This window comes from Erigeron canadensis, chromosome 4 (assembly GCF_010389155.1).
Source record: "Erigeron canadensis isolate Cc75 chromosome 4, C_canadensis_v1, whole genome shotgun sequence".
Taxonomy (NCBI): domain Eukaryota; kingdom Viridiplantae; phylum Streptophyta; class Magnoliopsida; order Asterales; family Asteraceae; genus Erigeron; species Erigeron canadensis.
Window position 1 is genome coordinate 21,008,098 of NC_057764.1, and position 72,089 is coordinate 21,080,186.

At 31.4% G+C, this 72,089-nt stretch overlaps 6 protein-coding genes and 2 long non-coding RNA genes across 8 annotated transcripts in view; 4 read left to right on the forward strand and 4 right to left on the reverse strand.

Moving 5' to 3' along the window:
- Positions 1–1,009: 1,009 nt before the first annotated feature.
- Positions 1,010–3,020, forward strand: LOC122597131 (palmitoyl-acyl carrier protein thioesterase, chloroplastic-like). The gene is made up of 6 exons (XM_043769763.1): positions 1,010–1,303; positions 1,591–1,724; positions 1,875–1,988; positions 2,102–2,267; positions 2,368–2,436; positions 2,733–3,020. Exons 1-6 carry the CDS (start codon positions 1,010–1,012, stop codon positions 3,018–3,020), a joined length of 1,065 nt encoding a protein of 354 aa, XP_043625698.1.
- Positions 3,021–15,309: 12,289 nt separating this feature from the next.
- Positions 15,310–16,151, forward strand: LOC122595006. Its single transcript, XR_006323177.1, has 4 exons — positions 15,310–15,439; positions 15,510–15,554; positions 15,930–15,966; positions 16,067–16,151. It is a non-coding gene; the product is annotated as an uncharacterized LOC122595006 (long non-coding RNA).
- Positions 16,152–21,537: 5,386 nt separating this feature from the next.
- LOC122597132 (secoisolariciresinol dehydrogenase-like) lies at positions 21,538–23,870 on the reverse strand. The gene is made up of 2 exons (XM_043769764.1): positions 23,817–23,870; positions 21,538–22,326 (listed from the first exon to the last, which is right to left on the reverse strand). The coding sequence occupies exons 1-2, from the start codon at positions 23,868–23,870 to the stop codon at positions 21,538–21,540; spliced, it is 843 nt and encodes a 280-aa protein (XP_043625699.1).
- Positions 23,871–27,775: 3,905 nt separating this feature from the next.
- Positions 27,776–29,945, forward strand: LOC122597133 (palmitoyl-acyl carrier protein thioesterase, chloroplastic-like). Its single transcript, XM_043769766.1, has 6 exons — positions 27,776–28,168; positions 28,286–28,419; positions 28,822–28,935; positions 29,228–29,393; positions 29,506–29,574; positions 29,661–29,945. Exons 1-6 carry the CDS (start codon positions 27,776–27,778, stop codon positions 29,943–29,945), a joined length of 1,161 nt encoding a protein of 386 aa, XP_043625701.1.
- A 5,473-nt stretch (positions 29,946–35,418) lies between these two features.
- LOC122596552 (secoisolariciresinol dehydrogenase-like) lies at positions 35,419–37,815 on the reverse strand. Its single transcript, XM_043769156.1, has 2 exons — positions 37,708–37,815; positions 35,419–36,359 (listed from the first exon to the last, which is right to left on the reverse strand). Exons 1-2 carry the CDS (start codon positions 37,734–37,736, stop codon positions 35,573–35,575), a joined length of 816 nt encoding a protein of 271 aa, XP_043625091.1. The 5' UTR covers positions 37,737–37,815; the 3' UTR covers positions 35,419–35,572.
- Positions 37,816–43,884: 6,069 nt separating this feature from the next.
- LOC122596672 lies at positions 43,885–49,690 on the reverse strand. Its single transcript, XR_006323355.1, has 5 exons — positions 49,403–49,690; positions 49,015–49,188; positions 46,510–46,584; positions 44,842–46,410; positions 43,885–44,121 (listed from the first exon to the last, which is right to left on the reverse strand). It is a non-coding gene; the product is annotated as an uncharacterized LOC122596672 (long non-coding RNA).
- Positions 49,691–59,457: 9,767 nt separating this feature from the next.
- On the forward strand, positions 59,458–67,036 carry LOC122597134 (NAC domain-containing protein 2-like). Its single transcript, XM_043769767.1, has 5 exons — positions 59,458–59,662; positions 59,849–60,141; positions 60,237–60,523; positions 66,352–66,416; positions 66,795–67,036. Exons 1-5 carry the CDS (start codon positions 59,458–59,460, stop codon positions 67,034–67,036), a joined length of 1,092 nt encoding a protein of 363 aa, XP_043625702.1.
- A 4,298-nt stretch (positions 67,037–71,334) lies between these two features.
- LOC122597135 overlaps positions 71,335–72,089 on the reverse strand; it is a 1,176-nt gene continuing 421 nt past the window's right edge. The window contains exon 1 of the mRNA XM_043769768.1: positions 71,335–72,089. This exon is cut by the window's right edge and continues 421 nt beyond it. Coding sequence (XP_043625703.1) covers positions 71,335–72,089 — 755 coding nt within the window.

Genomic DNA, 72,089 nt, shown 5'->3' on the forward strand with positions numbered 1-72,089 from the left:
TGGGGGTCCAGAATTATCTGGTTAGAATTGTCTCCAACACGTCTAAATCGAAGCTCAGTTGCAAAAAAAAAATAAAAAAAAAAAAATTTATATACCTTCACCCGCGTATTACGCGGGATATTATCTAGTCTAGGTTTAATCACTCATCTTTTTTTTAAATTGTCAGTCTTTTTAATACCTTAATTATCCATCAAGTTTTAAATATTTCTCAACGGACACCGTACGTAAATCTACCCAATATACCTCGAAAATATTTTTCAACCCCTATATACTTAAACTAACTCTTTTTCTTTATTCACTAATTTAAGTATCTCCACATAATATACGTATAATACCTTTAATGGAATTATATACAACATATATCTCTCAACCCTTAAATTTACTACACTACTCTCTATTACCTCAATTACTTTTATATTAATAACCAAATGGTAGTAACAGCGATTACAACAATATGTAAAGGGGTAGTGATACTTCTACAACAAGAATTGGCCATCTACAACAAAGATACAACTTTTTATACGCAGAATACAACTGCATGATGCAGGTTTTGTTGTAAATGGATAAAATTTGTTGTAGAAATATCATTTACCATATGTAAAGTAGTCTTATGCTCTAGCGCGATCCAAACAATCCAAAAGAGATTTAGCAGCTAAAATGCCTTAGAAAATCCTTAGAATTCGATTGAAACCTTTTTATTTCGAAGCTATATGCAGCTCTGTTTTTGTGAGGGTGTTAGACGTGTATTAATAGAGTTTCAGCAAAATCCCTACCTGTTTTAGGCATATAGTGGTGTACGTAAATATACAACGAGAAAAAGTCAACTTTTGGCACCATACCAATTATCTAAATATCAAAGTTGAGACATGCATGTGATAGTGATTGAAAAAAGTGCTAATGTGATTTGATTTCTATAAATTGTTTCAATGGATTCATTGAAGTTCAGGTTTTAATTAAGAATCATATTAGCAACTCTAAAAACCATATGACTTCTACTACACTTTTCATAATGAATTCAGGTCTTAAACCCCCTCCAAGCGTGATACATGTGCATCCCTCGTTTATTGGTTTGCAAGTAATTAAGAGCCGTAGCGCGCTTCTTCCAGTTTCTAGAACTGTTCCCTTGAAACCAATGATGATGCTAAAAAACCAGACGACAGAGCTTCAAACTAAGGTTTCAGATCTTGATTTAGGAAGAATGGTTAACGATGGTTTTGTTTTCCGGCAGAATATTCATATTAAATCATATGAAGTTGCACAAGATGCCACACCTACTATAGAAACAATTATGAATCATTTACAGGTATACTTATTGATGTAAAATGTATGTTTTCCAATTAACGACGTGTAAATTTTGTCATATATATACAAATTCAGTCACAAGTTCACAAAAGAATATTTCGAAGGTTTTTAGTAAATTTTCTTTCTACCACATACATTTTTATAACGTTTAACACGTGACTTGAGAAAAACATCCGATCTAGTAATAGATTATGTAGGATTGTTGTTTGAAAAAAAGAGCATTCAAAGTAAAGAAAGTCTATATATATATTCCTGAACCCAACTCACAATTTCAAGCTAAATTTCTAGGAAACAGCATGTAATCATTTAAAGGAAGTTGGGATTTCACTTGATGGCTTTGCTACAACCCCGGAAATGGCTAAAAGGGATCTGTTCTGGGTGACAGCAAAAATGCAAGTGGTAGTTGAGCGTTATCCATTATGGTATAGCTTTAATTTTATGTTACATGTATCTTCATTTTTCAAGCTCATTAATAGAAGCAAATTAACAAATCATCAAGCTAGGTTTGTTATAACTTTATGGATTGATGAACTTAATTACGCAAGGTGAAAACTATTATATATATGTTATAGGGGTGATGTTGTTACAATCCATACATGGAAAGCGGCTCTTGGAAAAATTGGTTTGTGTTGTAATTGGACATTTTCTGATTCCAAAACAGGCGAAATATTAATCCGAGCATCAAGGTAACAATAATCTTCGTCACCTACCAAATGGAAAATAATAACTTGATTATTGAAACCTATTTTGTTTGTATATATGGAGGCATATTTATAATACTTCTTGAGCTATTTTGTAGTACTTGGGTGATGGTAAATAAAGAGACTAGAAAGTTATCCAAATTTCCAGATGAAGTTCGAGCAGAGTTAGAACAATACCTTTTGGATACACCCGCTGTAGTCACACATGATACCATAAATTGGTCAAAGAAAAATGAGACCATTGTTGGCCATGTTCCCATAAGGGTTAGTACAATATTATTATTTAATCTTCAATTATATATATCCACGTGACCACGTAGACCTTAATTTCTAATTCCTTGCATCTACAATTATATATATTTAGACAACATATTGGGATCTGGATGTTAACCAACATGTTAACAATGTAAAACATAGCCGGTGGATCCTTGAGGTAATTTGCCTAACATTTATTCCAACGTTGAATATATATTACATATATATATACGTATGGAAAATGATTAATTTGACTAATTTATATGCCTAAAGATAAGGCTAAAAGAGAGATCAAGCCATGTAACAATATCAAAGTAGAGATAACGAAAGAAAATGAATGGAAAACATGTGTCATCTGATGCATGGAGTAGACCTATTTTTAGGCATATGAATTAGGAGTATATATTATTATCTCGCTATACGTATATATATATCCATTCTGCAATTATGACCCTTAATTGATGTTTTATGTAGAGTGTTCCAAAGACTATTATAGAAAACTACGAGCTTACTAGCATGGCATTACAATACTGTCATGAATGTAAGGAGGATAGCATAATACAGTCACACACTTGTGTAACTGTGGAGGACGATATCAACGATTGTAACAGTTTTGTGTGCGACCACCTACTTCTACTTGAGACTGCAACAAGATGTGACAAGATCACCAAAGGAAGGACTAGATGGCGCAAGAAACATGGAAAAGTAGTCGAATACCATAACGTTGGTTCGTCGCCAAATAATGGAAATGGAGGAGTATAATTAATTTAGAAAGAAAAAAGAAAACAAACTGCTTAAAAATAAGCTAGTAATTAATAATGTGTTTTACTTACATAGGAGTGACGCTAATTTTGGCGCCACAAATTAATCCGACAAAATTAAAGGGCCAGTAATTTGTACTTGTTTTGAATGTTTTTTATGTAATAATATTACGGATGTAAAGAAATTATGTTTTATTTACATCTTTAAGTTTTTAATATATTAAAATAACTAGTTTTCAGCCCGTCTCATGGACGGATAGTCTCAAAATTAAATATATATATCAAAGGTAAATATTAAAATAATAAATAACAAAACAGGTGAAAAATAACAAAACATGAACAAAACAAATTGTAATTAAAGAAATCTTCAAACTATAATTGACAACAAACTAAATCAAAAGACATGAAAAATAACAATAACATAACAATTCAATATCAAATAATAAACAAACATGAACAAAATACCAAAAATAGAATTAAAGTGATATAAAAAAAAATGCATGTTTTTTTTGTGAAGAAAATTTACTAAACTTGATTTGTTTATTAAGAATAGAAAGGAATGGAATAATATATGAATGAAAATGATTAATAAAAATTTATGTTGTATATATAATAATAATTTTTAAAAAAAGGCGTAATTGGACTGTATTTGTATATATATTAGGTGGATGCCCGCGCATTGCGGCGCAGTAACAAACGACACTTTGATTATTATGTTAATTTTTTGGAAGAATAATCCAGTCATTATTTTTGCGAAGATTATAAGATCATATTCCAACTGATAATATTAAAACATGTTGGAGAAAGAAAAAGAAGAAATACAATGACTGAAAGTTGATAAAGGTAACTATAATCAATTTAAAAAAAGGCGAAATAATGACCATAACAACAACTAACCCATGATAAACTTGATAAACTAAAATAGGTGAGTGAACTAAATGAGCCAACATGAATTAACAACACACAAATGCGCCAAAGAAAGTATTTAGGATGGCACACAAATGCACCAAAACATATCTATATTAACAACAAAGATAAAATTCGATCAACAACACACAAACTTTCAAGAAACATCATTATCCCTTAAGAGATAAATTTTCATGTAAGTTCCTATCTCTATAAATAGATACAGTTACCTAAGTTGCAACGGAGTCAAGTTCATCAAAGAAGAGACATGGTGCAAACCTCCCTGCTTCTAGCTCCGCTAACAATGCCATCTGGTTGCTCCTTGTCAACTTGTCGGAGAATGAACAAAAATCACAAACAAATGAAGCGATTATGACCATTGACCAGGAAGTCTTCTGATTAAGTACAGGTTGAACCCCTTATCCACCTTCTAATCGCAGAAGTTATCCGTTTCCGAATTCTGATGTTCCTTGTCTGTACTTTGTTATATAAAGATCTATACAAAATACTATAAATAAGAAAATAATAATCACAAAAGTTGTTGCCTAAAATGGTTATATAAAATCATTATAGATTTGCCTAATTAATTTATTATTTCATATTATTATCTATAACAAAACTTCCGTATTAATAGAAACTATTATACACGTATTTGGTAGATATACACAATAACGAAGAAATAATTACCATATTTGGTATGACCACGAAACTTGTCATTGCAAAAAAGGACCTTTTAGCATGACCACAAAATCATGAGATCTTTTCATAAAATTCAGAATTTGATTGTATTTCACCTAAACCTGACGCTACAACAAGTTTATGAGAAATCATAATCTTAATTTTTGATTTTTTGAACCCATTCCTAATAAATAACATCAAGATTCAAAGCTTATCCTTTAATCTTGCTAAGAGTATTGATGAGCGAAATAATTAACTATATTTTTCTAACAAGTTTTAAATTTATAAAGTACAAGGTTAACTTCTCTACTACACTCACTCACGGGCAGTGGACCCGTTCGTTTATAGTATAGTAAATAGGTAAGACTAGAATCGTTCGCAGGGACTATGTCTAAGAAAGTAACTAGGTGTAACTCTAGGATTTGGGGGTTTGTTACTAATAAAAGTAAAAGACAAGAATCTGGTATTACCGGCGCAGGGTGTTTTAGAAGAAACAACGAAAGGATTATAAAAGTAAGCTAATGCAAGACAATAATAAAAGTAAAATACTTGTTTCACATCTCCTATCTCATGGTATGACAAAAAACTATCCTACCCATTTGCTAATATATTGGAAACTTAATCACGGCTCAAATTCTCGTTAGATTCACTTCGTCTAATTACTAATGTTGTCGCTAGACTCATACTAACATATAAACAAATTATCACTAGATTCATTGTCTAAGCATTATTGACCTAAAGTTTGTATTACTAGTTCATCTTTTAGTTACTCGGCTCTTAAGCCATGACCAGATAATAAATCTCTCTGGTGAACACAGTGTTTGTTTCCAAGTCACTGGATCGCGTCTGACATTGTTAAGCATCATGTTCAACTTATTTTAATTATTATGGTTCCGGATCCCTCGGTTACAAGTGAATCACCTTTTACAACTAGTTATAGACTGACTAGTGTTTTTCATCCTAGCATATTAGTCCTAGTGTATGATCATAGACAACCATCTAAATTAAACTAATATATTCAGATATAGAACCAATAATAATGTGAAAAACTCATTAACCATATATAGATCTACGATAAACAATAAAACACACTCCAATAGATCTAACAAATAAAGTAAAACAATAAACGTCTACATAATCACATTGATTCAAACAACTAAAAGCGTTTAGCTACTCATCGAGTAGTTCAGATCCACACAAAAGACATAAGAACAATTCATGTTTGAATGTATGTAAATGAACTAGAAAGATAAAGAAAGAATCAACTGGATGATGTAGAATCACACGGATGATTAGCTGATGTTATGAACCTTTAGATCTGCTTGGAAAACCCTAGAGATGCTCCAAAGTTGACCTCGAAGTGATCTGGTGCGGCTCCTGTTCGTTCGTTATGTTTTTTAGGGTTTTAGGTCGGTATTTATAGGTTTCAGATGAAAACCCTAGTTGGTGTCAGCGCCGTTGGTTGACTTCCAATGGCGTTGGGGTGACAGGATAGGCGCTGGCTTGCAATGAGCGGCGCTGGGGGCTTTAGCTCCAACAGGAAAGTTGTAGATCTTTCTCTCACCTTTCCGTCGCTTTGGCTCTATGGTCGTTTGCTTCATGTTGGCCTCAAATTCTTTATGTTCTGCTTGCTAGTCTTCATCCAAGAGTCTTGTGGCTTCATGTTAAGCTAAGCTGGGTAGAGACGTTTGTCTTCACTTGCACGCTTTATGAACCTATCATAACATGTCATCCATTTAAGTACCGAAAGTTCACATTTCTTAACTCATTTAGACATAAAAACTCGACCTAATGATATAGGAAATAATCACAAAATGGACGCTCATCAAGTATCAGTCAAAATGAAAACTAATTTATAAAAATTCATCTAACGCAACTAATACACATTAAATCGACACCAATTTAACCTTAAACTAACAAATCATGGATGAAGAGGCGAAGTGGTTGTGGTTGGCAGCGTTGATCCTGGGACTGCTTGGTTGACGGCTCAACTTCATCTCCGCATAGCATGTGTTACAATAAAGAATTGATATTATTAATGAAACATATCCATGTAAAAAAAATCATGTAGTGCAAGGTTTATATGTATCAACCTATGGAGCCTCGTACGTAATGAAAATTGCATCAAATGAAGAAGAAGGAGATTGGGGGAGAAAAAGGAATTGATTTGAGACCCTTAATAGCGATTCAAGACAAACAAAAAAAATTCTTTACTAACAATATAAAACAACTTACATGAACAACGGATGATGTTACATTTCCTGTATGTACCAAGAGGGGTAAATCAGGAAAATTAAATAGTAAATAGAGAAAACAATAGATTGAATGTTAAACCAAGATTAATAATCAAAAGTTCACCTAACCGATTGGATATTTCGTAAAGGGTAAGATTCTGCAGATGTTGAGGAGAGATGAGAAGTGGGGGAGGTTGGTGGCGATTTGAAGTGGTAGTGGTGTAGTCACACACACACACACAAATATATATATATATATATATATAGAGAGAGAGAGAGAGAGAGAGAGAGAACGACGGAGAGCCGCATGAATTGTATCATCGATTTGAGATCAGACTTGTGAGATCCATCATCGATTTGTGAGATTCTCATCATCGATTTGTTTTTGCCATCATCAATTTGTGATATTCCAGCAGCGGTGGTTGGTCATTCAGGCAGTGGTGGCTAGGGGATATGGCACAGGTGGTTGGGGGGATTTGTGAGATTCCGGCGATACAAACTACGACGGAGATTGAGATGGTGGTAACGGTGGATTTGGTGGTGGTGAAATGGGAGGAGATTGGGGTTCCTGCGAATCATCAGTGAGAATGTGAGATTTGAGATCGGGTAATTTGTGGTTTAATTTTTTTGTAAAGGTAATTTTGACAGCTGGGAATAGGATGGGTAAAATATTATGTAAATGTGGAGGGTATCATTGAAATGAAAAAGATGCTTAAAATTAATTTCAAGATCCTTTATAAGGGTATATATATATATATGAGAAAAGTGAATATGGGGTTGTCCCCCATCTAAGCTTAGATGGGGAACCCTCGTACACATATATTTTATTAGTATTTGTATTTTAAACAAATGATGGGACCCCCATGATATTTATAGATTAAAAAAACAAATTGTGAGGGGCTCCCCATCTAGTTTAGATGGGAGACAACCCCATATTCACTTCCCCCTAAACTAGATGGGGAGCCCCTCACAATTTGTTTTTTTAATCTATAAATATCATGGGGGTCCCATCATTTGTTTAAAATACAAATACTAATAAAATATACGTGTATGAGGGTTCCCCGTGTAAGCTTAGATGGGGGACAACCCCATATTCATTTTATATATATATATATAAAGTTTTAAGGATGTTATATATCTTTAATATTTAAAAAAGTTTGTTTGATAGAAAAAATTTATTATAGAGTTTTAAATATAATTATTTATTTAATAAGCAAAACAAATCCAGAAAAAAAAAGAGAGGTAGAGTAATTAGGAGAGAGTTTTAGGCTTAAAAGGGGCTTTAAGGGGTGCCAAGTGTACCCCAAACTTCATCTTTTAATTATATTATATTTAGTATGTGATATTATTATGAAGGTTAATTAAGAACTAAATATAAATATACTTGCAATCCTATATATGATATGGGCCCATAACATAAATATGTTTTATTTCAATCACTTGTCCGATGATAAATAGATAACAAATAGGATTGTTTACATATTCTTTGATAACAATTAAAACTCTTCATTTGAGTGACAATTATAGCTTTAAACATTAACACGCAAAACTAATATATAAAAAGAGAGAAAATTTTATACCTTTTTGATTGAGAGATAGAATGAATCTTGTATGGAGTTCATATTAATTTGGATTTAGTATACAAGTAACACTCTGTTGTAAATCGTGCTTTGTTTAGTGATCGTCCCATATTCTACGAAACCTATTGTGTTTAGGATAAGGATGTTGTATATCGTCATCTGTGATTGTGTTTGGGATAGGTATCTAGAATTCATATTGTGTTCATATTAAATATTAAATTTATTAATATTTATAATTTATAAAAGTATAATCTAATATATTATTAAATTGGACGACATTATCAAAATTGTGTTGACATACCAATGTACGACATTTATAGGTATTAGATTTTAAACAAGTGTCCAACACTACTGGACACGAGACTTACGACATTATTAACATTAGATATTGATACTAAGTGTTCAATTCAAATGCCGAGAATGTTAAGCAAATAGAAATAAAACTAATGTAACAAAAGAATATTGGAAGCATATACCCTCCTTCATCATTTGAAAGACTTCTTTATAGACGAAATTTCTTGTAGTGTTTTTTGTCTTCTCGATTAGTCACATATTAACACTCTAAAGCCATTCTCGACTTAACTCAAGATAGTACAATTGTTTCTTGTGTGAAAGATATTGCAATGTACAATTGTCCGTATGTGAAAACCGCGCTTTGTAGATAGAAACCAATTTTAATAAAATTGTAAAAATAATTATTTTAATTATTTGTTTTTTAAAATTATGTAAAACTAAATGATGAAATCGAGCGATAAGATTGGTTAATAATTTGATTAAATCGAACAAGAAGATTGGTTAATAAGTCGTTAGTTTAACTGTCTCTTACGATATATATATATATATATATATATATATATAGATTAAAATTTATATTAAAATAGTACAATTACTGTTAAAATATTAATATATTTAGATTAAATTTAACTTATTATAGCTAATTATATATATATATATATATATGATAGAACATATTATTAGATATATATTAGTTATTATTTTATTAGATAAATATTAGCTATTAATTTATCGAATATATATTAGGTATTAATATATATTTATTATATTAAAATTATTGAGTAAAAAGTGTAAATTTGTGATGGAAACAAAAAAGAGTAAATTAAAGTCAAAATTGAAAACAAAAGTCAACATTAAGAAATCGAGAGTTGTGATTGGTCGATAAGTTATTAGAGCAACTGTATTTTAGTATTATAAAAGATTGTGTCGTGAATTCTGTTTTAGTTTATTGGTAGATAGGTAGATTTGATTCCTGATGGGCCCCGATAATTTTGTATGTTAAATTTTTGTAAAATTTCGTACGGAAAAATATGGTTAAAATTTTTTGGGACAAATGTGGCCCCATGAGTGGAAGATGGTTACGCTGCCCAAATCTAGGTGTTAATTTTTGTTTCTTTAGATACCGTCTAAATGTATTGGGCCAAGGAGCCGAAGATGTTAGGCCCAAATGTGACCTAGTTCAAGAGTATTACAACAGGTACTCTGCCAGGCGATGGTAATCGCTTCGTGGTCAAGCTAAAAAATAGTATTGTTATACTTGAAGCAAAATAACCAACGCCCCACCTCTCTTGCACATATGGTCAATATATTACATAGAAACTCTTGTGATAACATAAAAAAGTTTGAGCACTATATCGTACTTCTATAATTTCTTGAAAGCTATCTACTTTTGTACTGTAGCAAAATAAATAATATTGTTAGGGGCAAGGGTCTAGTCGACTTGTTTTATCGGTAAAAAACATCGGCATACATCGGCAAATCGGCATCCCTATAGCATATGTATTGGCTAGCTTTGGCAAGTTTAATCAGCTAGTTATGGCAAGTTTCATCGGCATGTTTTTGCTGATGCAAGTGAACGTTGGGAGCTTTTCATTGTTGGCTTTTCTTTTGTCTTATTCAATTTATATGAACTTTGGGAGCTCCTGTGAATTTTTGTTTTCTAAATTGGCAAAAAAAAATTCTACTACATCACACTTTTTAGCAATAAATTGGTAAGAATTGGCTAGTTTTTGGCTTGGACACATGGTAATTTCTTATTGGAAGAAACTTACCAAAACTTGCTAAATTGTCAAAGGTCTCACGCACTCCACTCTTGTCCCTTATGGTGAAAAATGTGATATGTACCCATTGATAGAAAGTTGCCTTTGGCAGAAAATTAGTGTATTTCGAGACCACGCGCCAAATACACCAATGTGTGGTTAAAAGCATTGGCTTTAATGTGATCGAGCAGTAGGAGAATTTTACTTTTGGCACCTTTTTATTCACTATCATGGTGTTCAATTTAGTGTCTTGTTGTTCATTTCTATGTTACGTTATCTCCAATGCCAAATATGTCTTTAAGCGTTCTTGAACTGCTATATTATATCTTTATAAATCCTTAAAATCCGTATGCATCCTTATAAATTATTCAAATCTTATAAATTTATCTGTAACTATACAAACATCCTTACATATCATTTAAGTCCATCTATAAACAAAAATATATTACAAAAATATATTAAGTAAGGACAAGTAAGGTCATGCCTTTAGATAAGAGTGCCCTTTAAAAAATATTTGGTTTTGGACAAACTTCAACGATAAAAGATATCCAAAGATAACTAATGGCACCCAAAAACACCCCATTGAAGATAGCCTTAATAAAATTTGGCCGTTCAAAAAAAGAGCCATAGACATCCTTGCAAACGTGCGGTACAGTTATCCAAAAAGTAATTGTCTTTTTACCACAGTTAAACATAGAGAAAATGTCATAAATGGTCCCTCTAGTTGTTGGTATTTGCATTTTGCCCCCTGTTGTTTTTTTCGTTGCAAACAGTCTCTTGGTTTTTCATTCTTGTTGCCAGTGGTCCCTCACACTAACTTTTGTTAGTTTTAGCCATTAAATCCTTCATGCGCATATCATGTGAGGGCATTTTGGTCCATTTTGTAATCACAAGGACTATCTGTGATAAAAAACATTTTTTAACTAATGATAAATTATATTATATAAATACGAAAGCAAGTACCCGCGCGTTACGGCGGTGAGATGATGAGGGTGATAGGTCATAGAGTGTGATAGCCAAATGCCTTAGCCGTACGGGCTCCACTCTCATATTTAAAAATTCGTCGAAAGTATATCGAATGACATCTCTAATGAAAGAGCATGAATATTTAAGAACACCCATATAATTTTTATAATTTATCGATGTACGGTTTTTGAGATATAAAAGATTTTGAATGAATTGGAGGAATATATGATTTATGGAGGAGAGAGAAAACAAATGATTGGTTGAGATTTGAAAAGAGAGAACGGGTGTTAAGTAAATATAGATTTGAAATATGAGCATTTTGGGAAAGTAAATGTTGAAACTTAAAATGTAAACAGGGGAGATCTGCTTTATAATATAGTATAGATATATCTATCATATGTATCTATGACTTTTATATCTCTCTTTACATACTAAAGGAGGGTAACTTAGTTTTGTAGAAATGTTGTGTTGTCAAGCATATAGGCTAGCCACATTGGATCTATGACATCATGAGTGATGAAATTCGTGTGTATTTAGAGGTATGTTTGGTATGTGGGAAATTAATATAATAATCAGATGATTTCAAAAAAAAAAGTTGGATGTGGATTGGGCGGGATATAAGGAGGATTAATTTTGAAATTGAAGATGGTATTGAAAATGAAAATGGGCGGGATATTAAAAGATTTTGGATATATGTTAAATATATATAATATATATGTTTTGACAGTATTTGCAGAAGAGAGAGAAGGTGACTCTTCCTATATATACTTTTCTTATGTTTTCAAGATCAAACTCACAATTCAATAATGTAAACTAGATATATTTCTCTTTCTTTTTTTAAACTTCTTGCATACACTTTTTCTATTATTTTGTTTCAGGAACAGATCTTGATTACGATGGTGAATTTTACTTTGAAGTTTGAAGATAACAGAGAATATAAAGGAGTGGATGTGCTGTGTAGTTTAAAGTTCTGGTACTCACTACCTCTCGACATCTTTTTCTTAATAATCAAAGCTGTTATTCATGTATCCAATTGCATTATGATTTAGAAATAAAGGGATTCGCAACTTGAAGATGATGATGAAGCAGAAAAGGTATATGAGTTTCTAATAAAGAAAGAAAACAAGATTTTAATTTTAGGTTTATAAAATTATGTGGGTTTTTAATGGTTTTGACTTGTGTGGGTTTCTTTTTTAATGTTATTTTGATAAGAAGCATTAAAGTAACAACACATGGTTTTTTTGCAGGATATGTGTTATCCATGTGTTTGATGTTATGTCTCAAAGAGGTATATTTACATACTTTGATCGAATCGGGTCACCATCATATATATTCAAATTCTGAAATTGAAAACTATATATACACTATTTATTTTTTTTTGTTTATGTCCTTGCTTTTTGTTTTGCAGGTGTAATAAAAGTAATTTTTGTACAACATAAGATATTGGTAAGTTAATTAATCATCTACATATTGGTTAGTTAATTAATCAACGGCTAAAAGCTTTGTTTCTTTATATATAGAGATGATACGGTTTGGGTTTTACGATTTGGGTTTTATGATTTGGTTTTATGATGTCTTTATATATATTAGATATGGGTTTTAGATGCGAATTTTGTTTGATGATTTATATGTAGAGATATAGATATGTAAAGCTGCTTGTGTTTAGGCTTATGATGATGATGATGGAAAACAAAAGGCAAGAACAAGCTTTGCACAAATGCAGCCTAATATCAAGGTATATATATATATATATTATATATTATTGTAAAATATTTAAAATTTTACTTTGCAAGCTAAAACTGTTCTTGATATATGGACTTTTCAATAATGACTATATGTTTGGTGATAACATAATATGAAACTTCAAAAAGAGGTTGCATCTTTGTAAAGAGAAACTATGATTAAAATTCAAGACTGGCTGTGTGAGATATGATGGTTGTCTCTTATAGATTGGCTATGATGATGTGTTTACATTCAAAACAAGTTTGAGGTTATGTGTTCCTTGGCATGGCACTTGAGATGCAGCCATGTTGAACCATTACTCTTACTTCAACATGTCTGAGCCTATCTAATCTTCGTACCCAGAATGGTATATTCATACAAAAGTTGTTTGCTTGGTTGTTCTCTAGTGGCAAAAGGGTGTTTTGCTGCTGTCACGGCTGCTATTTGGGCTGTTTTCATAATTTAGTTGATGGGTCATGTAGGTTGCAATGCTGATGATTAAGTTATCTACTAGCAACATTTACTCATGGGTTGGGTATAATGGTTGGGAAGTATAGAGTTATCAATTCAAGTTATAGGGTCTTTCCATTACAGTATTAGCTACTGGTTTTGAAATGCGTACACTTTAAACTAGAGCTATATAGTTTGTATATACGTGTTTTCATTTTCAAATTTCCCAGGTAATGTGGAGCATTGGTTAATTTTTGACCTTCTGGTGAGCCATATAATGTGTATATATGTGTCCCTTAGTTTATATTTGAAACATATGCATTTTTTTTATGAAGAGATGAATCTAATAAAAGTGTGTCATTAGAAGTAAAGGATAAACGGATTTGATCAAATATGAGCATGAAAGGTTTGAACTTTGGCTTCAAGTTATTATGCATTCTTTTCTTTTTGTGGTACCAATTTTTGGAATGATATATGGATTAGTTTGTGGTATCTCTACAAGTTAAGGTTTGGAAGTGTCTTTAATGTGCAGTTTTAATAATAAGCTAATATGATCATGTTGATGGACATTTATTTCATGTTGATGATCATGATCTCACAAACTTTGTTATTTTATAAATTTAGTAACATACATAATATAACTAGACAAGTTGTGTATAGATTACAATTTTGCTATACTTACCTTTTCATATGATAGAGGTTTATTTTGGTATATTTTGAAGCAGAAGAACATGGCTGTATAAACTTGAAGATGATGTTATTGATGAATTCGTGCTTAGAAAGTCAATTTTGCGATGGTTAGTTGAAGTTTTTCTTCTTTTTTTGGTTTTTATTTTTATATTCTGAACTTCTTTTTGGCAGCCAGATTTTAATTTAAACGGTTCGAATATGCCATTTTAAGTATCGGTTGAGAACAGGGACATGAATCAAATGAAGGTGTATGTGATTATATTTTGTTTTGTAACTTAATCAAAAAAGACAGTAGTTTTGATTTTAGTCTTAGTTCTTAAAGATTTTAAAGATTTCTATAGGTTTGATGACACCACACGGTTTTTATTTTCAGACGGGTGAATTAACGAGTGATGACTTTAAAGGCTTCAAGGAAATAAAGCATCTTGAGAAATGATTATGATGATCGAAAGGTATACATTATTCCAGCTACATAGTGGTGTCATCAATACTTATGTTTTAGAAATGGTTTTTTGAATTAGTAAATAAAGTCTACTGTGTTTTGAATTCCATAGTACTAATATAAGTAGTCATCATTGTTATAGTTCACATTTTGATATTTAAATGATGGGATTTATGCAGGAAAGAGTTGAAAAAGAGAATGAAATCTTATGTTGGGCATGGCTTGGCAGAAATTACAATACGAGAAGAATACGGAAGTCGATAAGTAGACAACCACCAGTTTTGTGACTGTTGGTGTTGTTAATTTTCTATGTTCTGTTGTAGTTCATGTTATTTTCAATATATTCCATATGATGAGCTCGAGTCGACAAGCACCAGGTTAGTATATTACAAAGACCACATGGTCAGTAATGTGATCTCATTTGTGTTTTTTCTTTATCCAGATTCTGATGGTAAACTTAGCAAGATCCATGTGATGTTCCATCCTACTTATAGGAAAAGGTGTTGGCTTATAATGCTTATTTATATCTTGGTTTTGTAGTTATGATGCACGGGAAAACATAAGTGTGGGGAGGAGATGAAACAACGCTCAAACAATGCTATTTGGTTCTCAAAAATCTGTCCCAAACTCAATACAAAACATTAAGGGTTGCTGATGGAGGGCCATGGAGGAGGTTATGTGCATTGCCTACTATTTGGGTATGTCCTTTACATTATTATTCAAATCAGTGTGAATTTTGATTCAGTTTTTCTTTTGTATTATTACTAGCGCCTCAAAGACAATGGTAGAAAAGAGGGGAGCCTTCAATTGAAGGTAAGGTTTCATTTGTAAGTAATAATTTTGTTTCAACATGATGTGGTTAAGAAAAGCCTTGTGCAATTGACGTATACTAATGCTTCTAAACAAGAACATAAGCCTCCTTAGATGAAAAAAAAGGTTATAGGCTTTTATATTGATTACATATAAAAGATTCAACATGTATGGTTCATGTATGGAAGGAGTTTTCAATCAATGTCCCTTTTACTAAGTATAGATTTTGCTTTTAAATTTATGAACTTGATAATCATTATTAGCATTGGTTAAGTAGGGCAAAACTTTGAAATGCGTAGGTTTTCAAGACTTCATTCTGTGAATTTGCTGGTCATTTTAGTTATTGGTGTATTTTAAAGTTTGATTGTGTTTATGCAGGTTTGTTTAGGCTGAATACGGGTTGTCGACAGGAAAGGTGAATGTTGATTCTAATTCTGAGAATAATGTTGAAATTTTATATTTTAGAAATGAAGCTAAAATGTTACATGTATGCCATGTTTTCTTCCTTCTTGCAGCCAAGTGATCATAACACGTATGCAGCTATTGAGGCTACATACAAGTATTTGAGGAGACTTACAACACAAAGTAAGAGGATAACATTGTAGCAGTGATCAAAGTTAGATTTGATCAATTTTTGATAATATGAAATGGTGACTGTAAATGATAATTATGCTTATGGGCTTATGCATTTGGTAATTTATTTGGATTTCAATAATTGTAGAATGTGGATAAATGATATGGAAATGGGTGCTTTTAGGTGGGGAACTAATATGTACACGCCTAGATTTTGACAATACTAAGTGGTATTAAGTCGATAAATAAATATGCGTTATCATATAACAATTTGGTTTTTGTACAATTTTCTTTTTTTGTTGTAAGTGATATTAACTTTGTCAATAAATACTAAATAGTATAAATTTTAAATGCAAGGCGTTTGTACTTAATAGTTTGTAGTATTAGATACTAAACTTTTAAACTAATTATTTTCTTTCTCAAATTTAATTTTATATTAATTTACTAAAAACGATTTTAAAAACTTACCCGCGTTTTTCGCGGGATAAAAATCTAGTATGTATCTATTACATTTGCAGTCAAGGAACCACCATACATGTTAAAAGTGAAGATTTCCATCCATCCAAAAGCATTTACTAAGCACTAGAAGACCACCCAAAATCTTATCTCAAAACAATCACCAAAACTAAACCAACACATTCAAGTTAGTACCATCATTTATTGAAAGGCCAAGATTTGTTCCAAATAACATCTATGGTGACCGGATCCATTAGATCCACGTCAACGAGCTTTATGTATCCGAGACGGAGACTATGAGCTTCCTCGATTAGATCCACAGTACTAACAACTTTCGATCAAATATCCAAGGTGAAGGTGACATATTTTGAGTTTGTGGGTTTCGATTTCTTTCCAGATTTTTTTCAAGTTTTTTCTCGATCAACAACATATAAATATATGTATATATAGATAGAGATTTAGATATGTATATAGATTTAGTTGTTTAGGATTTATTTTGTATGTAACTAGTCTTCTGATGAAATTTTTTATTTAGATAACATATCACTCTCAGGGAAAATATGTTTGTGTAGATTCAATGAATAGGCTTTGTTGGGTTTTTGATTGATATAATTAAAAGGGTATAGGGGTTTTCACAAGGAAAAGAAATGGGGTTTTGATTATTGGGTTTTTGCATTTTGTGTCTGGATTAAAGTTGTTTCGTGCATATAATAAAATTAAGGAGTTAATGACATAAATCGTCCATGTGGTTTATCGAAATAATCAGCTTTCGTCCTTTCTAATTCAAAACCTCAAGGACAGTCCTTTATAGGTGGATAAGGATCACGTTTGGTCCTTTGACTAATTGACCGTTATCTCACCTCTGTTAAACCTCACACGTGACATCCACATGAGGGATATTCCAGTCATTTAAGGTTCTTCTCTTTACATATAAACTCCAAAATCCCATTTAATCCCAATAATTTCTAATTTCTCTCTTGTCTCAAACCCAGAAACACACAATCATATTCAACAACACCATCATCTTCATCAACAACACCACACCAGATTTAAACCATTCCAAACCATTTTTATTTACTTCATCTTTTAATCAAAAAAATATATAACATAATTGGAAATCAAAACTCAAATATCCAGTTTTTTAAAAGATCCCGACTTCCATTTCCACCAAAAATTTAAGAAATCTCCCAATCTAAGATATAATCGGCAGTTCACATCAACAAAGTCAAATATCACCACTTTCAATCTCATAACTCAAAACAATTTATATATATAAAATAACAATCGTCCATCAGAATCCATGCCCATAAGTGCCGATTTGTTCATATGGAAGCATAAAATAACAATCAACCCCATAAAACAATTTATTCATGTGGAAACATCATATAACATTATTTAAATTACTCTTACTAAATAGTTTACAATTGCTTCATTAGTACACCTGACGATAAAAACTTGAAGCCATTGTTGGCTCACCTGATAGCGGTAGTTGTGGTTTCGATGGGAGCGGGTGGAGGTGGTATATAGAGCTGACGATCAGGGTCGAGTTTTGAAACTCGATATCTATAGCTACCGATTGATTGGTTGTTATCAACGTCTAATTATATCGATCCGGATCGGGTTGTAAATATTGTCGCCGGAAAAGAATAAGCCGCCGCCGCCAATGATCTACAACTATCGTTACCTATAACTTGCCATCACTTCTGATTTTATTCTTACTAACCATCAACATCATTGGCAGCGGCGGCTTATTCTTTTCCGGCGAGAGATGCAACAGAAAACCTAGACTTTGATTATGTGAACCATGTTGCTACAAATGAAAGAATTGTCTATAAGAGATGCAACAATAAACGTGGTGGTGTGGTGGTTCTTTCGGTGACAGATTCAACAACAACGCCGCGGTGGTGGTGGCATTTTCCGGCAACCGAAAGGGTCGGAGATGGTTAGTTGATCTTGGCCTCCAATTTTTGGTATAGTTATGAATACATCTATATATGGATATGTATGATTGTATGTATAAAGGGGACTTATTGATATGGGAATTTTATATCTATTCCTGGAGTAGTGTTATCCCTACATTATATAAATCTCATTTCAAAATTTGTTAGTTATTGCCTATGTGGCATGCTTAAAAATGCAAGAAAGCCCAAAAATCATTACAATATTACTCCTTGGAAGGTCTACGGATTGGTTACTTTTATAAGAAGTTCAAATTTTTGAAAACATATTAGTTATGCTTTCATGAAGTTCAAATTTTCAAAAATTTGAATATGTAACTGTTCGTATATTGCTTGTGGCGGTTACTTCCTTGCATGTCTATGTCTATATAAGGCCACTTCCATTCAGTTTTAAGGCATTTTAAAACGTAAACACATAACAGATCAATTTTAGCATGGCTTCACTAAACCATGTTTCAATTAGAAATTTGCGTCCTAATAATAAGCCATGTACGATAACGGTTAGAATTTGCGGCTATGAAAGCAACCTCTATATGGAGATGTTAATAACATAGGTAGTATTGAGATGATCCTGATGGACGAACATGTAAGTATTCATTGTTTGTGAATTTTTCTTTTTTGATTAGATTACTTTTTAACATAACTTTCTTCGAATTTATAACTAGCTTTTAACATTTTAATGTATAAACATTTTCATTTTGACAGTTTGATAAAGTGGTTGTTGTTGCAACAATCGGTTTTATTCCAACCGACCAGTTATGGTATTCAATGGAATGTGTGAACTGTTCTCAAGAAGTTAAGTTGACCGATCTCTACATGGATGCAATTGACATTATTTGATGCTTTAAGGGACAACAAAATGTGGATTTGTTGTTCATGTAACAAGGAAGGAGTTCTCATCAATCCTAGGTATATATTTATATTTCATATTAAAACTCTATAATCATTAAGTTGTGTGGTAAAATTGTATCTCTGTTTTTTTTTTTTTTTTTGTAGATTTAATGTGCAAGTTAGGATTGTAGATGCCACTGGTGCTCTTGGAGTTAAAATGAATGATCAACAAATTTCAAATCTTATACAAATAACAGCCTATCAAATTTGTGACGAAAATTATGAGGTATATATGGTTTATTTTAGTGCTAAATAAGACTTTTCTATGCATTTTAAGTCATTAAATTTTTTTAAAATGGTCATTAGTTGTAATAGGAGTACATTTACTTCGCTACATGCATGCTTGAACTGGTGTTAAATAAATTATTTAAGGTTATAGCGCATCCACGTGGGTCTATATATCAAAGTGGGGGAAAATTCATAATACCTATCACATCCAGGTAACCAACATAATCCTTCTTATATGCGCCTATTATGAGCAATCCATTTTATAATTTCTCTCTGGCGTGCAATGTACGCGTTTTAAGCCCTCGTGTATCATTAGTATATCACAAGATAAATCTAGCATTCTTCTTCTTTAAATTAATCAACTCATAAGAATATTTTTATTATGTCCAACTCAGTTATATTTATTCATCAATACAATCTTAAAATAAAGTTAAAGAAAAATTATTTAGGGTTGTCCGTGCATCGCACGGGGTCTAAGCACTAGTTATATATATAAATATGTTTGTATATAAATAATAAAGTGAGATTCATGGTGGAGAAAATGTACAGGAAAGCAAATGGTGATATATAAATAAATTATCAAGTTTGGTCCTTTAGAGATAAAAATGACCAAGATACCCTCACGTGGGAGGCATGTGTGAGGTGTTAACAGAAGTGAGATGACGGTCAAATAGTCAAAGGACCAAACGTGATCCTTATCCTCCTATAAAGGACTGTCCTTGAGGTTTTGAATTAGAAAGGACGAAAGGTGACTATTTCGATAAATCACAGGGACGATTTATGTCATTAACTCTAAAATTAAGTGAATTATTTTTATGGAATATATGATAACTATTAAATGAAATAGGGTGTGTTTAGATTAGATTTTGAGAAATAAATAAGATTAAGATATTGGATTTATGTATACTAGATTTGGATTTTTATATTTAATCTTTGAGTTGTAAGTAAAAAAAAAATTTCATTATTATTTGAAATTATATGAAGATCTGGAAATAAATATTTAAATTTGTTTGATAAGATGATGAAGATGTTGAGTTTAGATCTCAAAAAAGGAGAGATTAAAGAGAGGATGATTGTTTTAGAGATAAAAAGACCAAAATGCCCTCACGTGATATGCACGTGAAAGAGTTAACGACAAAACTTAACAGAAGTTAGTGCGAGAGACCCCTGGCAACGACAATAAAAAACTAAGGGACCGTTTGCAACGAAAAAAAGCACAGGGGGGGAAATGCGAATACCAACAACCAGATGGACCATTTGTGACATTTTCTTTTAAACATATAACAGTGCTTGTGCGTCCTTTTTCCTCATCGAGTGCCATTAGAGCATCCACAATGAGGAAAAGTCTTTGAAAGCTTTTTATTTTGCCACCTATTTAATCCATTAACTTTAAGCTATTAAAAAGATTTTACTCCAATGGAAAAGGTTTTCTTAAAGCTTTTTATAACACTAAACAATGAAAAAAGTTTTTGCTTAAAAGGTTGATAATTATCGACCTATTCTCAAATAAGTCATCCAGTTTAATAGTATCAACCTTTTTCAAAAGCTTAATTTTTCAAAAAAAGTTTTTCATCAAATTGTTATTGGAGATGCCTTAGGGGCGTATACAACTATACATCGTCCAACTTGTTTATTTCATGCTTACAATTCATTACAAGAAAAGTAATCAATCCGTATTATTTAGTGACACGCTTCAATATATACTCGTATTAAATCATAGACATAGTTTTAGTGGTACTTTAAAATAAATTACATGTGGGTTGACACATCTTTTAAAAAAGAAGTGTTACTTAAATATTATTTAATATAAAAGTGTTGTAAATTGCAATATTGAACAATAGAAGTATGCAAGGGCTGGATGTCATTAGATTTGACTACTACTACTCGTTAGGAGTAGCTCGTGCAAATAGTCCAAAAACTGGATTTATGACCGTAAATCCTCCATCAAGTACCAGATTATGTCCACTCATATATCTGGATTCGTCACTGGCTAGAAATAGGGCAGCTTTTGCAACATCATTTTCATCAAGAGTAACCCCTTTGAGGTTAGAATATGCTTTAGTGTATTTCTCTGGAAAATCATTTATGTAATTTTTAGCTATTGGGGAAGGTATATAATATGGTGATAAGCAATTAACGCGAATCCCATATTGGCCAAGCTCGGCCGCAGTGTTCTTAGTGAGCCCAACGAGTGCATGCTTTGAAGTTGAATAGGCATGAGAAACAACCCCACCAATGCTCCCAGATATACTTCCCATCATAATGATACTTCCACTACAAGCCGGGATCATGGCTCGAGCTGCGTGTTTTGTTCCAAGGAACACACCAGTTACATTGACACTCATGACACGTTCAAAACTGAACGTGTCATTGTCAACGATGTTGAGCTTTCCATCATCTACGATGCCTGCATTATTAACCATTATGTCTAACTTGCCATATTTCATAAGGGTTACATTGATGGCATTTTCGACATTTGATTCAATAGTGACGTCACAATGAACAAATAAAGCCTTGTCAAGACCAATATCTTCGCATACAGCTTGGCCCAAGTCATCTTGGATATCAGCAATTACGACTTTCGCTCCATGCTTGACGAATAGCCTTGCCGTTGTCTCTCCAATCCCCTGAGCTCCACCCGTGATAAGTGCTACCTTCATTTCCAACCTAATTAAAAATCACGAAGGGGTCAACTATATATAATTATAAATAGTTAATTAAACTAATTTTTGATAACTAGCAAATTACAAGAATTTTTCGACGAAAAATTTGTCACACTATCTCCAGATGTGGTCGCAATTACTTTCATGCGACAAAACTTTGGTTGCAAAATGGTCGTCGCAATAAATGGTCGTAGAGAATAATTTTTGCGACCAAATTTACACTGAAACTTTTGTGGGACCCACGTACTTTATTAAAGATAAGGGAACTAATTAATTGTCGTTTAGTGATGTTTATTGTAACAAAACGGTATTGTCGGGGAAAGTTTGGTCGATCGCAAAAAATGTTTTTTTGCTAGATGAATTGAATAAATTTTTTAAACTGGAGTGTTTCTTAGGATGGTAAACAACTTTGCAACAAAATAGTACAGTAATTTCATAGTGATGAATAATGATGCCATGATGGTGCGTATTAAATATTAATCAGTGGATCGATCGGAAGATATTAACGAGTACTCGCATGTCTACACATTGTTAAAAACCCACATTTTAGAAAACTCGTTATACGTAACGACCATTATACTCGGGTGATACTTGCGACAGTAAACAATATATATAGAAGGTTATTGATTAATTAAAGTTGTAAAATGAGTAAATTAATTTAGTTTGATATTTTTAGATAGTTATATTTTTAAATAAATATAAATTAGCACTATTTTAATTGACCAATCTCTTTCCGCCCCATTAAATATTATATTTTATAATTTTAAAAGGTTTTTCTTTTCTTTACTTTTATTTCAAATATGTATTATTTGTTATATCACTTGAAAGCTATATGAATTTGTTGAAGTATATGTGTTTTTATCGGTATAATTTTAATTAAATATCTTATATAGCAAAAGCAATATATTTAAGATCAAAATTAATTAATAAGAATTTTGAAACTTCAAAATGTAACACTTTTAATAGCATGAAAGGTGTATATATAATTAAATTCTGGACATTATCAAACACCTTATCAATAGGTCACCAAATTGATTAACAGAGAATTGTTTAATTTTATGACATCAACCTTCATAGTTCGTTTACCTAATTATTAATAATAATATTAATAATAACAATAATAATAATAATTATTTTTTGGGAATTCTAATACAACATATAGCACACTTGATACACTAAAACTTACCTTGGAACAATTCGCAAAATCTTGGCCATGGTTTTCTGTCAAGCGACGACTACGTACAGCAGAGTCGGTAGTAACGCTACTAATGATTTAATTTGAAGGTGATAACGCTTTGTAAGATTAGCACTACAATTAGATGCCTTTAAATAGAAAAATAAACATGTGTAGAGTGTACTTTGTCATATTTTAAATTCATTAAAAAAAATTACTCAAAATTCTTAATTAGAGAAACCTATTAAAATTTTCATAATTAAACATATTTAATTTTTTCAAAAAATATTCAATAAAAGTAATATCGAAATTATATATCTCATCTGTTTAGGGATGACAACAGAGAATAAAAACTTCGTAACCCGCAGATATCCATCTGTGATGAGTATCTTCAATAAATTTTACGCGTGGATAGATAACGAGTATAAATATGTACATGTATGATAATAAGTATACTATGCCCGTTATGGATAAAATTGTACCGCAAACCGGTGTACCAAGGTGATTAGACCTTTGGATATATCCTTAAAATACTGTCAAACCGCATACCTTTTATTACCTTTGGGCTACATATTAGTAAACTTTATATTTATCTGAAATCAAATATTTATACCTTTTAAATTAAAATTTGTTGGGCTAACGATAAAGTTTGATTCCTATAACAAAATTGATTATTTTTCATATTCTACGATCAAATCGATCTGAGACAACATATTATCTAGTGAATTCACTAGCTACAGTCTACACTATTTACATATTATGTACGAACATATTAGATTACATCAAAAGGCTACTCGATCTTTGACGGAACTCCTCCACTATTTACACTATATTTTTCCTATTCCTTTTTATACCCTAATCCGTGGATCTACTATACGCGTAAGCTTGTATAACCGTAGATTATATACAAGGATAAAAAGTTTAACCCTTAGTTGATACCCTCGAATTAACGGATCAAGAAAAATCCACGGATATATTGAGAAAGGAATATCTACACTCATTATCGTCCTTATATCTGTTAAGTTTTATGTAAGTATGTCACATGCATCATTAACAAAATCCATGTAGATTATTAAATCGGGACACGTGATCAAAAAAATCTGTAACACCTCATCAGTGACAGAAACGTGAGATGTAAATGAAACAAGCTTTTAAATGGATGTTATACAGAGAAACTAGATGATGTCCATATAAAGCGACACATTTTCAAATACAAGTCAGGATACAACAGTGAGTTCTATGCGAGAGAAAACAAATCGAAACATCGTGAAACGAAAATAAAAATTGGTTTGTGACTGAGATTAATGTATCAAAACATGTTAGGGATGGAACATGTTTATTAGCTTGATTTAGCTTAGTTTGTAGTGATTTATGTTTCGATTGGAAAGTTTAAAAGTATTAAGGTTTATATCTTGGGGACACCTTGGGATAAATGATGGTGGTGAATTAGTATATCATAATGATGACAGGGAATCCACCTCAATCAGTTCATGTTTTTTTTTTTATTTATTTTAATAAAGTGACATGTCTACATGCAATAGCGGATCTAAGATTTTGGCTAAGGAGGGTCCTTGAGCGATTACTTAGTTGAGGCGGAAAAACAAAACTAAAATGGCGGGGGTAGCCGGTTGGGTCGAATAGTAGGAACGAGCAATCGGGTTACAAATGTCAATATTAAAAACATAAATTGAACATAACTTAAATATAAATGGTTATAAATATGTACATTAGTATTATATATTGTACTTATAAAAATAGTATAAAACAGATATGCCGAATTATGACTAAACTGTCTAATGAATATATGAATACAAAAGTTTCCACCCACAGTCTTTCCCTGACCACAACAACTACAGTCTTTTCCATGTATACAAACCGCATGTATTATGTATACACAATGATACATAACCCACTCTCATACTCATAAACTCAATTTCTTATCTACATGCTGTTGGGTTATATAACTATTATCAAATCAAATCACAAAGCACGTAACGAAAGACAAGATCTATGTAGTTTAATTAATTAACCAAGATAGAAAACGTGTACCTTAAGTTGGAGAGAATAAAGCAAGAAACCTTTATGATAAGGTTTGAATTAAACCTCTATACGATTGCACACACAACGTTGGAATGTATGTATGCTAGTACTTGATCACGAACCGAACAACCCTTTGTTCCTAGCTCTAAATTTCGACCCAATCAAAAACCCAAAACCTTTTTTTCTTGATGAAGTTGATCGAACCAAAGAGAGGAGAAGAAGAAGAAGAGATTTTTAGGGTTTTAGAAAACCTAATGAATAGTGTGTAGAAAACAATTAGATTAGGCCTCTATTTATAGAATTAGGAAACTTGATGACAAGTAGGGTTGTGAAACCCTTGGACGGACCGCCCCCCCCCCCCCCCCTCTCGAACATCTAGGAGGGTTTCCTAATTGTTTCCTAATTCCCTCTTCTCGTTAAGCGTTTAGTTAAGTACCGTTAACTATCAACTCTTTTAACGGGCCTCCGTTAGTCTTCGTGATCAAATTAATTAATAAATACTTAATATATTAATTAATTTATAGTTACATTCACGTTGAGGTGTGACCCCGTAGGCTTAAATACTTTCCGGACATACGTTCATTTTACGTAATCATATTATAACACATACATATGGTGGCCGGTGGAATGTGTGTAAGTGTGTTTTTTTCTTCTTTTTATTCGTATAAAACTGAAATTCTTTTAATAATCAAAATCTAAATAGGTCTCCTAAATCAATAATTGTGGACGACTATGTTACAGTTTATGGTTTAACCCTTAATAAAACAATTATTCAATTGTTTAATTTTTGTAAAAAGTAGATACCTTTATTTATATATAAAAAAAAAAAAAAACATGCGTAGAGGGTATTTTAATTATCATATATATATATATATATTAGGCCTTGTTTTTTTTTTTTACTTAATAAACTTAATTGTTAATAACTTAATCATTCAGTCAAATTTTATGTTTTTTTTCTTAATAAACAAAAATAACCATCAATTATCTTTATTTTACTTAATACATACAGATAATTTTTATGCATTCAGCTATTTAATACACTCAGCACTTAATGAATAAAAAAAGAAACGAGTCTTTAGTCTTTAATTTATAAATTGTTTAATGGTTAATCTTTCGAAAAAGCAGATGCCTTCAAATAGTATAAAAAGACCTTGTGTATAGAGTACTATGTCATATTAATCTTTAATTTAATAGTTGTTTAATTGTTTAATTTTTTAGATTCCATTAAATAGAAAAAAGAACTATGTATAGTCGTATAGAGGGTACGGTGTCATATTAGTCTTTAATATAACAATTGTTTAATTGATCACTCGCTAAAAAAAATGTATACATGGATAAAAATGACAAATGAAGTATGAAGTATTTACCAATAAACTAAAACAAAATTGTAACCTCTATTCCACGACACGTAATAAACTAAAACACGATTGTAACTTCTATTCGACGACACGTAACATTATATTAAAGCGACAAATGTAATAATGTAAACACATAGTAGGGGTTTTCTTACCATTATTGAAACTTAGTCACTAATTAACAAACTTCCCTGCAAAACTCTATATTACAAACATTTTTATAACTGAACTTTAGTCTTGATATATTGCCCACGTATTATTAGGAGTATAGTTGGGACCGAAATTCAGTTCGATCCCTTCAAAATAATTTCCCACCAAAATATTTATATAGTGGGTAAATAATTGTAACAGGAATTTAGTCTTAGATCGGCGTCAATGAATCAGGGACTGATTTTTAGTCACCACAATCAGTCTTTAAAAGTAGACAAATATTACGTTACTGATATTATGTATCCGTGACTGACATATTTGTCTTTAATAATTCAGTCCCAATAGACCATCTATTTTTTAGTAGTTCCACAAAGCGTGTGTCCGGCCGCTTTCAATTCCTTCTGTTTTGTTTCTTAGAAGTTGGACGCCCACGAGTGTCTTGTTGTCTTGATCGAGGGAGCTTTCTCCGTCGTATATGAAGAAGTTGTGCCGCCCTGATTTTAGAAAACAAACTTTCCTTCACAGCACGGGTTGTGACAATGGTTCTCCTGAAAGTGCCCCCATTTCTTGCTCGGAGTCAACTTTCTCTTCCTTAAGCAACTATAAATTAATATAGCTAGATAGAGTATAAAACAAGGAAAGGTCAACATTTGGCACCATAACAATAATCGAATTATATAAGTTGAGACATGTGTGATAGTGATCGAGAATAAAGTACATAATGTAGTTTCTATAAATGGTTTCTATGGACTTAGAGAAGCTAGCTCATGTTTTAAGAAGCATTTTGGCAACTCGAAAAGTACTTATGACTTCTACTACATCTTTTTTAATGTATTCGGGTCTTAAAGCCCCGCCCCGTGTGATACATATGCATCTTAGAAACCGCAACATGTTGCTTCCCGTGTCTAGAAGTACTACTATTTCCTTCAAACCAATATCGATGATGCTAAAAAACGAGTCAGAGGCGATGCTCAAAAAAGAGACAGAGCTTCAAACTAAGGTTTTGGATCTTGATTTAGGAAGAATGGTTAACAATGGTTTTGTTTTCCGGCAAAATATTCATATTAAATCATATGAAGTTGCTCCAGATGCAACACCGACTATAGAAACAATTATGAATCATTTACAGGTATACGTAATTGATGTAAAAATAATATGTATGTTTACTAACTTGTTTGTAATTTATGGTAGACGACGTGTGCATGCATGATCGAACTCAACTCAGAGTTTAAAGTTAAATTTATAGGAAACATCAGGAAATCATTTAAAGGAAGTTGGCATCTCTATTGATGGATTTGCTACAACCCCGGAAATGGCTAAAAGGAATCTGTTTTGGGTGACGTCAAAGATGCAAGTAGTAGTTGACCGTTATCCAGTATGGTATAATTTATGCACCTTAAACACAGCCCTAAGGGTTAACCCTTTAATGTTTTTGTATCTAGTAAACAAGTAAACAAATCATCAAGATTTGATATAACTTTTAATATCTGGTAGAGTCAATTACAAAAATCGTCCGCATGCATGGTTTGTTCAAAATTACAGGTTTCATCCCTACTTTTTTTACATTACAATTATAATTCTTGTCTTTTAACCTCCATCTACACTCAAGAAGTCAACATTTTTGGACCAAAATGTTGATGAGGCTCAAAAGTCAAAAATTAAATCTTAATTTATGAAAAGTAATGATGCAACTTGTATTTTTTAACAAACCATATGGATGATTTTATAATTAACACTATTTGTTAATAATTAAACTAATAATCTTGATTGGTGAACTATTAGGGGTAATGTTGTTACAATCGATACATGGAAAGCAGCTCTTGGAAAAATTGGTTTGTGTTGTAATTGGACATTTTCTGATTCGAAAACTGGTGAAATATTAATTCGAGCATCAAGGTAACAATCGTCACGTACCAAATGGAGAAAATGATAACTTGATTGTACAATTATTTTGTTTGTTTTGTTGACAGTATATAATTAAAGTATGAGAATTTTTTAAACCTGTTACAATTATACTGTTAAGGTTTGAGACATTTTAAACATTGGTTTAAATTAAATCGATGGTCAATATTCAAAAATCAATTTTAAATATTGACTTTTGATTTTTTATTTAATGATCAAGATTCAAATTTTATTAATATAGTTAACTTCAGACTTTAATTATATACTTTTTTGTGCTATTTTCTAGTACTTTGGTGTTGGTGAATAAAGAGACAAGAAAATTATCAAAATTTCCAGATGAAGTTCGAGCAGAGTTAGAACAATTCCTTTTCAATACACCCGCTATAGTCACACATGATATCATAAAATGGTCAAAACAAGCTGAGACCATTGTTAGCCATGTACCTTTAAGGGTTAGTTCAATTTTATTATTTTAAGCACATTTATTTTATATCCACAATTTTGCTATATAATTACATGACCATTTTTTTTAATTCCTTTCATGTACAATTATATATATTTTAGGCAACATATTGGGATCTGGATGTTAACCAACACGTTAACAATGTAAAACATAGTCGATGGATCCTTGAGGTAATTGGCCTAATATTTATTCCAAATTTGAATGATACATATATACTTAGCTATCCAGTTATGACCCTTAATTGATTTTTATGCAGAGTGTTCCAAAGTCTATTATAGAAAACTATGAGCTTGCTAGTATGGCATTACAATATTGTCATGAATGTAAGGAGGATAGCATAATAGAGTCACACACTTCTGTTACTGTGGACGACAATATCAACGATTGTAACACTTTTGTGTGCGACCACCTACTTCTACTTGAGAATGCACCGGGATGTAACGAGATCACCAAAGGAAGGACTAGATGGCGCAGAAAGTATGAAAAAATATCCGAATACCATAACGTTGGTCCCTCCCCAAATGGAAACGGAGGGGTATAATTTAGAGAAAAGGCAAATTGCATAAAGATGAGTAGTCAATGCTTTTGTTTTGCAATAAAGGTGATAACTAATCAATTCGACAATATTCAAGGGGGTCACTGATAACATTGAAACATATAAGGAGGTAAAACACTTGTTAAGCGTGGTGGTTAACAATGATACCTTTTTATTGCTCTCAATATGATTAGTTTTTTTTTTTTTTTTATTGTCTTTAAAAAATCACGTTACTCTGTTATTGCAAAAAAATAAAATAAATAAATAAATAAATAAACACAAAACCACTAATTATCTTTTAAGCAATTTGCCGTTCAGAAAGAGAAAACATTGAGTGAAATTGTTAATAATTTGATTGTTTTAATAAGACTCTAAGAACCCCAGGATCAAATATCGATGTTTTTGATTTATGTGTTCTTGGCATTTGTTTTTTTTTTTTTAATGTAACATATTTTATTACTGTATAGAACGTATTACAAATATCTTTTTAAGACAAACTGATAAATTAGTATTACTTTTATGTATTCAACTAATGTCAGGTCCGTCCAATGGACGTATAGTTTCAAAATATATTAATCAAAACTAAAAAATTGGAATTCAAATACATTAAGTAGATATACCGAAATCAACTATATATTAAAGTAATCAGAAACCTACTACTAACAAATTTAGACTTTATATCTAAAAAGTTATATAGAGATATAATCGTAAATCCTAAGAGTTAATATAGGTTACAAATACAAAATTTAATATATAATATTTAGATTAGTTAAGTCATATATCACAACTTAATCAATACGAAAGTTAAAACAGAAACGTACAAAAACTAACTCCATATAAATATTGATTCCAGTTTACTTATTTTTTTTCAACTTTAGTTAAATAAAAAATTTACAGTTTCTTATATTTTAAAAGTGTAAACTATATAATTTGAAAAATACATACCAATTCATCAATAAAGACCATATCGAACGTTTTAATTTTCTTCGGGTTATTCCACTCTGAAACAGTCCATACATGCACAACACGGAGTCGTAAATGATGGTTAACATGTGTTGGCTTTAGATCTTCAAGATAAACTAATGTGGTCATATTTTTTGTTATTGAAGAAAAAAGCCATAACGAACCTATAATGGAAATCAAACTAAATGAAAAGAAATAATAATAACATTAACATAAGAATTCAATGTTAAAAATAATAATAATAATTAATTATGTGCAGAGTATATAAAAAGAAAAAACCTTTTGTAGTTGATCGTAGATTCTTTTTTGTTGTCGTACGTGAGTTATATAATAGATTACTAATAAAACTGAAAAGTGTAAATTAATTATTTTTAAATTGGGTTAAAGTGAAAATTGGTGTTAAAAATCAAAAAGTGTAAGTTAATTATTTTTAAATTGGGTTAAAGTGTAAATTGGTGATTTAAAATCAAAAAGTGTAAGTTAATTATTTTTAAATTGAGTTAAAGTGTAAATTGGTAATGGAAAACCAAAAAGTGTAAATTAATTATTTTAGATTGGGGTTAAAGTGTAAATTGGTGATGAAAAACTAAAAAGTTTAAATTAATTTAGATTAATATTAAAAAATTAGAGGATTAGTATGAAGAGAGGATTAGACTCAAGAAGATGGATTAGGGGTGCCAAGTGTACCCCAACCCTTTTTTAAATTGATGAAGATGTTGTTCAAATGCTTTGATGTGATAAGAGTTATTTCTTGAGATGATGTATCATCTACATAGATGAGCAGAATGGTAAAGGTTGGCGGTAGCACAACTGAGAGAAAAGAGATGTCCAAATAGCTTTGTTTATAGTAATTAAGAGACTTTAAGGAATTGACTAGTATATCAAACCATTATCTATTGGCCTATTGAGACTATAAAGAGGTTTGACCGGTTTGCAGACAGTGTTTGTAGAAACTTGTTTGGTGTAACCTTGCGGCATGACATGTAGACATTGTTGATGTCCAATTGTTCAACTACCCATTGTGGTGAACACTGACTGCAAGTACATTCTTACATTATGTTCTTGAAATTTATTTGAGAAGGAAAGGAAAAGAAACTAAAAGATTTTGTAACTTTTTGTATTCTTGAGTGTTTTTTAAAGAATGAAGTAAAATGATATGAAAGGAAATGGATGGAAGATTTTAGTTTTTTCAGTATAAAATCAAGAAAAATGATAATGACAGCCCTAAGGGTTGTCACTAACAACATACTACATGCTTAAAAACTTGTACATTATATATTAAAAACCGTCCCCTGATTTTTCTAACAACAAGGTACAAATTTTAATGCACCAAATTAGTTTTTACTGACAACCCTAAGGGCTTTCACTAACAAAACTCTAAAATCAATCATCTCACTTTTAGGGTGATTTGGAAAGAAAGAAAAAAGGTCCCTTCTTTTCTAACCACCGATCTCCTCTTCTTTTCTTTTCTTCTAAATAAAAACTCAAGAATACAGTGTTATAGTCACCATTTTGGCTACTGAGAAGTCTCATTAAAGTCAAAGTCAGCTTCTCACTTTTTTTTTTAAAGGTAAATTTCACTGGAAACTTCGTTTCGCGATTCGACAGCGGAAGGTCTAGCATACGCTAAGTACACTCTTATAGTCACCATTTTGGCTACTGAGAAGTCTCATTAAAGTCAAAGTCAGCTTCTCACTATTTTTTTTTTGAAAGGTGAATTTCGCTGGAAATTTTGTTTCGCGATTCGACGTCTAGCATACGTTGTCTTAACCGGGTCTGCGCTAGATAGCTCCCTCAAAGTAGAAATGTCTATTTCAAATACCCGATGGGAGGAAAACCCCCTATTAATCCCCCGAGGGCACGACGATCAATAGGGGTAAACTCTGCCCCCTCAGACTTGAACATGAGTATACTCAAGCGAATCCCTCATAAAGGGACTTTTTTATGTCCTCCCCAAAGCTTGAACTCAAGACCTCATGAATAAGGAAATGATATTTCAACCATTGAGCTAATGCTAAAGGACAAAGTCAGCTTCTCACTAAAAACAATTTCATAAAACAAAAAATTTTGAAATATAAATAATTAAAAACTGATTCAAAACCCATCTTTCCCTTTTTTCTTATTTAAATTTCGGTTTATTAGGTGTGAACAAAAATGTTGGCCAAGCTCTAATCTTTTTACGGTAAAAAGGTTCCAAATCATGATAACAAGTTTACAACAACCCATAAAGTTTCGTTGGACATTAGCTAAAGTATGATTTTTGATTATATTTGTGGAACTTTTTTTGGAAATAGGTCTTGAGAGTTAGCCGTGTTCGAAATTTTATATATTTGTCCCATGTTGAAAACAAGTTTGTGGATATAATTAATGGGTCATAAAACTTCCTTATTTTTTATATTTAAATCGGGATTAGGTAAAAGTTATGAATCTCATTCTATGAAGAAGATGAAATTAAGCTCGATGAACCCTTTACTGGAATTAACCTTGATACATGATCAACTCACTGTTATTTAATTCGGTGACATTAAAGCCCAAAAGTTAACTTCGATAAACGACTTCGTTGCTTTCTCAAATTCAACTTGTATGCCTTTCTTTTTGTTTCACTTTGGTGACACAATTTTGAATTGTAGTCTCACATTTGTCGATATTAACTTCGCTGGCAATTGTTCACGAAATCTGCTACCCCCATTTCACTTGTGGGCCGATTCTTTATACAGTATGTTTTATTGGGCCCAAATGCATAATCCTCTTGTTGGGCCATAATAACTAGTAATGCATGAACGTTCATTTCATTTGACCTTGTTTTGTAAATTGTGTCGTTGACAATTTACAACTTTATTATTAAGTGCGACGATTTTCTGTTATAAATCTTAAGTTCCATGCGTTCTAAATTTTTGCGGTCTAATTCTTTATGTTCGATGCAAGTTACATTTTAAGTTCGATGCTTTTAATCATATTTGGTCCGCTGAGTTTTTGGAAGGACCAAGTCCGTTGTACATTTAAAATTTCACACTCTCGGTACAAGTGACGGAAGAACAACGAGATAAGCAGACTGGTTATGTGGATTAAACCAAAGAAAAGTTATGGATTTAGCTTGACTAAGTAATTTCTATGTGGACATACACACAAATTGAATTCTATTTGTTGCCTTTTTTTTTGCTATTCATTCGAAATATTGACTTTCGCCATGTTGTAACAGAAGCACGAATAATATGCTATATATATATATATATATATATATATATATATATATATATATAATATATATATATTATTTTCTAATAAATATATATTATATTTTTAATAGGCCAACAAATATAAACATTTATGAGATTTGGATGTTGAAGTGATGGTGGTTGCCATCTCATATTGGTTCTAACAGTTTGCAACTGTGCATTCTAACTTTTGTTTTCCATTTTCAATATGAAAGAGAATGTTTTCTTTCTGATTCAACTTGTTATGTTTCATTACGATAGGAGGGATTCCTTAAAGTTATTCCAAATTGACTAGTCTTGAAAGATCTTGATCGTTGGATGAAAATCAAGAGTCATGATTTAAAATTTACTTTTAGATTTTGACCTTTGATTTTCTTCTAAAGGTCTTCCCAACTTTGAAAGTTGAGATAACTTTAAAAATCCTTTCCCCTAAAATGAGTTACATAACAGTCCGTCATGCAACTATTTCTTTTATTGCTTTTAGAAATTCTTCCTACCTTTGACATACAAATGGAAAGATGACTTGTCATTGTTGTTGTTGATCCATTAATATCTTGCTCATGATGACTTAGATCAGCTATTGAGTTTTCTCAGCAAATCTAGATCCTAACATTTTGTTTTATTGGTCAGGCAAACGAGTTATCTACGTACATGTAATAATTTTAAATTTAGTGCCATTTCCTTTTTATTTTTACACAGAGCCATCCCGTCGATTTCATAGGCCCTTATAAAGATATGGGCCCTGTTCCCTTGAGCATGTTGCAAAACCCAATATCCGACCCTGTTTTTACATTTACATACATATAATATCTATATAGATAATTATCTATGTTTACATACGAATCTTTTCAAAATTTGTATCCAAATGAACCACATCAAAATTAAAATGAACTAAATATATGAAGTTTATTTTGTTTTGTTTATATAATTTTGATGGTATATTTAGGTATATAATGACGTATGTTGTATTAAATCAAAAGGCGATGCATCATTTGAAAGAAAAGAAAATAATAGTGGTGAGAATGTGAAAAGTTACAAATGAATGTCTTGATTTACGTATGAGCAAATAAAATTTTTGATATAAAAAGGTATCATTGAAATTAACTTTTCAAATATATATATATATATATATATATATATATATGAGCTTGTACAAGAAGAAAATAAATTACATATCGGTCAAAAATTAAACATCCCTCGAAAAGAAACGTTATATTTATTTAAAGCACAAAATGTTTTAATTTATTAACAATAGAAGAAGAAAATAAGTTACATATGGGGTAAAAATTAAACATCCCTCGAAAAGAAACGTTCTATTTATTAAACATATGGGTTGAAAATTAAATATCCCTCGAAAAGAAATGTTCTATTTATTTAAAACACAAAATGTTGCAATTTATTAACATTAATAGAAGAAATCTGACGTCTTCTCACCAAGCTAGGCATCAGATCTGACTACTCGTTAGGAGAAGCTCGTGCAAATAGTCCAAAAGCTGGATTTATGACCGTAAATCCTCCATCAAGCACCAGATTATGCCCACTCATATACCGAGACTCGTCACTAGCTAGAAAAAGAGCGGCTTCTGCGACATCATTTTCGGCAAGAGAAGCCCCTTTGAGGTTTGAATAAACTTTGGAGTATTTTTCCGGATGATCAGTTATGTAATTATTAGTCAATGGAGAAGGTATAAAGTACGGTGATAAGCAATTTACGCGAATCCCATGCTGGCCAAGCTCGGCCGCAGTGTTCTTAGTTAACCCGACAAGTGCATGTTTTGAGCTTGAATAGGCGTGAGAAATGATCCCTCCAATACTCCCAGATACACTTCCCATCATAATAATGCTTCCACTACGAGCCGGGATCATGGCTCGAGCTGCGTGTTTGGTTCCAAGGAACACACCGGTTACATTGACACTCATGACACGTTCAAAAGTTAACTGGTCATTGTCAAGAATATTGGGCTTTCCATCATCTAAGATGGCTGCATTATTAACCATTATGTCTAACTTGCCAAATTTTAGAAGCGTTACGTTTATGGCATTTTCCACATCGGATTCAATAGTAACGTCGCAGTGAACAAATAAAGCCTTGTCAAGACCAATATCTTCGCATACGATTTGACCCAAGTCATCTTGGATATCAGCAATTACGACTTTGGCTCCATGCTTGACAAATAGCCTTGCCGTTGTTTCTCCAATCCCCTGAGCTCCACCAGTGATAAATGCTACTTTCATATCCAACCTAAAGATCACGAAGAAATAAAATATATATTATAAATGGTAAAACTACTTTTTTTTTTTTTTTTTTTATAAGAAGCAAGATTGATTGTGTGGATCTTTTAGACTAGAATATATACGGGTTTCTTACTAACACTACTATCCTTCTAAGGGAAAGAATAGGAAACTCAACCATGGTCTAAACTACTAGAGTGAACGGTATATTTCGGCTTAAACTGAAGTTTAATTTACAAATGGTCTAATAAGTGGTTACTCCACATGGCAACTAATTGTTGGGGCCTCCAATTTTTGAAAACTCCTTAAATTCATCGTAACTCCAAATAAAACGATCGATGGAGTCAAGATGAGAAAAATCAAAATGGCCTCATTTATGATTATTGTAGTTGTGTTTTTATACACTTAAGTTTTTATGCACGATATTTAAAAAGAATAATAATTAGTAACCATATTTACACAAATTTTATATATAAGTATCGGATCCTCTATAAGGGTGGACGGAGCGCCCTGGGAGGGATCGGTACCTATCCGGTAATGGTTGGAACATCGCACCGACCCCCGGTACCAGTAAGTTAGGGAAGGATTTGGGGAGGGTGGTGCCGGTTTCACTGCCGATTAATGACCGTTATATTTGACTGTTTCTTATTTTTTTATTTATTTATTTAAAGTAGCTGCCATATATATACATATACATATAAATATCTATCTTTATATGTTGCAGGGATGAGGAAAGAAGACAAAAAAGAGAGACTCACAGACCACGTATCCATCTATATATAATTAAATTTAATTTTACAACTTATACCCCTAAAGTTTAAACTATTTATAATATTAGTTCAAAATTTTTTTTTTTGTTTGTTTCATTCTATACAATATATTATCATTTATAATTAGTTTTAATTATTATTTAGAATAAAATAAATATAAAGTAAATTAAATAGAAAATGGTGAGGAGGGGCGGGGCGGAGAGGGATGGCGAGGCGCTCCTAGTATTAGGGAGCGGACAGAGAGGAGGAGAAAAACCAGGGAGGGGAGGGATGGCGAGGCGCTCCCCCCACCCTAATATACTAATTAGAACCCAATATGTCTAACACTTTTATATGGATTTACTATTGATGTTAACAAGTTACATATTGTGTAAACTTTGTCTCTGCATCACATTAGAGTATCTCCCCATATTCTGACATCGTCACATCGACCTTCAAATTAAATTCTTTTACCGCTTCAATATATATACTGTAAACTATGTATATGTATATAACAATAACATGAAAACAACGTAACAATAACAATATTTAATCGGAAATCTACTATTGCACATAATAACATACTTAATACACTAACACTTAGGTTACCTTGGAACAATTTGTGAAATCTTTGCCATGGTTTTTGGTTAAAAAGAGAATCCGCTATATATATATAGATCCCTTTTTAGATAGTTGGTGCTACTAATAATATGAAGGTATTTGATGCTTTGTACGATTTGCACTGAAAGTAGATGCCTTTAAATAGGTAACAGAATCATGTGTAAAGGGTATTATGTCATTTTAGTCTTTAAGTTAACATATATTGTTTAATCAATTTGATTACAAAGTTATGTAACCTAAACTTCAAAAAATAGTAAAAAAAGAAGTCTAAAATTTATAATTGTTAAAGAAGGAAAAAAAAAATGTAAATTAATGAGACTTTTTCTACAAATTAATATAAATTAATATAATAATATATTTGGATAATGATTATTAAGATTTTTAATTTGTAGTTTATCTAAATGATGACATCATCAAAAGTTAATTTGATGAAATCGAACGATATGATTGGTTAATTAGTTATTAGTTCAACTGTCTTATAGTATATATTAAGATTAAGATTAAGATAAGATATTAAGATTAAGATTAGATTTTATATTATACTAGAATATTCCGAAATTATTAACCAACTAGTGTTATTTTTAAATCACTTTTTATTTGGATCCATATTAATTAAGATCTAGTATTTCAAATAATTCTTGGAAAATAGATCTAGTGAATTACGTACAATATTTCGATCAAGAAAAAGTGTGTACCGGCTTTTGATATGAAAACATACAATTTTTTTATGCACGTTAAGTGAAGCCCTAAAGGCTTCATTTAGTATTTTTCTAAAAAATATATATAGTACTTCTCATTACAACTCAGTGGTTGAGCGCCAACTTTACATGCTGGAGGTTTTGAATTTGAGACATGAAAATGACATTTGAAGAAATTTCACAATAAAGTCATCCAGTAAAGCAGGTTAGAGTCTTAGAGATGGGACATAATTTTATCCCAATTAAATGTCGCCACTTATGGCTATTTAGTTGGGAATTTCTCCTCCTGCTAGGTATTGAGGATGAGAGAGTTGTCTAGCGCGGACCCGGTTAAAACAACGTAAGTTAGATCCCCTATTATGAGCAAATGATTCACACTTTTTAATATATATATATATTATACGGTCTCTTTTATTATTATTATTATTATTTTTATTATTATTATTATTATTATTATTATTATTTAATTTTACTTTGTATTTAACAGAATTAAACTAATTTCTCTTAAAAAAGTAAAAGTTATAAAAATTTATTAAAAATATAAAAAATTTTGTAAACTAGTGAATAGTGATAAAGAGATTTTTAATTTTTCCAATATATATATATATATAGTAACACTCTGGTGCGAACACTTTTAAGATAAAAACGCTAAGAACACTTAAAAACATCATTTTGATGCATTAAAATTACATAAAACTAACATAGTGCATAACTAATTATCATTATTTAAGTGTTTAATAACACATGGATCCGTCAAAATCGAAAAAATCACGTTTTTTGTTAGATACATCACTTTGAAGAATATGCGTCCAACATGGATGCACAAAACAAAAAACATGATTTTCTTGATTTTGACAAGCCAATGTGTTATTAAACACTTAAATAATGATAATTAGTTATATACTATGTTAGTTTTATGGACTTTTAATGCATCAAAATGTAGTTTTTAAATGTTCTCACTGTGTTCTTATTTTAAGACTGTTCTTATTTGATAGTCCCCCTATATATAGGGTAACACTCCGGTGAGAACACTTTTAAAATAAGAACGATGAGAACACTTAAAAACATCACGTTGATGCATTAAAATTACATAAAACTAACATAGTGCATAACTAATTATCATTATTTAAGTGTTTAACAACACATTAATCCCTCAAAAACAAAAAAAATCAAGTTTTTTTTATTGGATGCATCATTTTGAAGAATATGCATCCAACATGGATATATATATATATATATATATATATATATATATATATATAATGAATATAAGATTGTCTGACACATAAGTTTAAATGTGAAATCTCTCACATACTAATTTTTTATATTATTTCTTTTAATCTAATAAAAATAATAAAAGAACATCCTAAATTCTCTCATGAAAAAATAATAACCCTTAGATGAAATTTAATTGTGATTAAGAGCCTTTGAAATAATAGGATGATGTCATGTTTGACTAAATTAATCAATGTCAATATTAATCCTTCTATTTCATATCATCTACTACTATATACCCTTAAATTTTAATGAATAACTGAAAATTAGCTTGACTGTAGTTAATTACTTTGGAATTTATTAGTTACTATTTGTAATAAAATTAACATTTTTTAGGAAACTACTTCGGTTCTTTTTTTTTTTGAGTTTTAAAACTTCCAACGCAATTTTTATTTCTTATTCTTTAGCTTAAAAAAATATAAAGATTTGTAATAAGTATTTTAATATCATATAAGTTTAATCAGTGATGCCTTTTTTTTATGAGTGGTTTTCTTCAGTTTTATTTTTGTAATTCATGGTCTTGCTAATTTGCATCGATGGCTTGAATTTAGCTTTGTTAAAAAAAAAAAAAAGTTCTTGGTTCATCATTTCAAGAGTTTGGGTAAATCTATGTAACTTTATTTGTCTTTTGTATTTGCTATACACTATAACAATTCATATGTCTTTCATATTCGCTTTACGTTATATAACAATTCGTATAAAATTATTTAGTTACATTATAAGCATTAATCGCTTTTATAGATATATATGATGAACGTGTGACAACATTACTTTATGTACTGTGGACATTTGCGACATGGATGAAATCATCATTTCATTTGTAGTTAAAAACCCTATATTTTTCTTGAATATAAATCTAATCTAATTTTAGTATTAAAAGATATATTTTGACCATTCAAGTTGTGTTGATAGACTGAGAAATTTAATTCATTTAAAAAGAACTAAAATATTATTTTTCATGATAGGTTATGATGAATATCATTTTTATAAGTTTTGAGGAGTTCAAATGTCATTTAGTAATTTCAAAAAAGAAAGATAACCAGCTAAAGGTTACGATTGAAAGTAACTTTTTATCCAAGAGTTGTGGGTTTTTCAAAAATAATTATAAAGGCCTGGTTTAAATACTAAAAAAATAAGGATAAGAATTATTTAAAGTTGTAATTACTTTATAGGTAAAATTAGACAATCTTTAACCTTTTGATTAAATTTAAGGTCAATATTCAAAAATCAAGTTTAAATCTTGACATTTAATTTTAATCAAAGGGTTTAGATCTTTTTAACTTTACATATGAAGTTATTACAACTTTAGAGGATTTTTTATTCATATAATAATTAACTAGTTTATCTTGATATTATCAATTATCAATGAAACAAGTAGTGGAAGGGACCTCCGGCCCAAAAGTGAAAAATGGGGTTAGATCCACCGTAGTGGAAGCTTTAACCAGAAGAGGATAATCTCGATCTCAAACTCTCAATCTCAAACTCGATCCCACTCACCAGATCACAAAATTCAGATCTTAAATAATTTGTTACCATTAGGGAAAGGGAGAGGATAGAGAGAGAATTTGCCCAAACAACACAACAAAATAATTTTATATAATAAAAGTTAATTGTAAATTATATGTTTTAAGATCCATCATAATTTTTAATATATTTTTAATGTATTCTTTCGCGTATTACGAGAGTCAGAAATCTAATGATCAAATGTTTGGCCCAGAAATTTTATGATTAAACTTAGATACCTAACGCTTTATAACCATCCCACACATATATATAAAAAGATGCATGTATCTCCATTCTACAAGACATATATTAAAATACATTCAATGAAATATTATTAATTAGTAACTGATTCTGAAATTACAACATAAGTTACATTTTTCTTTTCTTTCTTTTTTTTTTTTTGCATACGACTCATGACGATATAATACAGACAATAATTTGTACGTCATACTATATGCGAATACTCATAAAAAAAAAGATTTTTTATAGTTTGTTAGATCGTGAACATAAGCCATTCACACTGCATAAAGTCTTTATATCTATTTCGTTTGAAAAAGATCAATATACTATTTCATCCATGGATGGTCGAAAACCGCTTCGAAGAGCCATCCCACAGGAAATGTTTCTAGGTATATCTTATTAATTTGCTTCAAGTTGTGAATCATTTTTATGTGTAATATATTATTAAATTCCTACTTGTACATATTTCATTAATATTTGTGACAAAACTTTCCTAATTAACAATCATATTTTCAAAAAATATAGCCAGTGTACTAGATTCGTTTGCCGACTTTCTAAACTCAATTCAACTAACTTATATTTTTAGCACATCAAAGTTAAAATACACTGCATATATATAATAATCCACGCAGATATGTTTTATAAAGAAAGTATTATAGGGTCTAAAGGAAAGATCTAAATTTAAACCAATGCATATTGTGCCAATATATGTGCCATCTATATATCCCATGTTTAAGAACCGAAATATATGTGCCATCTATATTGTGCCAATATATGTGCCAATATTTAAAATCATAGCACAGAATGGGAATGAAGCAAAAATCATGCATTCTCAATGTTGAACCACATACAGTATATCAAATGTACATTTAGTCATTATATTAAAACCGACAAATCGATTAACAAGCTATGCGTTGTTTTTGTCCTTCCATTTCTATCTTGTCGCACTCATGAGACGATTATTAGTCAAGAATGCATGTGTAAAACATTTTGTGGGTACTATCTTCAAGTTAAAAGAGCCCCACGCGTACAACGATGTATTCTTGCACTAGGGGTGTTTGGTAGGAATGAATCATAAGAAATGAAAGTATAATAAAAAATTGCCAATAGTGAAAGAGATATGAGTATATAAAAAAAAGAATAATTATGTATTTTTTACAAACAAAAAATTAGATACAAGAAAAATACAAAATTTTGATTAATAATTACTTCACTATGTATATTAGTTTAGCAAGATTAATTTGTGTTCAAACTTAGTAAAACATCTATTTTTTTCACCATAATCTCTTACAAGTGCAACCGCACATGCTTCAACAACATCCAATTAAAAATTAACTCAATATATTATTGATGAAGCGATTATTTTCTCTCATAACTAGGTTGTGGTTGGACATAAATAGCACAATAGTTTGTAACTTATTTTCAGCTAAGCGCAGTTTGCAACTTTTCCACATTTAGTAGCTAAGGCCCATAAAATTATTATTATTAAACATAACAAAAATGCTAGCAAGGTACTAGCACTCGAATGTACAACAAATTTCACATACTAGACTCTTCTTGAAACTTCAACTCCTAAGATTTGTAAAAGGGTTGAAAAAACTTATGACAAAGACAAAAAAAAAAAAACCCAAGCCACCAACAAAGGCCAAGCCATCGGTTTTCATTTTGTGGTGATTTTATTGCAACCCCAAACATGTTACAAGGGAAAAAAACAAAACCACCAAATCGATGACTAGCTCCCAAAGGACTCATGTTCCAAGATTCCCAAGTCGAGTAACTTTTAAACTCACATGATTTATCCAAAAAAAAAAAGTCGACACAATAGAGTTAAAAGTTGTCCAAGTAGCTTTCGTTTAAACCATTGTGATAAATGTTGTTTCTAACTTTCCCAAAGCCCATATATTTAGGTTTTGTAACTTTCTAACTTTACACACCAATGGTTTGTAACTTTCCAAGATTCCCAAATATTTAGGTTTTGTAAAAGACTAATTAAAAGTTTACGGTTACTAAATCTAATTGGCTTGGCATCGTGGGATTAGAAGTCTAGCTAGAACTAAAAAAAGAAAAAAGTTTTCCTATAGCTATCTAAGACAACTAATAGCCTACTAGGGATAAGTATCTTGAAATGTAACAAACTTTGGACTAATGTCTATAGTAAGAAATAACTAAAGTTGTTTGTATTGTATGTAAACAACTTTAAAAAATGTTTATTGTATGTAAGAAAACATATGTGGCAACCATATAGAGGTGCCACTTGTCTGATTTTAATTGGTTGAACACATTTTTTTACATACAATAAACATTAGTTTCAAGTTGTTTACATACAATACACATAACTTTAGTTATTTCCTACTATAGACATTCGTTCAAAGTTTGTTACATTTCAAAATACTTATCTCTATTCTAAAAATAGAATGCGTCAAAAGACCGTACCTTCGTATCTCATTTCAACTTTTCTACCTTTAAAATACCATAAATGTTTTTACTAATATAACTAACACTATCCATAGTGTTATTGTATACAATATACTCTTAATGAAATTAATTTACAATATATACCCATTAATTCTTAAAATAAGTACACTAATCATTTAATATTAATAACCAACATTTTTCCCCGTCTAATCACCATCCCGTCTATCCGCCACCGCCATCATGTCGCCACTGCCGCAGCATCACGGGGTATCTGTTTAGTCCATTTCTTCTGTATAATATTTTTCAATGCCAAAAGGATTTTATAACTCCAGAGAATAGACAACGCCGGTAGGGGTGAGTATGGGTCCGTTTGGATCGGTTTTTGGCTAAAACCGACCTCCGAACCGATCAATTCGGTTTTTAGAAAATCAAAACCGTTGGATTCGGTTTTTGTTCGGTTTGGATCGGTTTCGGTTTTTGTTCGTTTTTTTTTTTTTTTTTTTTTAAATTTACTTTTTTGTTTATGATGTTCTATATTTAATTTTCAATTGTTAACAAAAAAAACTATGATATAGAAACTAAAATATGGATATTTTTTTTAGTAACTAATTATACTTTTTAGGTGTTAAAATTGATATAACTTTTATACAACGAATTGATTTTATTGTACGTTTTCATCTAAAACATATAATTTATATAGATTTGTACACTAAAAAGATAAAAAGTTTAAATATATTAACATATTTACAAATTATAAGTAATAAATATAAACGTAATATGATATAAATGTAAAATAAATTAAAATATAATGGGTTCGGTTCGGTTCGGTTTTTGATCGGGTTTTTTGATATGAAACCGAAAACCGAACCGATCCGTTCGGTTTTTGGAAAACAAAAACCAAACCAATGGATTTCGTTTGGTTTTCGGTTTTTTCGGTTCGGTTTTGTCAGTTTTTTTCGGTTTTTGGTTTTCTGGTTCGGTTTTTGTTCACCCGTGAATGCCAGCAATAAATATCATCACAAACACTAGGAACTTCGCACTACAAGTAGCAATGCGTTCAACTTTTGACTTTTGTATCCCTTCCACATTTACTGCGTCCTCACAAGCAAGTACTTATGCCTAGAGGATCTGGTAACTCAAGAGGTTTGCTGCTAAGGTTAAGCCTTGCCAGTGATCTTGCCCAATCTAGTTACTTTTGGCTGAATTATTATCTGTGTTGATTTTCGCAGTCAGATGAAATGCCAATGTTATTGCAAGCAATAAAAAGAGCATTACAAAACATTGTATTTCTTGCTGTTCTTTCCATAGCGTTACTAACACAACTATTCCATTCAGAAAGTTTTAGTTTGTCAGCGGCAGATTGTATGTAATGGATAGATGACATAAGTATGAACATGTAAAAGAAAAATATACTGAAAATTTGGAAGGTACCTTATACAGAATGATATATACCGATTGTATATAAACTGATAAGTACATAAGGGAAAAATCCATAAAGATGTAACATATTAACTCAAAATTTATAAGAATTTCATTTTTTAAAAATTTTAAATAAAAGTAATGCGGTTAGTTTTTTTCGTAATCATACCACGTCATTAAAACAAATCCACAGGCATTCCTGGATATACTACACATTAATGTATATTAGTATATATTTGCATCTCTATCTATATTCATTATGACCATCATAATTAATTTCTATATCCATATGACTATTTCATGATGAAAATCCAACTAATAAAAACTAAAACATAAATTTTTGCGTATCCAATAGGAAGATAATAATATATATACATGTACTAGCTAAACAACCTGGGTTCAACCCGGGCTTTCTGCGTAAAATTCTGGGGAAAAAAACATGCTAATGACGTGGTTATCTTGCAATTATGACATCCACAAAAAGGAAAGGTGAGCGCCGTACAGATTCTTAGGTATACTCCATGCCATTTCACCATCATTGCCTATCTACTATATATCGCATCCAAAATTGCGAATGATATTAAAAAAATGTAGGAGTGTCCAAAATAAGAACTCATTATCAATTAAGATCCGGTGGTAAACAAAGTAGATGTTAGTCTCTATCCCTAAGCAGTTTTTCTTAATAATTAAAATTACTTTTACTCATTTGCATTGCTATTATCATAAGTAGAAAAAACGTGAATCTAAACCATGGTGAGATAGGTTATAAATAAAAAATGTAATACATAAATCCAAATCCAAAACACATTAGATCATCAACCAAAGTCAATTTTTAGAAACATATAGATGAGGACCATAGTGTTCATCTCTAGTCAAAGTTTATGACAAAAAAAAAGAGTCTATGCTCATGTTCATATGAAATAACATATAGTGACGTTAGTGAGCCATCTGCATACATAGAAAAACATGGCCAGTAATCTCCTCCTAGACCCAATAAAGATAGTGATATTAAGACTTTAGTATTTTACAATCTTCTTAGAGTATAGATAATCTAAGGGGAAATTGTATAGCATACCCATCACTCCATGCTAGCAGGTAATATAGTGGGACCCACAAAATTGCCCATTTCATATTTTGGAAACTATAAAAGGCATAAATATCAGTAGCAATAAACGTCTAGAAATTTCAAACATTATTGGAGAAGTAGGATTCGAAGTTTCAAAGGATGAAAAGAGTATACCTCAATATGTCTTCCATCTAAAAATTAATCTAGCACCAATACCCGCTGGAAATATTCAATATACATCTCCTATGCCTGCCAAAGGATTACAATTTAAAATACATCATGGATACAGAGAAATGACTTCCATCAAAAATATTGCAAGATGACGCAAAAGTTGCTGCTTTGACACAAAAAATACAAATCATCGACATGTTTGAAGCAGAGTTAAAAAGTTATGAAACATCCCTTGTGCCTAAACCAGGAGGTATATAATTAGTGTAAAACTGATGCTATCAAATATTTATAAAGTTATAATCTAACAACACCATGAACTTTGCACTTTAAAATAACATCTAAAATATAACAATCAAACACCTCCTCAAAGCATTTAGATAACATCTTTAACCGGGCACAACCGTGGTTTAATTAATGGGTCAAAATGGCGTGGATTTTATTATGGGTCAAAACTTATGGGTCAGAACTCAAAACAGGACGGGTTGACCCACAAAAACTTTCTTTGTCCAACTTTTGAACATTTTCCATGTACTTCTAATGCGTTAAAGACAGTAACAAAAACGATCTTATTATTACAACGATCTTATTTTCCAACGGCACACAATATTTTCATACATCTTTAATCCTCAAATCCTATTAAAAAAAAAATTATATCCTAAGTCCAGCAATTCTAATCACTTAAAGCAACAAAAGAACTATCAGAAAGTGACAAAACCTTCGAAATGTTGTTCATAAGAATAAGGGTAAATTACAAGGATGGTACCTAGCGAATATACCAGATTTCACAATTCATACCTATTTGCAAAAAATTACCCAAGACATACCCATGGTTTGCAAATTTGCACAATTGACATACCTACGTCTAACGGAGCATGACGGATCGTTAAATATTGACATTTGCCACTCACATGCGAGGGTATACTCGTCTTCTCACACTCTTTCTTTGAACTTATGAACCCTAGCTATTTTCTCCTAAACCGAAACCCAGATTCTATAAATCTACACATACATTTAAAAACCAAAACCCAAAAGTCAACTCATATCGATCCAAATTCATACACACATACATATATTTCTACAACTGATGTTATAAAAAAAAATTAAACAGATACATACATACATACATACATATATATATATATAGTTTGTGATATACAACAATATGATCAATCTTATTAACAAGATATGGAAGCCAATCGAAAATATGTACAATCAAAATACAATCTGAGATCATCATCATCAAATTCGGATTTGAATAATGAGTGTTTTTCTCCTTTGAGTCCACCGCAAAAAACAACCACCACCGTGCAGCCACTGCCACTTCCGGCAACTATTGTGTCAAATTCCGATCATGAGAGGACTGGGGAGTGGGCGATTAAGGGTGGGGTAGGTTCTGGTTCGAGTGATAAATTGCTGGAAGAAGTTACAGGGGGTGTTTCGATTATATGATGGGCATCTTCACTTTCCCACCGCCGACGGCCACTACTGCTGTTCAGATTCCGGCCAACCACCAGGAGGCTAGGTTGCACTGAGACGGGTACGGCGAAGGGGTACGGGGATGATACGGGTACAGGAAACGGCAAAAATAATAAAAACAAGATACGGGGACGGCAAGGATACGACAATAAAAATATATAAAAAATAAAAAAATATATATTAAAGAAAACTCAAAATAGATAGATATTTATGTAAACTGTAAACTCAAAACATACTCTGAAGGGTATACAAACACTAAACCCTAATTTGTATGATATTAATTGAGATTTTTTAGCTGTCTATTTACATATATACATCCCAGTCCACAGGTAGGTTAAAGTTTTTTTATGGGCCGATTCTAATTTGAAGGGTATACAAACACTAAACCCTAAATGGGCTAGGAAACGTCCCTAAATTCCCACGAAACGGCCCCAGAACCCTTCCCCAGTCGTCCTCCAAATCTGAAACGTCCCCATGCCGAATCCTAGCCGTCTCCGTCCCCCAAACATCCCCGTGCGGCCGTGCATCATAGCCAGGAGGTCCCTGGTGGTGTTTCGAACCCTTCCTTGGTGTCAGCTGGGTCGCCTCTTGCTTCTGATGTTGAACCGAACCGGGTCCATTCCAACAATGAAAGACGTGGTGGGTCGACAGCACAACAAGAGGAAACCCAAAATTAATTGCTTTGTGGATTTGGATTTCTATTATGAATCTTGTAAATGATAATGGTTAGATCTTGGATTTTGAATTTCTAAATACCTTTTTCTAACATTTTTGTAATGTGGGTTTTTTGTTTGATTGATAAATTAAAATAGGAGCATATCTTTGAAAGTGATGATCTGAAATGGATTCATATGGCAAGTGATACTGGCAGCCATGCGATTAGAAAGTGATGATAGGAGATAAATTTGTATGGCAAGTATGTAGATTTATACGACAGCCATAATTTATATATATAGATATATAAATATAAAAAGCTTTATAATAGGAGAAGAAAGAAGGTTGGGCAACCATGGGGGTAGAATTGTCATTTACCTTCGCATGTGAGTGGCACATGTCAATATTTAACGATCCGTCATGCTCCGTTAGACGTAGGTATGTCAATTGTGCAAATTTGCAAACCATGGGTATCTCTCGGGTAATTTTTTGCAAATAGGTATGAATTGTGAAATCTGGTGTATTCGCCAAGTACCATCCTCGTAATTTACCCTAAGAACAATAGATAGAACCTTGAGAAACACCCTAACCAATTAAACGAAACTGTAGAAAGCAATGACTCTTTTTAGATAAAATAACCCTTATTTATACATAGAAATTTTCATAACCACAAAGGTAAAAACCCATAAATCAAGAACGAATAATAAATTTCGAATTAAAAATAGATATAAAAATAAATAATATTTAAAAAAGAAAAGAAAATCACCAGGATATGACCGATGGGATTGAAAAGCATATTGGATACCTGAATCACCCTCCATTGATCCGGGAAAAAACAAAAGTAAATTTGTTCTTATGGCTTTGTTGTTCGCACACCAAAACGAAGGCCACCAAAAAAGGATGGAATGAAATCCTTACCAGTCGGATTCAATTATGTTAATGTTACTTTTATTGCCGTTCGTTGATCGAATATGAAGATTTAAGGCACGAAATTGTGATTTGGAATTCATATTAGTAGATGAATTCATATTTAGGACGCAAAACTTTTATTGTTACTGACTATTTTGGAGAACATCATTCATGGCAGATTGGCAGAATAATAGTTTGGCAGAATAATAGTGGAGAAGATAAGGAATCTTGAAAAGAGGGTTTTTTTTTGTTTTGGAATATTTTGAACGGCACCGGAAAGAATATGGAAAGAAACGTCATTGCAATCTAGAAATTTGTGAAGGGAAGGGAGAAGGCTTCTATATAAATATCTTTCTAGGATCAAGGCTTCTTTATAAATAAAAGAGATGTCATATGTGTATTGTTGTAATCTTTTTTACAATTATTGTAATCTGTCCTTACACTTCATTCTTGAGTTTAAAAATATAAGAAAAGAAATGATAAGAATGGATAAGAGAAGAAAGGGAAAAAATTTATATTTCCAAAAAGCATTCTTGAGTTTAAATAGATAGATAAGAAAAGAAATGATAAAAAGTATTAAATTTACAATTATGTCCTTAATCTTTTATACTCATACAGAACCATGTATCCAAAAAATATATAGTTATATATTGATGATTGATGATAATGATTAAAAATTTACATCAATTAAAATAAAGTTGTCGTAGATATATATCATCATAATACAGTATGAAATTTGCTATTCTAAAAAGAAAAAAAAATATGATCCAATTCACTACTACTTTATTATGTAGAAAAGTGACCCAATATATGTAGTACAACCCAACAGCAACCAAAAAAAAAAATTTTAAAGTTCTTACTTTATCTTATCTTTATTAATTGATTTAATTCACCTCTCTGGCACTTCTCTTTCCCAAACCCTAGAGCCTCACCACTTTTTCTTTACCACCATACCGCACCCCCTTTTCTTTACCATCATATTAGATGGAGAACCAGAAATTAAATCCTCTTTTCAATGTTTAACTTTTTCCTACTTCACCTACAATATATATAGGTTGAGTTACACAGGCCGATGAGACTGGTTTTGACAGCCTCTGGATTTCAGCGACAAAAAACTCAAAGGTTAGATAGGTACTTTTATACTTGTATGTTAACCTTTCCTTCCAAATCCGGCCATATTTGGCTGGAAAACTTTGGAACAAAAATTCTTTAAGTTTTCTTATCATTCCTTTTCCTTTCTTTTCTAAAAAAACTCAAGAATAAAAGAGTTAGTTTTTTTTTTATCTTTTCTTTTCTTATCCCTCCTAAAAAAACTCAAGAATGCAGTGTTAGATATGAATTGGGGTTAACCAAAATAACTTTCGCCACTGGAATCCAATATTATATGTCAGCCATAATAACTCTCTCATGGAAGCTGGGTCGAAGGCTGGTGGCAGCGGTGGTGAAGAGAAAGTTGCTTGACATGATTGTTGTAAAGTTAAGTGACGACCGTGGAGCTTACCGGAGTTATTCCGGTATCATATCTGATGACCACCAAAACCCACAGGGATAAAAATGGATCAGATTTTTACGGTGGTGGTGTTGATATATGACAGACATATAGATCTGGATTGTACGGTGGTGCGAAAATGGAAACGGGAACGGCGGATGGTGATAAAGGAGAGTGATGATTGTGCATTATGGATTTTAATTTCAGAGAATATCTATATCTATATCTATACATCTAATAAAATAAACCAACCCTTTTTATCGTTAACTTTCTATTTTTAAAAAACCAAAAATACCTTTTCCTTTTTATTCACTAATTTTAACATCTCTATCTAATATACTTATAATATCCTTAATGAAATAACTTACGGTATAGATCCGCCAACACTTCAAATAACTACGGTACCGCCTTTAACATCAATTACTTCTACATTAAACACTAACCACCATCGTCGCCCTTATCATCGTCCCCATCGTTGTCCCCACTGATGCCCCCACCGTCACCACCACCACCTACGCCATCACTACCCCCACCGCCGCCACATTGCGCCGGCATAAGTCTAGTATGATTAAAAGTAAAGTTTAAAACCAAAAGATTAACGGTATATGAAAGAATTTAGATAGAAGGTTAAGTTGACTTGTCGCACTTTAATTGATGAATGTATGTGTTTAAGTTGAAGATTGATTGTTGGAAAACATAATTTTAGGAAAGAATATATAAATATATATTATAAAGTCACTGTCAACGTGGAATCCTTTAACGATGTGACAATCTTACATTGTACTGAACGGATTATTAACGGTGAAAACTAAAGCCATTACCTTTATTAAAAATTTTCTAGAAATGAAATCATTTTAATAGACGAAACCTAAATAGGTCCCTTTATCGGCAATTTTAAATAAAAAATGACCTTTTTATGGATTTTTCACAATACGAAACAATGCTTTGCCAATACTACTTGGTAGAGGCAAAGCAAACTTTTAATGCATTAAAACCTCCATGGTGAATAGCAACATGTCATTTTGAAGATAATAAAAGAAGAGAAACTCCTAACCTAAAGTGGAAGAATAACTAACTATAAGGATTGGCAAGCCTTGGAATGAAGAAATGTCCCTCCTCCACTATAAAAGCCCTTTTGCATTGTCTCCTAACCTAAAATGGAAGAATAAGTAACTAGAAATGGTCCATTGGTAAGGTCTTTGACCTTGAGAGAATTTACTTGGGTTCGAGTCTCACTTCCCACATTTGTGGGGTGGATTAATAGGGGTTTTTCGGGAGTACTCGTTCCCATGCATACATGTAATTTAGGAATAAGAGTAGAAGTAGGATAGAATGCAATTTAAAAAAAAAGATACTTAGATAAACACACTCTGAATAATAAAAACTCATATTCATCCTAAATATCTAAACAAATAATAAAATTAATAAGATCGATAATGACAGCCGTAAGGATTATAACTAACAACCTAAAGTACATTATATATTAAAACCACCCCATGAACTTTCTAACAACAAGGTACAAATTTTAATACACTCAATTAGTTTTTACTGACAACCCTAACAAAACCCTAAATTAATAATCAAAGGTAATCTTTTTCTTAATAAGTCATATAACTAAGACTTCATTAAACAAGCTCAAAGATATCTACCCAATATGTATATTACAACTCAAGAAACAAAACAAAAGTAATCATAAGGGACAAACATGATTAGGGCTTAAGCTTTCACCGCAAGAATTGATTGATTTCACTCGAATAGCGTTTTATGCTAGGATTTCATTTGTCATATTGGGTTGCAGGAGTTACATGACTCCCCGTTCACAATAATAAAGAAATCGGTTCGTGAGAAGAATGAAGAAACAATTTTTTAAAATGGTCGACTTTTTTAAGTTCGATGACATATATATTCTCAATGCCCGTGAAGATCCACAACACATGGCAATAAAAGATCGTCTCTGCGAGATGTTGGAAGTCGGAGGGAACAAGTTTTCATGTGTAGCCAATGTCATGATGTATCGTTTTAAGGACCATAAATATGCATATAAAGTTGGAATAGGTTTGGAGAAACTTTATTATGCAACAACAGAAAAGGTTACGAACAACCAATGAGAAAGGCACGCTCATTTAATTGTTAGTGTGAATATTATGTTAACAAATCCTCTTGAACAATACTGTGAGATAAAAAAACACATGGGAAGATAAGTGGGGGTGGATGTGTTTTTCACTAAAATCTAAGTTCATAAGAAAGTTATTTATCCCATCTTAAAATAATCTAATCACAATAATTTGGGTGATTGGTGTAATAGTAAGGTGATTAGTATAACCTCTTTATCTTTTTATATGTATTCGTAAATTTAAAAAAAATAAAGAAAGGCCATTACATATAAAAAGGCAGTTCAATAAGGATAAATGTTGCAAATACATATAAAAAGATAAAGAAAGGCCATTACACTAATCACCATACCATTACACCAATCATCCTAATTATTGCCATTAAACTAATTCAAAATGAAAATGAATAACTTTCTTATGAACTCAAAGGTACTTCGTGAGAACCCATCCAACCGCATTCATTTCCCCATGTTTTTTACCTCATTGTAATGTTAAGAAGATTTGTTGACATAACATTCACGCCACCAATTCAATAAGCATACTCTACTCCTGTGTTGTTCGTAACCTCTTTTGTTGTGGGATAATAAAGTTTCTCCAAATTCATTCCAATTTTATACGCATATTCAGGGTCCTTAAAACAATACATCATGAAATTGGCTACACACGGATTCATATTTTCGAAACATTTCGCAGAGACGATCTTTTATCACCCCGTGTTGAGTCGAACCATCACAAGAATTGAGAATTTCTATGTCATCCAACTTAAAAGTCAATCACCTTGAAAAACTCTTTTTGCATTCATCTCACATTCTGATTTCTTTATTCTTATGAACGATGAGTCATGCAACTCTCCCCTAAGATGAGAGATGAAATCTTAGCATAAATTGATATTTTATATATATATGGCTACCATAGCATAAAGAAAAAAATAAAGCTAACTTTTAATCCTAACCATTAAAATTCACAATCCTTTAAATCTTGGCCTTTAAAATTCAAAGTCAAATTTTTAAAATTATAAAAGTCAAAAGATATAAACATGGTAACTTTTCAATTGTATTAAACATACTAACTAATTGCTTAAAAAAATTTAAGTACATAGTACACTAAAAAAAAAAAACAAATCATACTACAATGATAAGAGTGTTTATGTATAACAACATACTTTAATTAGTTATTCTTACACTAAAGTAGATAAAAAAAATTTTTTTTGAAAGGTGAATTTCTCTTGAATATTTCGTGTCATGATTCGACAGCGAGAGGTCTAGCATACGTTGTCTTAACCGTGTCCGCGCTAGAGAGCTCACTCGAAGTAGAAATGCCTATTTCAAATACCCAATGGGGGAAAAATTTGATTAGTTTTGAATTATATATGATGAATAATGTTTGATATTTTCACATTTTTGATCGATTAGTTTCAAATTCATGGAAGTTTTCTATTTTAGTTAATTTGGTAAATGGTAAACTTATAAACTCTCACACCAAATTTATAATTTCTAAGAAAAAAAATACTATAAAAAAGAATATGATAGATTTTTTTTTTGAACGGCGGATGGGAAGGTCGTTCCATCGAGTTGAGCAGTGACATCCAAACGGGCAGTATGTTTAGGGTTCGAAACGCCTTACACCGCTGCTGGTACCCCCAAAGGGAGCCCATTACATGCAAAATTTTGTAATCATAGATTCAAAAATAACTAGATGTTAGAGTTTTTACATAGATTAGAAGTGTGCTCGTGTAATACATGGCATCCAAATATTTTTTAAATGTTATCGGAAGGACATGAAGTTAAAAAGTAAGTGACGGTTTCTGGCTGCTGGCATCCGTGAGGGTTGTGTAACATAGAGAGTTTAAGGTGTATCATACTACAAAGTTGAAAACCTTTGGGTAATAGTCCAGTAGCCACTAGCCACCACTTTACAGGGGAGGTCAAATTTGAGATAATCAAATGATTATTAAGTGACTGAGAATCATCTGGACACTAGTCTGACTGGAGGATTAGTGGATACCAAATGATACATTAGATGATTTCCATCCAATTACCTTTTTTTACTACAAAGTTGAATTTTTATTTGTATTGTTTTTACATTACCATTTGTTGTTATATTGACTTTTTAATTACGATAATATATAATATATAAGCACGACCCAGTTATGCTGACATGTTGCACTCTCTGATCTAACTCTAAACATTAAAAGTTTCATGTTCAAAAGTTCAACTCGTGATCAACCCGGGTTTACAAAGTTGGCCAAGTTAAAGGTTAGCGGGTTGATAAGTAAAATAAGTTGATTAAATTATAGGTTAGCGGGTTGATAAGTAAGATGAGTTGGTTAGTCAAGTATGCTTTTAAGTGGATTGGTTTTGATTAAGTATGTCAAATCAGTTGTTTTTAGGTCAATTTCATAACCCGGTCAACGACCAGGTATTGGTCTAGTTCAAATGATTGGAAAGAAAATCAATCAATCCTTGTGGTGAAAGCTTAGGCCCTAGTGGCACTCTCTGTGGAGAACATAGAGCGTCTCATGGACCGTCTTGGTTACTGTAGTTGACAGACATAACTGAGACGGTCCATAGACATAACTGAGACGGTCCATAACTGAGACGGTCTATGTATGCAGATAATATCTCATAGAAGTTGATTAAATTATTATTAGGACCAAAGTCTGCCAATTTGGTATGGTAACTTGAAAGAACATAGTCATTTCAATCCTATGTAAGGTGTTTATTAGTGTGAAAATATTTTGAAGAAGTTGTACGTATACGGGGATATTTAAGGATCAGAGATGATCCCTTCTTTTTATATTTCACACAATTTCAGCAACATGTTTGTGCCATTATGCTTGTTCCTGATACAACTAGTAAACAAAGTAACTTTCAATTAGGAAGGATGAACTTAGATTAGTGTGTAACATAAACAGTTTAGATATGTGGGAATGATTGTCTATTATGCTTTTTCCTTATACAACTAGTAGATAGAGTAACTTTCAACTAGGAAAGATGAACTCAGATTAGTGTGTAACATAAACGGTTTAAATATGTGGGAATGATTGTTTGATCTTATTAGACAGGCAACCTTGTTGAAATTTTTTTTAAAATGATATATCACATATCATTAGTTATGTGGAGTCTTAGATGCCTATCTATTTCCGAGTCATCATGGGTTCAGGTCAAAACAGATTAGGGTCATCAAAAAAACTAATGTTTATATAAATTCTTGTAGCACAATAAATTTTTGAGTAAGCTAGCCAGTGTTTGTTTGAAACTTAATAAATTCAAACTAACTTAATCAAAAATATTTAATTAATTAAGTTTTGAAAAGCGTTTGTTTTTTTACTTAATAAACAAAATAAAACTGTATTAACTTAATTCACACAGATATTAATTATTAATACAATCATTTCATTAATTCCGTCAGTCACTTAATGATTAAAAAAACAAACAAAGCCTAAATAATCTAATATAATATTCAATATGGCATATGGGTAAGATGGTTTCAATTTTTCTTTACATAAGAATATATATTACTACTGTTACTATAATGTCGAACAAAAATATGACAAAACTGTGAAACAAAATAGTAAGTATTACAATCATCATATAAAAGACAAAAGAACATGTATGCATCGGACAGCTACTTACGTGATTGAATATCTCTTTACCAATTTTGAGTAATTGCTTTATTGATTGAGAGCTTAAGGAGAATATATTTAAGACGACTTAATAAGCTAAATGGAAGGATTATATAGAGGGATTATTTTGGAGGGAATGTTTGGAGCTCAATCTTGAATGGAGGGAAAAGGGTATAATGGTCTTATTGATGAGAAAACTAAAAATGGGGATAATTGTTAATTTAATTATAGATTGGGTATATATGTATTTAGTATAGTTTTAAAGGGGATGTATGCAAAAATCCCAAATGTAATCTATCCTAATCACTAAATAACATTTAATAACTAAACGTATAAGTTTAATAGCCCATAATCAAATTTTAATAATGTTTGGGTTTTTTTTCATATAGCGTATCATTAAGAAAAGGGTAAGCCAGCTAAATAAATATTAATAGGTCAGTTCCTAGTTATGTTTTCATAAAGATATAATATTCCTACTAATATACACTACTACAAAAATGGGCATTTGTCTATCTACATTTTACACAGTTAACTGATAGTTAACAAATTTATAGAAAAAAAAAACTCTGTAATCCAATAATACTTTTTAACCCACATTTAAATATGTTACATATAAAGAAAGCATTTGGTAGTTGCAGTAGACAAGAAACCATTTTTCATAGTACTGTTATGACGACACGATCTATGAATGTAGTTTTTAAATTTTAAACGTTTTAGTTCGCTATATAAAAAGGTATGACGACGCAGCTTGTTGCCTGTTTACCTTCTACATCTATTCAAATTACTATATCTTTTCAATGAAATATTTATATAGATTTAAATTAGAAATTTGAACTGGAAATTGAATCCTTTGTATGGATATAAAGTTGTTCGCCTTGACCAGTATGGTAGTGATATATACTCTCCATATGTAGCAACTAATATAATGCAATCTGCTTATAAACTATCTTCAATGAGGTGTTTTTAGGTGTCTTTAGTTTTCTATGAATATTTTTTGCAATTGAAGCTTGTCTAAAATTAAAGATTCTTTGACGCATGTCCTTAGGCTATCTCTAATACTATTATTTTGTTTGTATATAGATGCAAGAATATTTAAAAATGTTTGTATAGTTGGGGGTAAAACAAATTTTTTTTAAAAATATGTAAGCATTTTAAAGATTTATAAATATATGATATAACAATTTAATGATGTATAAAGACGTTCCTAGAGATAATGTAAAATAACAATAATAAACTAGCAACCAACTTTCTCGATTTTAGGGGAGAGGAAGTGGTCAACCATCCTCCCCCAACACTAACTAATAAAAACTTTACACCTGAATTTTCCTCAATCTTCCCCCATCTTCTCCAAATCACTGGCGCCACTTTCCCCCACTTCCCCCACTCTCCACCTCATCATTTATTTTCCATTTATTTTTAATCCTATATAATTTCAAAAACCATATAAAGCATTCATTAAAAGTTAAACAAATAACATTACAATACTTAAAAAAACACACATTTCCTAAAAAGAAAAAAAAAAACCGAAATAGATAAAAGAAAAAAGAAACCGAAATTAATTAAACAAACGATCTCCATTAATTTAGTAGCTGTGTTAAAAAGTTGATTTTTTATAGTGAAAAGGTAGAGACGTTAAAAAATAAATTATTTTTAATATATTTTTTTAAAAATTAAAAAGAGCATGGGTCCCCCACTAAATTTCTTAACCAATCACACAATTCCTCACTTCTCTCCTCTCTCTCCACTCTTTCTCCTTCTTCCCCCATCGGGGTTCTTCACCGAAAAACTCAGTCTCTCTCCTTCGAGTAACCGCCGGCAACGATGTACACGCACGACCCTGCTAGCGGAAACCCCTTCCCCGTGACCACTCCCTCCCCCTTACTTTTACATAATATACAACCTAGTGATGTACTCACACAGTCATAATTGGTATGGTCATTATTTTCAATTTTCATAGATTAGAAAGAAAAAAGAAAGCACGCGTGTGACCACTTATTTTATGGTAATAAATAAGGGAATAGGGAATAACTAATATACTTCTAGTAGCATGTATCATACATGTTTTCCTCTCGCAATCTTTTAAAAATTTAAACATTGATTTCAATCACATGACTCAATGTTTAATAATTTTTAAATGATTTGTGAGAGGGAAGCGTGTATGATATATGCTACTAAAAGCATATATATATATATGAGTTATTCCCAATAAATAATGTACGGAGTAATATACCTAAATTGAATTGTAGAAGTGTCATATTTCTTTATGTCTCTTACAAATGTAATTTAATTGATCACGTATCTAATCAAAATTACTTGCTCGTGTATGTAGGATATTGTTTGTTAGGATAAGTTAGTTATTACAGTCTTTCGTATTACAGTCATTTATTGATACATTTTTCTCTAACAAATTGAATAAAAATTACGTCATTGTATTAAAATAAAGGAAAGTTGAATTCGAGTAAAATACATGAAATTAAACTAACTAAATGATTTAACATGCATGCATGCATTTACATCAAATCAAATCATATATATATATATACAGGCCAAGGCCAATAATATGCCATAATTCGATCCTGATATAGCTCTCATATCAACTAAACCAAAAAACCTAAAACCTTCTTCTTGCATAGCGTCAACTTTTAATTCGATTTGATCAACTTTATAACACTGCTAATTAATTAATAATGGACGGACAACTATGTCCAGTAGCAGTTTCATGCAATAACCGAGATTATGCCGGTAGTCTACCACCCGGATACCGCTTTTGTCCCACGGACGCAGAGATCATCCTTTACTACTTGATCCCACAGATTGAAAAAGGAACACACCCTCCGTGCCGGCTACACAAGGTCAATATTTACGACCACACTCCTGAAGAACTTGCAGCAGGTTAGTAATTAACATACAACTTATTAACATATATTGATTGATCGTACGTTTTCTTGCATGCATGCATGATGGATTGTTTAATTTCTTGCACGTGTTTTTGATAATAATTATGAATGTTAGTAGTTGATTGCAAGTTTTATATCTAATTAAACTATATATTAATTGGTGTGTCTTGATTGATAACAGCATATAAGCCATGTGATGCAAATTGGTACTTTCTGACACCAAGAATGCGAAGATATGCAAAAGGGAAACGCCCTAGTAGGACCACGAAAGGGCGCGGATATTGGCACGCGAGTCAGCGTTATGCAAAGGTTAAAGATCCGGGGGTGGTAGTGAATGGACAAGTAGTGGATGTTGGAAGGAAACTAAGTTTGACATACTTTGACAGAAACAATAACAAGACCTCATGGCTAATGCATGAGTATACCACCAATGATCCTGATCTCCCTACTGGAAGAGGCAAAGATGGCACCAAGGTACGTACGTATCACATACAATTAATTAATATGTGTATATGTGCAGTTAACTGATTGGGTGATCAAGTACTAATTATTTTTGTGTATATGTGCAGTTAACTGATTGGGTGATAGCTAAGATATACAAGAAGCCTGGGAGCAAATCCGACAATTATTGTAATAAGACTCTAGCAGTTTCAAATACCAAGCAGAATGATCAACAAGGGGAGATTAATGAAGAACAAAATCAAAATCAGCCACCTACTGCAGATGATGATGAGGATCAACCGCCTTCACCTAAACGACAAAGACTATCTCACGGCAGCAGTAGTAGTACTCAAGAACTTGAACACCCTACTCATCATCATGAAGAAGGAGCAGCAAATACTAATCACTACTTAATGTTATTGGATTCAGATCAACTATGTTTATCAGTTGAAGACATAGCTTCAATCATGGGAGAATCGAATCTTCCAACGCTGCCTATTCATCATGCTGAAGAAATTCAAGATCCATTATTAACTTCAACAAGCTCAACACATGATGAACAATTACCATCACTTGAAGCAAATAATAATAATAATAATAATAATAATAATAATAATAATAATAATAATAATAATAATAATAATAATAATAATAATAATAATAATAATAATAATAATAATAATCACTCTTACAAACACGATGATGATGATCAGTTTCCGGAATGGATGATGTTCGATGATGAAAACCAACCATGTCTATCCTTTGAAGACAAGTGTTCTATCATGAGAGAATTGAATGATGATGAGCAGCAGTCTATTCAAGATCCAGCAAGATTAACTTCAATCCCCGCAACAACAACAACAACGACAGTAGTCGTTCAAGCTGCATATCAAGGACCGCAGAACACCCACTGCCAAGAAAGCTAGGCCGGCTACTCTTGATCAAGCGTTTACAAGTAGTGACGAGGAACTTCAACATTCAGTTATTGGCGGCGACTTTTCATCAACTGATGATCATTTAACCGCACCACTTTTGTTATATTTCTACATTTGTAATTGGATATACTTTGACTTCTAGCGCATTCCTAGTAGCTAGCTATTTCTAATATATTTCTCCTAGTTTGAAAAAATAGTTGTTCGTTGATTGTATTCGATGATGTTAGTTATATCTTGTATATAAAATTTTGTTTGGTGCATGAGTTGAGATGTTAATAGATATTTCGATAGACATTAATTCTACATTCTTAATTGATTGAATCAAACTTTATATAAATTTAAAGATTTTATTTTATTTGTTATTTTACAATAATCAACCTCATATTATATTATAGGGATTAATTAGTACTTCAAAATGTAAACAACTCTATATGAATTATCATAGTATATATGGAACTTCAATTTTGCGCGTTGTGTGTAACAAACTTTCAAATGTTATACATTGTATATATCCGAGTATAAGTGACAATCACATAAGCCGCCACTTAGGCCTCTCCCTAAGGAGGCCGTCGATGGCTCTTCGATGGGTCTTTGACCACGAAGACATAAGGAGCGGCTCGCCGATTGGCTCATCCATCAACTCGTTTCCATCCATCGATGAGAGTAGACGAGAAGCGCGAGGAGGAGGAGTGGGCCAGCATGTTTGTTTTTCTTTTCTTATTTCTTTTCAGAAAGTTTTTTTTTTTTTTTCTGGGGCTGATTGATTCGATATATACATACATATATGTATATAAATATATAGAGTTTTCCAGGTAGAATGAAGGGGAAGATGGCTGGGAAAAGGCAAAAAAGATTATGCTTTTTTTAGTTTTAGTCCCTCAAAATTTGATATATTTATGAAATCAGATTGTTAGTCTAAAACTATTTAATATAGTCTTTTGATATTTGTTTATTATTACTTTTGTATGTTAAAAAAATCATATGTGTATTAATTTTTAAATAAAGTTATGTTTTATTTATTTTTGGATAAATATAAAATATGCTAAATATGTATTAATTTTTAATTTAGTGTTGTAGTGTGCGAAAGGTTTTGTGGAAATCACAAATATGCTCAAAGAGGTTTTTGGGGAAAAAAATATGCTTAATTTTTTAAGATGTACTATAAATAAAAATCCAAAATGCTTTATAATATCATAATACATGTTAAATATTTTGTGGGATTACTACCTCTAAAAAATTTGAAGTCCATATACAACAATACAAGTTTTACATAGTCTAATACAATAAAATGTATACATTTTTTGGAACATTCTCAATCATCATATATATTTTAAAATCAAGAGTAAATATTTAATGATCAAATGTGAATTGACATTTGTTTTTATTTTAGTGTTCAAGCTAGGTTGTCCAACTTGACCTTTCAAATTAGGATAATTTGGAGAAAATATTCTAGATTTCACTTCTTAATATTTTAGGGTTTTAAGTGTAAACAAATCTACCAAATTTATTACATACAATGCACAAGTTTAACACACACTATGACAATTTTTATAAAATTGTTTTCACTTTAAAATGCTAATCTCTACAATTAAATATAAGTTTGTGACCGTCCGACTTAAACTTTATTTATACCAATGGGGATGGTCTTATATCTTATAAAGGTCGTGTAATGAGTTTGCGACAAAAAGCAGTAATTTAACTAGTTACTATGAAAAGACATTCGATCATTCTCTTATCATAGAAATTTGGAGCCACCTATATTTGTAAAAAATGTTTGATATCGCTAACTAATACAAAAAGAATAGATACATGATAGTGAAGTATATTTGAATGTCAATTATAAGATCACAAGTATATTTATATTTTAATTTTTAATTATCTTTCATAATAATATCACATTATGAGTATAACTGGTTTCAAAAAATCCTAAATTAGAGGATTCTTTTAGCATGTGCCTTATGTAATAACTACGGAGTACTAGCAAACAATTCCATTAATATGTCTTAGCTAATAATGACGGTAAAGAACCTATAATTATTGTACTATAACTTGCAAAGTACAACACTTGAAACCGTATATCTTCAAAATTACAAGTTTTTATGACTTAAATGTATGAAGATCTAATATTGATAATATTGTAAGTCCTGTGTCCAGTGTTGGACACGGATCTAAAATCTCATTAATTTACACTTTTTTGTTTTTCATCAATAACTTACACTTTTTAGCCCTCAATACTTAATTTATATTTATTTTTAGCATCAACTTGAGGAGATTTTTTAAAAACGTTACAAAAATATATATTTAATTTTTTAAAGTTTCAATTGTCATTCAAATCATGAATCCTAATTGTTATCAAAGAGTATGAAAACAATCCTAATTGTTATCTAATTATCATAGGACATGTGATTGAAAGTAAACCTATTCGTGTTATAACTCCGCATCATGATCAAATACATATATTTGAATATCAAGTACAGAATCACAAATATGTTTATATTTTAATTCATAATTATCTTTAATAATAGTATCAAGTTATGAGTATAACTGGTTTCAAAAATTCTATAATAGAAAAATTATTGTAGCATGTGCCTTGTGAAATGACTACGACAAACAATTCCATCAATATGTCTCAGCTAATAATGACAATGACGAACATATGATTATTGTACTACAACTTGCAAAGTATAACACTTAGAAGTGTATACGTTCAAAATTATAAGCTTTTATGAACTAAATATATGAACATCTAACATTGATAATATCGTAAACCCCGTGTCCAGTGTTGGACACGGGTTTAAAATCTAGTAGCCTCACTATTTAAGATTATATACTATATTATATTAACGAAAATAATATCCGTACGATGGACGGTAGCCATATAGATTGTTTCATAAAGAAATTCGAATATGTCACATATATGATTCGTGAGTATGAAATAAATTGTGGTTAAGGTAAACTGATCATCGAAGTTAAATTATAATAAATAGTAATGATAAATATAATATATGTTTAGTTAAAGTTTTGGATTTACCTTAAATTTTTAAAATCACATCAAGATCGGAACTTGTAATCATAGTGGATGATGACAAATAGCCTTGTGATTTTGAATCGTAAACTCAATTTTTTTTTAAGTTTTCATGTTAATAACTTATTATTATAAGTAATATAAGCAATTGGAACTGAATAATTGAGAAAGAAAAACAAACAATTTTATTAATGTGAAAACGATCAATCAAATAAGGTTAAAATGTGTTTTCTATCTACAAAGATTTAAAGTTTAATTTTAAGTTTAATAAAGAAAATGAATCCATATATAACTAAAAAAGTTAATCTATGCTATATTATAAAGCAAATTCACTTTTCAACTTTCAACATCTATACTATATTCTAAAAAGAATAGCCTTTTTTATTTTTGGTAATGTTGAAAATATGTAATATTTTCACTTGACACTCCTTAAAATACCTTCACATTCATTACTTCCTTAACCTTAATGATTAAATTACACTATCAATCCTTTATGTTTTAAAATATGTCCATTAACCATTTACATCAATTATATACACAACTCAACATCGCTTCATCACCAACTGTCGCCGCCACGACTACCGCCGCATCGTGCGGGTACCGTGCTAGTTCAATTTCAACAATATACACATATTAATGCATGATGTACCATACTTCAATGCATACAACTTTCCCAATTCTCTCCTCCATAAATCATTTTACTCCTCTAATTCTTTCAAAATCTTTTATATCAAAAACTGTACATCGATAAATTATAAAAATTATATGGGTGCTCTTAAAATTTCATGCTCTTTCATTAGAGATGTCATTCTTTCAAAATCTTTTACATGTGTATTGAGATGTTCTTAAAATTATATGAGTGTTCTTAAAAGGCATTTGGCTATGACACTCTATGACATATAACCTCCTATGACCTATCATACTTTATGACCTATCACTCCATCATTTTACCGCCGCAACGTGCGGGTACTTGCTCTCGTTTAATAAAATACACGTGTCGATCAAGGTTAAACCACCTGTCTTTTAAGAACATCTCAATACTGTTTTAATTTATTAGTAGATAACAAAATTTAAGGTATTTTATATTTGTTTTTGCATTCTTGAACCCATTGCCCTAAGAATTAAAGTGTCTAGGCTGAATATATAGGAGAAAAAATGTTTCTAACTCCTAGCAAATTCAAATATATAAGTAAATTTATTTTATAAATTATAACTAATGTTTTGAAAATAAATTATATTTGTAACAAAATCATAGTATGAATTAGTTAAGTGAAATCAAATACGAGTACATAACATATTAAAAATTATATATATAATATAAATTTAAAAAATTAAAAATTTATGCCCCTTACAAATATATGGTAGAATTGGGTTTTGTTCCTCCTTTGCTTGAGCATATATCTTATGTTATTTAAAGTTAGATTTTGTTCACAACATTCTGCAAACTTACAGAGATCAAAGTGTATACATCGCTTATGTTAATTTTTTATACTCTTTTGAATGATGATAATGTATCAAATTTACATAAAAATAAGTTGGATATGTGTTTATAAAGAAATAAACTCTTGTGAGAAGTGAAATTTCTATTTTACAGATAAGTAAATCGCAATAAAATGTCTTATTGCGAAACATTAATATTATTTTAATATGAAATTAGTTTATCTATCTTAAAAAAGTGTCCAGTTATGTAGGGTTGTCTCACTTTCAACAGTCTTAAAGCATCCCAAAGAACAAAAGCTTTTTTGTTTAAAAAAAAAAAGGATTTTAAAAACTATTTACCTTAGAGATGATGACTTATTTGAGGTAAAGGTTGAAGATGTTAAACTCTTTGAGCAAAAGCTAAAAGCTATAAAAACTATTTCCGTTGGACTATATATGTCTTTTATAGCTTCAAGTTAGTCGATTGTTAATGTGTCAATATAAAAAGCTTTTGAAAATCTTTTACATTGCTCTTACTTATTATTTGTTCAATTAGGCCGTTTGCAGTAAATCTCTTCATTCTCCTCTCTTTGTCAAGTCACATTAACGCTACATCTGCTTTTTTCTCTCTAAAAACAACCCCTTACTAAGTGTGTTGAAACTAACCAAACCCAAATAACCCTGACGCAACTTGAATGGGTTTGGAAGAATTGAGTTAGGTTATTCGGTTTATGGGTCGTCATTTGGATCAAAACGAATAATCCAAATAAGATGTTTTTGTGTTTTACATACATTAATATAACACATCGAATTAAGTAGGTTGTAGTTGGACATAAATCTTGTTACTAAGGTTGGTGCTTATAGGAGTCCTGGAGCTGCGTCCAAGACTACAGGGACGCTCGACGCCGTGGACATGGGGAGTCCTAGGCGTGCGTCTTGAAGCAAAAGTCCTCCCGGAGAAGATCAAAGACGCTTGAATGTAGGCTCCAGGAGGTATATGCGAACAAAATAAGAAAAAAACTTAATTTCTTTTATTTGAATAACCAACGGCTAGTTTCCCATTTTTCTTAAAAACTTAATCTTTTAAACCCTACCATTTTTAAACAATCAATCAACAACAAAAAACCAGTTCTAACTTATTTTTATCTTCATCAAACCATTCCATTTTTAACAATGTCTCTACCAAGGTGGATTGAAGCAAAAAGATCTTTTGTTGTCGAGGTGTTAGATGTTGAGGCGACCAGACCCTGTGTCTTGGAGATGTGAAATGAATAGCTTAAGCGAAAACGCTTGGAATTACATTACAGAAATGTTCAACACGGACACTACTGAAGGTCCACAGAGCAAACATCAACTAGTAGATCACTTCACCAGAATTCGAAAAAAATGTAAGAAGTTTGAGGCAATCTGTAAGAGGTTGAATGCACTAGAGAAGCCTGTCTCTTATGAGTTGCTTTATGCAATGGCGCATCAGCTTTACCAGGAGAAGCATGGGAGGGGCTTCAGATTCGAGCACTACTTCAGGGAGCTTATTATGGTGGCTTTTTAATTATGAAGTGTGTTTTAGTATTTTAATTAAGTGTGTTTTAGTATTTTGAGTTATGTATTGTCTTTCAATAAAATATGCTTAGATGGTAATTTAAAAAGAACAGAAATTTATTCATAATTTAAAAACAGTACAAACTTATTAAAGTTGCAGAATCAGGTTGTTTCAAAGCAACTTAAATCTTGTCGATCTTCCCCTGCAATAAGTAAAGTATTGACACTCAAGATCAGTACAATACCCGGTTTGTATATAATCGATTTGTTCTCGACACCATTACTTCTTCGCCTTTAGTTTTTACATAACTACAACAAGTTCCTCTTTAAACAATTGGTGGTCGAGGATATCAGGCATGATACTATTTTGCACTTGATCGATAGTCACTGGTGGTTTTGGGTTACTGACATTTGATGAAAAAGTTATTTTAGATGTATAAAAGTTTGTGTTTTGATCAAATATTTGATTATGAGCCAGTATTTATAGGTAAACTACAAGACGCTCCTCCAACGTTCAAATTTTAAAATTTTTATACTTTCAGTCCCTTAAAAGTTCGAATTTAAAATATTTACACTTTCAGTCTCTCAAACGGCCAAAAGTTCAAAAACATTTACACTTCTAGTCCCTGAATGGCTAGCCTGGATGTCAGTCTATAAATACGAACCAGAACACAATTTAGTTTCATTACCATTCCAATTTTCATTCTTATACAAACTCACTCATTCTTTTTAACCAAATGGCGTCCTTATCATCAAAAAAGAATGTTCACTGACCTCATTTGACCAAACATGGGATAAAAACACAAATCATGACTGATAGCAAAGAGGACAACCTACATCAAACTGAACTCTCTAGGGTTTTGGGTTACTTACAGGAGAAAAAACGACTATGTGAGTAAGAGATACATGCAATACAAGCCCTAGGCTGCAATGTTTCATAGCATGAAGAACACTATTCTTCGTTTCTACAGGGGAGATCAATAGGTCAAGAGGGTGGTCGATGATGTTTTTAAGGCCGGTCACACGTTGGGTGACCAATGCACTTGGGCGGAATTGTATCACGACATTTGTGGGGAAGACAAAAGCACTTGGGAAGTTAAATGTCCCCAATACGACAAGTAGTGACTCGACGAAAGCGTTTACCGTAGAATAGGAAGTATATCAATAATAAATGATGAGTAATCTTATCATTTCAATGTATTTTATGTTTTTATCATGTACTGTCTTTTTTAATTATGTGTTGTCTTTTATTTTTAAGTAATGTAATGTGTTTGTTTAATAATAAAATGTGTTTTTTTTTTGTTATATTTGAATGATGTTTTTGCTATAAAAAAATTATAAAAGAATTGATTATGTGGCGAATAAGTTTCAAGAAGTTATCTTTATAAATAGGGAGAGTCTTAAGAGAAGTCCTGAGTGATGTGATGCTGATGTGACATACAAGAAGCTAGAGGACTGTTAGTGCATTTCCGGGTGACAACATCATTATAGAAGTTTATCTTGAGTCATTTGTATATATAATTATTAAACGATACATTTTTGCATATAATAAGGTCAAATATTGCTAAATCAACCGGAGAGTTGACCAAGTCTAACTCGTTTTCAGATTTTTTTTTTTTGTTTTTTGTCCATTTTGGTGTTAGTTCTATTGTATTCTTTTTTCGTTTTTACGAAGTTTCTTACTTTCTTAATTTTTTATTTTTTACAAATAATTGCATTTGATCAAAACAAGTTCACACATTGGTTAGTGCTAATTAGCATGTACGAGAGATAGTGTCCGCGTATTGCGGCGGTGAGATGGTGGGAGTGATAGGTTAAGTCATAGAGTATGATAGCCGAATGTCTTGCCCTCGGATTTAAAAGTTCGTCGTAAGTATATCGAATAACATCTCTAATAAAAGAGCATGAAATTTTAAGAATACCTACACAATTTTTATAATTTATCGATATACGGTTTTTGAGATAAATTTTTTTGAATGAATTAGAACAATAAAATGATGAAAAAAAAGTGGTTGAGATTTGAAAACAGGGAAAAAAAGTGAGTGGTTGAGATTTAAGGTTATTATAGGTATATTAGGTAAAGATGTTTAAATTAGTGAATAAAGAATAGGGGTATTTTGGGTAGTTCAAATGATATTTTCTGAAAAAAAAATGTAAAATGCTTTATAAGAATATTAGATATATATTTTCATTTATCCGTAAAAGCTCTCATTTATTTTGGTTTCATTTTCTACCAAAAATAGATATAAAAAATAGATAAAATTACAATTACGATATCTCTTGTTTGTGATGATACAAAAAGAGGTTAAAAAATGTTCAAAATGAATTCAAAAATCATATTTCATTTCAAACATATTACGATTAATTTGAGATATTTTGAATTATTAAATATTTTTTTTACGACAGTGGTGATTGGACTTAGCGGCATGCCTATTCATCGTCCGGTAGAGATTGACCACGTCACCAGCACAGTCAATCCAATGGCATGTTCTGAAGGAAATTAGCTAATGTTAGAAAAAACCCCCATGCTCCACCTCATTGGCAAAGAGGTCCCAATATGCCTTTCAAAGGTTTTGAACCTGTGACTAAGGCTGGCATAACAGGTCACACGAAACCTGTTAAGACACGAACTTGTTAAGGTCAAACACGAATACGACCTTTTAACTAATCGTGTCATTTTTTTCAAACACGACACGAAAATTAACAGGTGCACCTGTGAAGACCTGTTAAGGAACCTGTTAACATGTATATTATAGAATTTTTGACTAATATTGGAAAAAAAAAACCTTAAGGATACAAAAATTCTTACAAATTCCAACTATTATATAGCGACAATAATCCTTACATTACAAAAGTTCATAAACATCTTACCTTATAAAAATCATATATCAAATCATAATATCAATTCTTGGTATTTTATATATATGTATAATCTTAACATGTCTTAACAGGTCCGGATCTGTTAAGACACGAATCTTAACAGGTCTTAACAGGCCCGGACCTGTTAAGACACGAAACCTGTTAAGGTCAAACACGAAACCTGTTAAGAAAAGGTCGTGTCGTGTCGTGTTAACAGGTTCCGTGTCAAAATTGTCAGCCTTACCTGTGACCAACATTTGGCTGAAAGACATAAGGGACATTAAATGTCCAGTTAAACTAATCCCAATGACTGAATTATTAAATATATTTTAAACTTTTCAAACCTATTATTGTATAATCACAAACAATAAGATCAAGATCTTACTTATATTTATTTTTTGGACTAGCTCATTTGTGGAAATGTATTTGGTAGAAGTGTAAAATAAATTCAAAATTTTTACAAACAAGTGAAAAAATATATAGAGAGAAATGGAATATTAACAAGTATTAATCAATAATTCACCATTTCGTCTCAAAACTATGACAAATATACATAAATATAGAAAAAGGATTAAATTACATAAAATATATATTTATACTAACATATAATAAAGTTAAAGCTAGTACAATATTATGGAATCAACTTAATGACATTTGTCATAAAGTTAAAGTTAGTACAATATTGTGGAATCAACTTAATGACATTTGTCATTGTTTGACTGGTTATTTTTGTTTTTACTAAGAATGTTAAGTGTTAAAAAAATTATGACCAAGTTAGTAATTTTTTTTTTGTAAATATCTAAAATTGGACAAACAATTTTAAAATTGACCATCTTAATTTTCTCATTTTTCAATATTCTCAAATGAAAAATATGAGATGAAATGATGTATGTTGTCAACTTGTCATGACATATTGGCTGGCTGGACACCCACTAACTAAAAGATGACCATATATTGCCACGTTTTATAGGCTGTACTCTGTAGGCTGTAGCTAAGAGGCTCTCTAATGGAGGCCACAAATCCATCCCAGACTAGTCCTTGTCAGTGTCATATCAGTAAAAAATACTCCAAGGATTAATCCTTCAAAATGAACCTAATAGACTCATCAACCTAATATTAGTCTTGGACCCACTAATTATTTAATTCTACCAATTTATCCAAACTTTACACTTTTAACCCTCTAAAATTATAACAAACTAAAACATACACAAATAAAAAATATTTCATTAAAAATAAAAACATTACACAATCTATTAAAAAAAACACATTACAATACTTCAAATAAAGAAAACACACATTAAAATAAAAACATTAACAATACTTTATTATAAAAAACACACATTAAGCCGGGAGGCGCCATACATGCTCCGTAAGATCATGGCGAAAAGCATGATGCACAGTGCGATCTCGAAGCTCCTTGCCGGTACGTTGGTGAAGTGCAATCCTTTCCTAGAACGTACGCTCCGGTAAGACGATTGGGTCAATGTCGTCTTCTTCCTCGAGTGAGCTTATGGCGTACCCCGCGTCTTCAACCTTCATGTTATGCAATATAACACATGCGTACATTGTTCGAGTGATCCGATTCACGCTTTTTGATCTTGCTGGTTGGGTTAGTATGTGCCATGAGTTTTGAAGCCCTCCAAAGGCACGCTCGACATCCTTCCGGGCACTTTCTTGAAACTTTTTAAATTTCTTTCGCTTCTCATCTTGAGGGCATGAATACGCCTTTACAAAAGTCGACCATCCGGGATAAATGTCGTCCGCAAGATAGTAACCCTTTTTGTAGTGGGTGCCGTTAACAGTGAACGAGCTATCAGGTGCACGATCTTCAATGATTTCCCTAAATAAAGGCGACTGGTTCAGAACATTTATATCATTGTTCGAACCAGCTGTGTCGAAAAAAGCATGCCAGATCCACCTATCGTATGAAGCTACTGCTTCAAGCATGATGGTTGGATGACCGTGATCACCACGCGTAAACTGACCTTGCCATGCCTTGGGGCAGTTCTTCCAAGGCCAGTGCATGCAATCAATGCTTCCAAGCATGCCTAGAAGGCCATGAAGCTCTTCATGTCGAGCGTACAAGCGTTGTATGTCCTCCGGTGTTGGTCTACGCAAGTATTCATCCCTGTAAAGTTCAAACACACACTTACAATAATAGTCTAGATAACACCTTGATGTTTCTTCACTCATCTGTAGATACT

Excerpts from the sequence above, each read along its gene's own strand:
- LOC122597131 (XM_043769763.1), top strand. The coding sequence starts at position 1,010 with ATGAATTCAGGTCTTAAACCCCCTCCAAGCGTGATACATGTGCATCCC. Across the intron at positions 1,989-2,101 it reads ATATTAATCCGAGCATCAAG|TACTTGGGTGATGGTAAATA; the intron begins GTAACAATAATC and ends GCTATTTTGTAG. Across the intron at positions 2,268-2,367 it reads TTGGCCATGTTCCCATAAGG|ACAACATATTGGGATCTGGA; the intron begins GTTAGTACAATA and ends ATATATATTTAG.
- LOC122597132 (XM_043769764.1), bottom strand. The coding sequence starts at position 23,870 with ATGGATATCTGCGGGTTACGAAGTTTTTATTCTCTGTTGTCATCCCTA. Across the intron at positions 22,327-23,816 it reads TGTTGTCATCCCTAAACAGA|AGGTTGGAAATGAAGGTAGC; the intron begins TGAGATATATAA and ends TGATTTTTAATT.
- LOC122597133 (XM_043769766.1), top strand. The coding sequence starts at position 27,776 with ATGGTTTCTATGGACTTAGAGAAGCTAGCTCATGTTTTAAGAAGCATT. Across the intron at positions 28,420-28,821 it reads GTTGACCGTTATCCAGTATG|GGGTAATGTTGTTACAATCG; the intron begins GTATAATTTATG and ends GTGAACTATTAG. Across the intron at positions 29,394-29,505 it reads TTAGCCATGTACCTTTAAGG|GCAACATATTGGGATCTGGA; the intron begins GTTAGTTCAATT and ends TATATATTTTAG.
- LOC122596552 (XM_043769156.1), bottom strand. The coding sequence starts at position 37,736 with ATGGCAAAGATTTCACAAATTGTTCCAAG. Across the intron at positions 36,360-37,707 it reads ATTTCACAAATTGTTCCAAG|GTTGGATATGAAAGTAGCAT; the intron begins GTAACCTAAGTG and ends CGTGATCTTTAG.
- LOC122597134 (XM_043769767.1), top strand. The coding sequence starts at position 59,458 with ATGGACGGACAACTATGTCCAGTAGCAGTTTCATGCAATAACCGAGAT. Across the intron at positions 60,142-60,236 it reads GAGGCAAAGATGGCACCAAG|TTAACTGATTGGGTGATAGC; the intron begins GTACGTACGTAT and ends GTATATGTGCAG. Across the intron at positions 60,524-66,351 it reads AATACTAATCACTACTTAAT|GAGTCCTGGAGCTGCGTCCA; the intron begins GTTATTGGATTC and ends TGGTGCTTATAG.